Genomic DNA, 72,089 nt, shown 5'->3' with positions numbered 1-72,089 from the left:
GTGGAGTGGAGTTCCACACCTGTTGCACTTGGTCGGTCAACACAGGGAAGGGTTCAAAATGGTTCAAATAGCTCTGAGCACTATGCGACTTACCTTCTGAGGTCGTCAGTCGCCTAGAACTTAGAACTAATTAAACCTAACTAACCTAAGGACATCACACACATCCATGCCCGAGGCAGGATTCGAACCTGCGACCGTAGCAGTCGCTCGGCTCCAGACTGTAGCGCCTAGAACCGCTCGGCCACTCCGGCCGGCCAACACAGGGAAGGTTAATGCTGTTTTAGGATAACGCAGGAGTTGTCGTCCGAAGATGTCCCATATGTGCTCAATTTGGTGATGGAGCATGCCAAGTCAACATGTCAACACTCTGGTAGGGCATGTTGGGTTACAGAAAGTGTGTGTGGGTGAGCAGTATCCTCTTGGAAAACACGTCCTGGAATGTTGTTCATGAATGGCAGCACAACAGGACGAATCACCAGACTGATGAAGAACCTTGCTTAAAGGTGCGTGAGATAACCATAAGAATTCTCCAGCTGTCACACGAAATCGCAACCCAGACCATAACTCCAAGTGTGCGTCCAGTGTGTCTGGACTGCAGAGAGGTTGGCTGCAGGCGCTGAACTGGCGTTCTTATAAACAACACACGGCCAACACTAGCATCGAGGAAGAACCAGATCTCATTAGGAAACACAACAGACCTCCACGCTGCCCTCTAGTGAGCTCTCGCTTGACACCAGTGATGTCGCAAATGGAGGTGGCTTCGTATCATGGGGTCTGGCTCACACCTGTACTTGAATTAACCTATTTCTAATACACTCCTGGAAATTGAAATAAGAACGCCGTGAATTCATTGTCCCAGGAAGGGGAAACTTTATTGACACATTCCTGGGGTCAGATACATCACATGATCACACTGACAGAACCACAGGCACATAGACACAGGCAACAGAGCATGCACAATGTCGGCACTAGTACAGTGTATATCCACCTTTCGCAGCAATGCAGGCTGCTATTCTCCCATGGAGACGATCGTAGACATGATGGATGTAGTCCTGTGGAACGGCTTGCCATGCCATTTCCACCTGGCGTCTCAGTTGGACCAGCGTTCGTGCTGGACGTGCAGATCGCGTGAGACGACGCTTCATCCAGTCCCAAACATGCTCAATGGGGGACAGATCCGGAGATCTTGCTGGCCAGGGTAGTTGACTTACACCTTCTAGAGCACGTTGGGTGGCACGGGATACATGCGGACGTGCATTGTCCTGTTGGAACAGCAAGTTCCCTTGCCGGTCTAGGAATGGTAGAACGATGGGTTCGATGACGGTTTGGATGTACCGTGCACTATTCAGTGTCCCCTCGACGATCACCAGTGGTGTACGGCCAGTGTAGGAGATCGCTCCCCACACCATGATGCCGGGTGTTGGCCCTGTGTGCCTCGGTCGTATGCAGTCCTGATTGTGGCGCTCACCTGCACGGCGCCAAACACGCATACGACCATCATTGGCACCAAGGCAGAAGCGACTCTCATCGCTGAAGACGACACGTCTCCATTCGTCCCTCCATTCACGCCTGTCGCGACACCACTGGAGGCGGGCTGCACGATGTTGGGGCGTGAGCGGAAGACGGCCTAACGGTGTGCGGGACCGTAGCCCAGCTTCATGGAGACGGTTGTGAATGGTCCTCGCCGATACCCCAGGAGCAACAGTGTCCCTAAGTTGCTGGGAAGTGGCGGTGCGGTCCCGTACGGCACTGCGTAGGATCCTACGGTCTTGGCGTGCATCCGTGCGTCGCTGCGGTCCGGTCCCAGGACGACGGGCACGTGCACCTTCCGCCGACCACTGGCGACAACATCGATGTACTGTGGAGACCTCACGCCCCACGTGTTGAGCAATTCGGCGGTACGTCCACCCGGCCTCCCGCATGCCCACTATACGCCCTCGCTCAAAGTCCGTCAACTGCACATACGGTTCACGTCCACGCTGTCGCGGCATGCTACCAGTGTTAAAGACTGCGATGGAGCTCCGTATGCCACGGCAAACTGGCTGACAGTGACGGCGGCGGTGCACAAATGCTGCGCAGCTAGCGCCATTCGACGGCCAACACCGCGGTTCCTGGTGTGTCCGCTGTGCCGTGCGTGTGATCATTGCTTGTACAGCCCTCTCGCAGTGTCCGGAGCAAGTATGGTGTGTCTGACACACCGGTGTCAATGTGTTCTTTTTTCCATTTCCAGGAGTGTAGTTCGTTGTGTCACTGTGGTGTCAACACCTGTTCACACTGCTGCTGCAGATGCGCCAGAGCCATACGTCGAACACGATGATCTTCCCTCCCGGTAATACCACGTGGACGTAAGGAGCCCGGTCTTCTTGCGACGACACATTTTCGTGACTCACCGCTATACGCAATCACGTACATTGGCTACATTCCTGCCAGATCTTTCTGCAGAATCGCAAAAGGAACATCCAGCTCCTTGTAGCCCTATTACACAACCTGGTCCAGACTAGTTACACATCAGTGAGGTATTGATTATGGCGTCTTTGTCACCTGAAAGGCATTCTCGACTAAAATCAACTCGACCGTTACAGCGTGTTGTTAAAGCAAACCTGATTCGTATCCTCATAGTGGCACTACTAGCGCCACTGTTATGCGACTGGCGCGAAATCTGGATAGATGTCATCTTCCAGATATAGAAACACGGCTACCAACTTTCATGTCACACAAGTACTTCCTGGAATTGCGACTTTTTTGTCCGTCATTGTATATGTACTTTCCTGTTATTTCGTTATAACATACCGTACCCAAATACACTACTGGCCAATAAAACTGCTACACCGCGAAGATGACGTGCTGCAGACGCGAAATTTAGCCGACAGGAAGAAGATGCTGTGATATGCAAATGATTAGCATTTCAGAGCATTCACACAACGTTGGCGCCGGTGGCGACAACTAAAACGTGCTGACAACAGCAGTTCACCGGCGTTGCCTGGTGAAACGTTGTTGTGATGCTTCGTGTAAGGGGGGGAAATGCGTACCATCACATTTCCGACTTTGCTAAAGGTCGGATTGTAGCCAATCGCGGTTGCGGTTTATCATATCGCGACATTGCTGCCCGCGTCGGTCGAGATCCAATGACTGTTAGCATAATATGCAATCGGTGGTTTGAGGAGGGTAATACGGAACGCAGCGCTTGATCCCAACGGTCTCCTGTCACCAGCAGTCGAGATGACAGGCATCTTATCAGCATGGCTGTAACGGTTCGTGCAGCCACGTCTCGATCCCTGAGTCACCAGATGGGGACTTTCGCAAGACAACAACTATCTGCACGAACAGTTCGACGACGTTTGCAGCAGCATGGACTATCAGCTTGGAGACCATGGCTGCGGTTACCCTTGACGCTGCATCACAGACAGGAGCGCCTGCGATAGTGTACTCAACGACGAATCTAGGTGCACGAATGGCAAAACGTCATTTTTTCGGATGAATCCAGGGTCTGTTTACGACATCATGATGGTCGCATCCGAGTTTGGTGACATCGCGGTGAACGCACATTGGAAGCGTGTATTCGTCATCGCCATAAAGGCGTATCACCCGGCGTGATGGTATGAGGTGCCATTGGTTACACGTCTAGGTCACCTCTTATTCGCACTGACGGCACTTTGAACAGTCGACGTTACATTTCAGATGTGTTACGACCCGTGGCTCTACCCTTCATTCGATTCCTGCGAAACCCCACATTTCAGCAGGATAATACACGACTGCATGTTGCAGGTCCTGTACGGGCCTTTCTGGATATAGAAAATGTTCGACTGCTGCCCTGGCCAGCACATTCTCTAGATCTCTTACCAATTAGAAACGTCTGGTCCATGGTGGCCGAGCAACTGGCTCGTACAATACGCCAGTCACTGCTCTTGATGAAGTATGGTATCGCGTTGAAGCTGCATGGCCAGCTACGCCATCCAAGCTCTGTTTGACTCAATGCCCATGCGTATCAAGGCCGTTATTAAGGCCAAAGGTGGTTCTTCAAATGGCTCTGAGCACTATGGGACTTAACATCTGAGGTCATCAGTCCCCTAGAACTTAGAACTACTTAAAGATAGCTAATCTAAGGACATCACACACATCCACGCCCATGACAGGATTCGAACCTTCGACCGTAGCGGTAACGCGGTTCCAGACTGAGAGGTGGTTGTTCTGGGTAGTTATTTTTCAGGATCTACGCACCCAAATTGCGTGAAAATGTAATCACATGTCAGCTCTAGTGTAATATATTTGTCCAATGAGTACCCGTTTATCATCTGCATTTCTTCTTGGTGTAGCAATTTTAATGGCCAGTAGTGTATGTTACCGAGAGATCCTCAACGGCCTGGTGATAGGGAACAGCTTATATCCATACACGTACGGCATATTATGAAAAGCAGCAAATGCAGTGATCAAATCCGCAAGAGTTAATAGGACATGGCGTCTCCTAAGAACTGCTTGTGGTGTAAAAACAATGCTGTATCATACCAGCCACATTCTTCTCAAGGAGACGAAAACGTGACACTGCAGATTCTTTCTTTCTTGTTTCTACTGAAGTGGAACTTCTAATTCCCCCCTTTGGCCATCCCAGCTCCTTGTCCACGAACCTTTTCGGACCCGTGAGAGGACGCATTAGGCAAGGCTTTGTGATGTAGAAAATAGACAGGTGTTGACTTTTATATAGGTTTTGTTGTTGACGAAAATAACCGCTCTTTCTTCACGACTGCTGTTCTGTTTCAAAAAAGAAACGGTGATGCAGAGGTAGTGATTAGTACACCGCTATATAAAAGCAAATATTGATACATCCTCAGAGAAACACCATCATCATCATTCTCATCATCATCAACAGCTGCAGTAGTTATGTGACATCCGCTGGATGAAGCTTCCTCTACGTTCCTTTTTACATATTACGATTCTATGTTGTGTACATTCATGCTGTTGAAAGCAAGGGGAAACTACAGCCATAATTTTCCAGAGGGAATGCGGCTCTACTGTATGGTTAAATAATCATGTCATCCTTTTGGGTAAAGTATTCAGCAGGTAAAACAGTTTCCCATTCGGACCACCGGTCGGGGACTACTCACGAGGACCTCATCATCACGAGAAACAAAACTGGCGTTCTGTGGATCGGAGCGTGGGATGTTAGATCCCTTAATCGCAAAGTATGTTAGAAATTTTAAAAATGGAAATGGATAGGGTAAAGTTAGGTATATTGGGAGTTAGTGAAGTTCTGTTGCAGGAGGAACAGGACTTCTGGTTAGGTGATTACATGGTTACAAATAAATCAAACAGGGGAATTACAGGAGTACATTTATTTATGAATAAGAAAATAGGAATGCTGATAAGCTATTATGAACAGCATAGTGAAGGCATAATTGTAACCAAGATAGGCACAAAGCCAACACTCACCACTGCTGTACATTTTTATATGTCAACTATCTAAGTAGATAATAAGACTTAATAAATGTATGATGAGATGGAAGAAGTTATTCAATAGTTAAAGTAGAGGAAATTTCAATTCCTATGGACAACTGAAATTCGATACCAGGAAACGGAAGAAAAGGAGAAACTGTAGATGAATATGGACTAAGGGAAAAGAATGAAAGAGGAAGCCGCCTGGTAGAATTTTGCGCAGAGCATAATTTCATCATAGCTAACACTTGGTTTAACAATCGTGAAGAATACGTGGAAGACACCTCGAGACAACAGAAGGTTTCGGATTGATTCTATAACGGTAAGAAAGAGATTTTGGAACCAGATATTAAACTGTAAGACGTTTTCAGCGTCCGATGTGGACTTTGTCCACAAGTTATTACTTATGAGCTGTAGATTAAAACTAAGGAAATTGCAAAAAGGTAGGATATTACGGAGATAGTACTTGGGTAGTTTGAAAGAATCAGAAGTGTTGAGAGTTTCAGAGGGAGCATTAGGCATTGATTGGCTAGAGCAACGGAAAGGAATACAGCAGAAGACGAGTGAATAGCTCTGAAAGATGGAACAGTGAATGTAGCAGAGGTTCAAACAGGTTAAAAGACAAGGCCTAATAGAAACGCTCAGATAACACAGGAGATACCGCATTTAATTGATGACAGGAGAAAAAACAAAAATGCAGCACATGAAGCAGGCGAAAGGCAATACAAACGTTTAAAAAAATGAGATTGGCAGAAAGTTCAAAATGGCTAAGCAGGAGTGGCTAGAGAGCAAATGTGAGGATACACAAGGGAGAAGAACATGAAAGCAATATAATAGAAATGGAAGAGAACGTAGGTGAGGCCGGAGATATGAAACTGCAAGAAGAATTTGGCAGAGCACTGGAAGACCTAAGTCGAAACAAAGCTCCGGTAGTCGACGATATTCCTTCAGAACTACTGACAGTCTTGGGAGAGCCAGCCATGAGAAAACTCTTTCCTTTGACGTATAAGATTTATGCGACAGGCTAAATACCATCACACTTCAAGAAGAATATAGTAATTCCAGTTCCAAAGAATGCATGTCCTGATAGACGTAAAAATTACCGAACTATCAGTTTAATAAGCCATGATTGCGAAATACTACCACGAATTTTTTCAGAAGAATGGAAAAGAAATTGTTGGAAGCCGATCTCGGGGAAGATCAGTTTAAATTCCGGAGAAACGTACGAACACGCGAAGCAACACTGACTCTACGACCTACCTTTGAGGATGTCTTAAGGAAAGGCAAACCTAAGTTTATAGCATTTGAAGATAAAAAAAATTGACAATGTTTACTGGTATACTCTCTTTGAAATTCTGAAGACAGTGGGGATGAAATACAGGGAGAGAAAGACTGTTAACGACTTGTACAGCAACCAGACGGCAGTTACGAAAGCGAGGGTTCGGCCGCGGTGGCCGAGCGGTTCTAGGCGCTTCAGTTCGGAACTGAGCGACTGCTATGGTCGCAGGTTCGAATCGTGCCTCGGACATGGATGTGTGTGATGTCCTTAGGTTGGTTACGTTTAAGTAGTTCTAAGTTCTAGGGTACTGTTGACCTCAGATGTTAAGTCCCATAAAGCTCAGAGCCATTTGAACAATTTGGAAGCGTGGGCACGGAAGGGAAGCTGTGGCTAAGAAGGGAATGAGACAGTCATTCGGTCTGTAAAGTGAGCAAGCAATAGAGGAAACATGAAAAACATCTGGAATAGGAATTATAGTTCAGGAGGAAAAATTTAAACTCTGAGGTTTGACGATAACAATGTGATTCTGTCAGCGACAGCAAAGGACCTGGAAGAGCAGTTTAACGGAATGGACAATATCTTGCAAGGAAGATGAATATCAAGAAAAGCAGAACAAGGATAATATAATATAGTCGAATTAAATCAGGGTAGTAGATTAGAAAACGAGGCACTTAAAGTAGTTGATGAGTTTTGCTATTTGTAAATTAAAATAACTGATGAAGGTCAAAGTAGAGAGGGTGATGCTAAATGATGATAGCTGAAGTAGAGAGGATACAAAAAGGTAGATTGGCGATGACCAGAAAAGCGTTTCTAAGGAAAAGAAATTTGCTAACATCGAATATGAAGTTAGTGTTACGAGGCAGTTTCTGAAAGTATGGAGTGTATCTATGTATAAAAATGAAATATGGATGATAAACAGTTTAGAGAAGGAGAAAATAGAAACTCTTGGAATGTAGTGCTTCAGAAGACTGCTGAAGATTACATGGGTAGATCACGTAACTATTGAGATAGTACTGAATAGAAATGGGGAGAAAGGAAATTTTTGGCACAGCCTGACCAGGAGACGGGGTCAGTTGGTAGAACCATATACTGAGACATCAAGGGATCACCTGTTTGGTATTGGAGGGAAGTGTGGGGGTAAAACTTGTCGAGGGAGACCAACAGACGAATAAGGTAAGCAGTTTTAAAAGAATGTACATTGCAGTAATTAACTGGAGATTAACGGGTTTGCGGGGGATAGAGTTTCGTGGAGGACTACCTAAAACCAATCTTCGGAGTGATCAAATGTTCAAATTTGTGTGAAATCTTATGGGACTTAACTGCTAAGGTCATCAGTCCCTAAGCTTACACACCACTTAACCTAAATTATCCAAAGGACAAACAAACACCCATGCCTGATGGAGGACTCGAACCTCCGCCGGGACCAGTCGCACAGTCCATGACTGCAGCGCCTAGACCGCTCGGCTAATCCCGCGCGGCTCTTCGGATTGAAAACCACAACAACAACAACAACACATCCATCCATGCTGTTCGTGAATGTTTCCTAACGTCATTTGCTATTCGTCCATTATGTGGGCTGTGCCTTTATCCTCTGTCCTACCATCCATTTGTCTGCCTACACCTCAACATCAAAATTCCATTCCAGCCAGACAAGGAAAGCGTCCTTATTCTGCACTGGCTTACTGTGAACTATGACCGCGAAGTTAACGCCAGGCCTCACTCTCTTACCCTTATCTTTACTGTGCATACGTCGCGGAGCGAAAGCTGCGGTCGCTCGGCTTGGAAAAAAAAAATGGCTCTGAGCACTATGGGACTTAACTTCTGGGATCATCGGTACCCTAGACTTAGAACTACTTAAACCTAACTAACCTAAGGACATCACACACATCCATGCCCGAGGCAGGATTCGAACCTGCGACCGTAGCAGCATTGTGGTTCCGGACTGAAGCGCCTAGAACCGCTCGGTCAGGACGACCGTCACCACCGCTTGGAGCACTGCTCCCCGTATCAGCTTCCGGCATGTCCACCTTTGTCGCGGATGGCCGCTGCGACATGTCGTGGCATGGAAGAAATGAGGTCTTGGTAAGTCGCTGGTAAGATATGACACGGCATCTGCACACAGACAGGTCACGTAATTCCCGTAAATTCCGGGGAGGGGGTCGATGAGCTCTGACGCTCCGTTCCAAGATTTGTTCTATCAGATTCAGATCAGGTAATTTGGGGGATGGGGGAGGGGCAGTAGATAACATCAATTGGCACTCGCCACTGTGTTTCTCGAACCACGGCATCACACATCTGGCCTTGTCGTATGGCACATTACCTTGTTGAAAAATGCACTGTCGTCGGGAAACATGTGTGCGATACACCTTAGCCGTCATGGTGCCCTGCACGAGCTCCACTGGACCCGTGGATGCCCATGTGAATGTTCCCCAGAGCATAATGGAGCCTCCTCCAACTTGTCTCTGAACCGCAATACAAGGGTCAAAGAACCGTTCCCCTGGAAGACGACGGATTCGCGGCCCCCTATCGGCATGATGAAGAAGTGATCGGGATTCATCAGACTATTCAACGCTCTGCCACTGCTTCAACGTTCCGTGCCGATGGTCACGTGCCCATTTCAGTCGTAGTTGCCGATTTCGTCGTGTTAATTTCGGTACTTGCATGGGACGTCGGCTCCGAAGGCCCATTGTTAGTAGTGTTCGGTGCACTGTGTGTTCAGGAACATTTGTTCTCTGTCCAGCATTAAAGTCTGATGTTAGTTCCGCCACAGATCGCGCCTGTCCTGTTTTACCTGTCCGCCCAGCCTAGAACGTTCGATATGAGGGGTGTTCACCCAGCCCAAAGACGTCTGGACGTGGTTTCAACATGGGTACGCCACTTGTTGAAGACACCACAGCACTCCTTGAGCCCCCGCAAGTCGTGTAGTTTCCTAAATGCTCGTAGCGAGCCTCCCGGCCATCACCACCTGCCATCGGTCAAACTCAGATAGATCGCGCACGTGCGTTCCGTATTCTACACGCGGACAGCACGCTCAGTGATGCTACATGCCCCGTGAGGGTATATGACTAGCAGTCACTGTTCGTCGGGTGACGCTGTTATCGGCTGGACGGGTTTATATAGAAAGTAGGTCATTGGTCATAATGTTTTAGCTCATAGGTGTAGAAAGACGTACTACGGTGTAGTAGAGTAAGAACTGCAGTAAGAACTGCGAACAGAAATAACATCTTTATTCGAAGATCGTAATTACACTGAAATCACCGTCGTTAATGATGTCCCATGGACATTATACGAAATGTGAGATGTTCCTGCGCGCATTACGTGTTCCATCGTAAAAAGGGTAGATGTACCAAGTTGCAATTATGCTACATGCTAACATCTACGGCCACGTGGCGGTGTAAAAGATTGAAGCACCTAAGTCAATGCAGTCAAAAGATATGCCCAGTAATCTCATATATTTTGTAACTCGCTAACTCACTCATCAAAACATAGCTAGTTCCCAACCTGGAGGTAATTAACCCTGAATGATAAAATGAAATTTTCTGACGTATAAGAACAAAAGGATTCAATTCTTTTTCAGTCACGAAACTAAATTATTTTCAATAGATCATTAGTATTATGATAGTTTTGTAAGACTCTAATATCGATTACATAAATGATCAACAAGCACTTCTTCTCAATTGGTAGCATTAATATGGTAGAGGTTACATGTTTCTCAAATGGTCCACCCACTAGACACATATGTTGCGCTTTGTCCCGTACATCGCTGATGATAAAAATGAGACATTTACGTAACATATGCTAAATGTCTCAAGAAAATGGAGTCCCGAAGTTGTAAATAGTACCTGCACTAGTCCAGAAATTGCTTTATTACTCGTTTCGGAATAGATAAATGAAATAAATGAACTGATTGACAGCGCGACTCAGCGGTAACTACATAAGGGGCACTACAGTGCTATACACAGTTCTGTTATTATTACTGAAGTGGCTAGACACAAAGCATTAACTGCCTAATGTCCAATTTCTGCAAGTTCCAGAAGTAAGGAGCGCAGCAATAAAGTGATCTACAAACATTAAGTATAGTGCACGCCTCTGAATGTGTTTGATTGTAAATGGGGTTGCACAGTGCAAGTCAAGCAAATGTCGCAGTGGGGAGGAGTAATGCAGGGGAAGCATGTTTTGTAACATGTGTGTACCGTCACTGTTGAAAGTTATCTTTCTATTCTGTGTGTGTGTGTGTGTGTGTGTGTGTGTGTGTGAGAGAGAGAGAGAGAGAGAGAGAGAGAGAGAGAGAGAGAGGGAGAGAGAGAGATCCACAAACTAAATGTCATTCATCTTTCATCATTTTAAAAATAAAAGTGTTCCAAGAAAAGTCTTTCACTCTACAGATTAGTTATGTAGTGAAGTGGTGATAAGAGGAGGGAGGTGGGGCGCAACAGATGGCAGGGGGCCTGGGAGGGCGGGGGTACTAAATAATGTCTGATTGTGCACAGGGTTAATGGTCTAAGAAAGATTGGGAACCACTGTCCAAGAGGGTACTTCCCGTTGGCTTGGAATAATGAAATTTGGCAAGAAGCAAGCTTTCAGAGTTCAAGTAAGGGAAAATATTATAAAATGCTTAAATTCTAACTATACCACACAAACAATGTTTCTTTTCTCATTTGTTATCCGACTTAAAACTTCCCGGGACTAATATCTTGCCAGTACCATTGGCGATAATAATCAATAATGATCGAAATTTTCGATACCTGGGATGAGTCAACTTTCTACATAAATGACTAACTTTGTATGGGACCCGCAGAACACGAGTCCTACTCGCAGATGGCCAAATTTTCTGTTTGTGGATGTACTTAGAGAATATTTTGTACACTAGATGAGGTTCGTTGGAATATTAATTCTCTACGTGCTATCCCTTTCCTTCCTCCTGAAGCAGAACAATAACTGCATTATCTAGATAATTTATTTTTCCTTTACTGTGCGTCATTTCTGCGGAAAGAGGACCATCTCCAGATGTCTTTTCTTTTTTCAAACATCGAATGGTGGTATATCTCTTAGAATAATGTAGGATGTAAGAGTCGTAGGTTAACAGGTGCATTTTATGAAGAATACTGTGTTATATTTTGTGTTCACAGACGTAAGGAAGGTTTGTTGCCATAGTACAGCTTTTTGTTTCGAAGTCCGCACCTAATCTTTTCCATAGCCAGACGTATATCAAGCAAGAGTTTCCTTCACCACATACTTTGAAATGTAAACGAATCCGCTGCGATTTTTCACTGTAAGCTTGAAGCAAAGTGGGTTAATTACTCAACAATTATTAATGCCCCGGGGGCTTTCCGTTGGACGTTAAGACCTCTTTAAAATCAATACCATGTTCGAAGAGATATTCACACTCAAATGGGTGACAGTTTTTGTCAAATTAGTTTCAAATTGCGTTAATTATTACTGTACAGAATACGTGATATGACTGGCGAGAAATTATGTTGTTGCTAGGCAAATGTCTCGGGCTGCGCACACGCAAATATTAGCCTACGGCTGTTGACTTCTTGATTTCTATAGTTTTCCGTAAAAAGGGGACATTGAAAAAAGACTAATTAGTCGATCCAAGTGAAACTGATCGCATTATGAAGTGCTACGATGTATTCGGGACTCTTCAAATTCGAAGAGTGTATCTCAAAAACTAACAGAGAGTTTTAATTTGAAAATGTTTGTCTCCCCTTTTCGTAAAATATCAGAAAATATGAGAGGGAAACTCCAACAGAATTATAAAATCCGCACGGATGAATAGAACACAGAACTGCCTATAGAATGACACTGAAAACCCTGGGCTTGTACCGAAAACCATTGCCCAGAGATAATGCGGACTTGAGCAGCATCGGCGATCCAGGGCCAAATGCGGATGAGTGGAACTTGGTTTTATTGCTTATGAGAAAGATAGTGCAGTTTCGGTGGACTCAGAAAGTTCGTGCTCACATGTCACTCTTACTGCTGCGGCGAATGGTCAAAATTGTACTTCTTCCGGGACCAACAACTTCGTTGAGGAAAAAATAGTACCTTCATAACTCATGTTTTCACGTCAATAATTGCGGCACAGATCGACATTTGCTACATCTTGTCTCTCGTGTGTTGAAGTGCAGCTTACGAGCAACAGTTTCCGTCGAGTTACCACTGGTGCACGCCAAACAACTAATACTCCATTTAGACGCAGTCATTTCAAGTCTTTGTGGTGGAATAAATGTTCATCAACAGTATTTGAAGAGCGAGAACTGATTAGGTTGTAACATAAGGAGCTAACTTTTGCTTTATTTTGTTTTCAATGATCAGTCTTCTGACTGCTTTGATGCGGCCCGCCACGAATTCTTCTTCTGTGCCAACCTTTTCATCTCAGTGTAGCAATTGCAATCTACATCCTCAGTTATTTGCTAGGTGGATTTCAGTTATAACGATATAAACGCAACACGACCATTCGTAGCCACAGTAATTCATGAAAGAGGTGCACGCCAAATACATGATCTGCAGGGTGATTGAGGTCGTTGGTAAACTATCTCCACTACAACTCCGACAGAAAAAAGTAGTGGTTGTTTCCCAAATTGAAAATCTTATAAGTAGTGAGCAGAGGTACAGAGAGGCAAGCTGCACGGCAAGTAGAAATTCCTTTTTAAACACAGTCGTCGCTGCAGCGAATAAAGTTTACAGCGTATTAGAGAAATAATTGAAGCAGGAACACAGATCTCCTGAGCAACATGCCAAACAAGAGGCGCTAGATAATGGAACTGTATAGCACTTACTCTGTTTAAATGTTACCCGAAATAAGTTCTTGAAGAGTAGGTGAAACAATGTTGAAGAATGGGCCTAGACTTAAACAGGGTTTACCTACAGAGTTTGCTCTTCGTCGACGATCAAATAATATTTGCTACAGACGGCTATGATGTAGAGTACATGACGAAGGAGGTCTTAGAAACAAACAGCAATCCTGGACTAATAACATTTTTTTTTTCTAAAACAAGCTATCCCTTTATAGGGTGTGAATAACACGACATAATCGTAGATGGAAATACTATAGAAGCACGTTAAAATACTTGGGAGCTATAATCTCGGATCAGATATCCAGCAAACAAGAAATAAGACAGACGCCAAATCCAGTTAAAGAAGTATTCAATACACTGATTTCTATCCTTTGGTCGAAAATAAAATAAAAATAGATAAGAAAATGCTTAAATAATTCAGTAATATAAAATACTTATTTATAGAGAGTGGAATATTAAGAAATGACAAAAAAGATAGAAGAAGACTTGAAGCCGTAGAAATGTATTTTAGAGAAGACGTTTTAGAGTTTCAACGCGAAAGAAGATTCGAAATAAACAAATTAGGAGCAAATGAGAATTCGCACCTACATCAAATGGTAGAAAGAGCTCTAAGCACTATTGGGCTTAACTTCTGAGGCCATCAGTCCCGTAGACTTAGAACTACTTAAACCTAACTAACCTAAGGACATCACACACATCCATGCCCGAGGCATTATTCGAACCTGCGACTGTATCAGCAGCGAGGTTCCGTACTGAAGTGCCTAGAACCGCGCGGCCACAGCGGCCGGCGCACCTACATCATCGAAGTGATGTGAACACTGCATTTAAAGTAATGTAGGAAGGCCCTGTGAGAAATGGAAAAATCAAGAGCAGAATAATATGCAACGAAAATATCTGAAAGATGTATACAAGGCCACAGAGACTTGGATAGGAGGTCGCGAGAAACGGCCTACATTGCTCGGCAAAAATCACAAAGAACAGAAAAAAATCCGTCGTATGATGGTTGGTTTTGTCGAGTGTTCAGCCTCCTGTTGTCTTCAGTAGGACAAAACTGTTGCCGATGCTTCAGCACTATCCAGTTGGCTGTCGTAGGTGTGGGGTAGGTCAACTCATAATAACTGTCGGCGTCATGACGGGTGCTAAGTGCGGCAGAAAAGGGCAGCGGTATGTTTGTACCCAATGCCATGACACGCATATTTCAGTTCGTGTGATTAATGGTTGTGCAGTTTGTCTTAGTAGTTTTGAAACTGGTTTGACTTAACAAATGCTTTTAAAGATTTGGTGTTTTGTCAGAAAACGAACTTCCTCATCTCGTGAGCAGTAAACTTACGCCATTATGTACGGAAGTGATTTATTTCAATTTTCTGCAGGCTAAGTGAATATATTGAAGTGTCTTCATCTCCTTGCTTTGACAGAAGCTGAAAATTCGTGAAATGTGAGTGCATGTAATAATTACTGTAAAAATGTGTTTTCATAGAAATTATTCACATAGATGGTATTTTAAAATGATAATGTAAAGTGATGAGTGTATAATTGTGCCATTGTAATGCTCCATGTTATATACTTCAAGCCAAACGCGTGTTGCTAATTGTTTCCTTCTTTAAATCGAAAGATGCATTTAATAGTCCAAACAACCACTGCAGTATATGAGAGTGAGAGTTATATATTACGATTAGACAAAATCTTATTATACGCATCATATACGACATGATAGAATCTACTGAAGTTGTCACACAATGTCATCGTGTTAAGACAATCGGCGTTTACGTGACTATTCTCACGCTCTACGTTTATTATTTTGTATCGCTCTCAGGAGACGAGGTGTTTACCAACAAACTGACAAACACATTAAAAGTGTATCAGACTGGTAAATAAACTATCATTTTTTCTTACGTCACTACTGAGTTTAGAGTTGATACGTGGATTTGGAATAGGACACTGTTATACTCATGATTTCCTCTTGAAATCACGGTAGGAAGAACTTGTGTCTCTGTATGTCCATATTTTCAGAGATGGTTGCGGGTCTCGGCTGCTCGATATAGGATGTCAAATCAAACACTTTACAGCAGTCTAGTTTCCAGACTTATTTTATTTGGCTGCCAGTTTTGACAATTTACTACGTCATTTTCAGCCCCCTGACCGACGTTTAGGAAGACTGCACCTCGGTTTTGGTCAAAGCAGGGGACAGCAATAGTGGCATTAGTAGATTTCTGCTTGCTGTAGCGATTACTTCAACCATCATCTGCCGGCTTGTATCTAGTGTCCCACAGGCATTAATAAGTGTGCAGAAAACGTAAATGACTGCTGACACCAGAAAGGAAGTGATTGTTATAATGTTCATTTCGCTCCTGATTTCCAACATTAAAGTCTCTTCGTACACTTACATAATATCAACGTGGTCGATCAATTCAGTTGAAGGAGGAGGTAGTTTATAACATTAGTATTCCTACACTCCGCAGGAAAACGTGGTGAACGGAAGAATTTTGAGGTTTATAGTACACTAGTGATCCGTTCCGGACTCGCACGGGCTCCGCTAATTATCTACGGATTTACGACTTGTCTGATGGGTTTGTTTGTTTGTAATAGGCACAGGTCCACAGCTTTATTCCGGGTTTTGATGAACTTTTGCAAGAGGAAGATCACTGCCTACATATGATTTCATAATCTTACTTAAAGATATGTATGTAATATACAAACGGGAAAGATTGTTACCAAATATCTCAGAAAGTTCTTGTACAATGTACTTCAGATTTCTATACGATTCCGTAGTGAACATTTGGGCGCAGATACGTCATATATAATTGTTATATGCACAGCATATTAACCAATATTATGGAAAGCAAAATTGATACACGCCATATAGCGGAGATACTGAGTTGCAGATAGGCACAACAAAAACACTGAAATAAAGCTTTCGGCCAGTAAGGCCTACGTCAACAATACACGACACACACACACTCAGAGTGGTTTCAGTTGTCTGAGATTTCAGACGCGTGTGTGAGTTGTGTTTGTGTGAGTGAGTGAGTGAGTGTGTGTGTGTGTGTGTGTGTGTGTGGTGTGTGTGTCGTCTATTGTTGACGAAGGTCTTACTGGCAGAAAGCTTTATTTGTGACAGTCTTTTTGTTGTGCCTATCTGCGACTCAGCATGTCCGCTATATGGTAAGTAGCAATTTTCCTTTTCAGAATACGGTTACTTTCCCTCTTGGATTTTCCGTTGTTTGATTGAACATATACAAGGTGCACAATAAGTCCAGGAGCACTTTCCAATATTTATTGCACAAGAACTGTATATAAAATATACACTCCTGGAAATGGAAAAAAGAACACATTGACACCGGTGTGTCAGACCCACCATACTTGCTCCGGACACTGCGAGAGGGCTGTACAAGCAATGATCACACGCACGGCACAGCGGACACACCAGGAACCGCGGTGTTGGCCGTCGAATGGCGCTAGCTGCGCAGCATTTCTGCACCGCCGCCGTCAGTGTCAGCCAGTTTGCCGTGGCATACGGAGCTCCATCGCAGTCTTTAACACTGGTAGCATGCCGCGACAGCGTGGACGTGAACCGTATGTGCAGTTGACGGACTTTGAGTGAGGGCGTATAGTGGGCATGCGGGAGGCCGGGTGGACGTACCGCCGAATTGCTCAACACGTGGGGCGTGAGGTCTCCACAGTACATCGATGTTGTCGCCAGTGGTCGGCGGAAGGTGCACGTGCCCGTCGACCTGGGACCATACCGCAGCGACGCACGGATGCACGCCAAGACCGTAGGATCCTACGCAGTGCCGCAGGGGACCGCACCGCCACTTCCCAGCAAATTAGGGACACTGTTGCTCCTGGGGTATCGGCGAGGACCATTCGCAACCGTCTCCATGAAGCTGGGCTACGGTCCCGCACACCGTTAGGCCGTCTTCCGCTCACGCCCCAACATCGTGCAGCCCGCTTCCAGTGGTGTCGCGACAGGCGTGAATGGAGGGACGAATGGAGACGTGTCGTCTTCAGCGATGAGAGTCGCTTCTGCCTTGGTGCCAGTGATGGTCGTATGCGTGTTTGGCGCCGTGCAGGTGAGCGCCACAATCAGGACTGCATACGACCGAGGCACACAGGGCCAACACCTGGCATCATGGTGTGGGGAGCGATCTCCTACACTGGCCATACACCATTGGTGATCGTCGAGGGGACACTGAATAGTGCACGGTACATCCAAACCGTCATCGAACCCATCGTTCTACCATTCCTAGACCGGCAAGGGAACTTGCTGTTCCAACAGGACAATGCACGTCCGCATGTATCCCGTGCCACCCAACGTGCTCTAGAAGGTGTAAGTCAACTACCCTGGCCAGCAAGATCTCCGGATCTGTCCCCCATTGAGCATGTTTGGGACTGGATGAAGCGTCGTCTCACGCGGTCTGCACGTCCAGCACGAACGCTGGTCCAACTGAGGCGCCAGGTGGAAATGGCATGGCAAGCCGTTCCACAGGACTACATCCAGCATCTCTACGATCGTCTGCATGGGAGAATAGCAGCCTGCATTGCAGCGAAACGTGGATATACACTGTACTAGTGCCGACATTGTGCATGCTCTGTTGCCTGTGTCTATGTGCCTGTGGTTCTGTCAGTGTGATCATGTGATGTATCTGACCCCAGGAATGTGTCAATAAAGTTTCCCCTTCCTGGGACAATGGATTCACGGTGTTCTTATTTCAATTTCCAGGAGTGTATAAAGGAGAAACATTGTCACCAAAAGTTCTGTAAAGTACTTGACCGATTCACTTCAAAGTCCCTGTCTGCTTTGCTTGGAAATTCTTCTTTCAGATGAAACAACGAAGGAAATTAATGAAAAATCAAATGCCTAACAAACTGAATACATCACAGTGAACTGACTGTAACTCCTATCGCGAGAATAAATTACTGCGGCAGTATCTGTTTAGGACATAGTACCATCAGACGTCACTAGATCACGAAACGAGAGAAAGCTCAAAAGTTACATACGACATATACCCTAGAAGATATGTTAGTCAGTGTTTTATAGTTATTTTTATTATTAAAATCCACTGTGCAACACAAATGCTAAAGCAGTTCGTGGATATAGTATCAACAAAAGTCACTAGATGGCGGACCGATCAAAGGAGCGAACAGAACTCGAGAGTTCCCAAACTGTGACGTAAACTATTCGAACAGTTCGAGTCGTGCCCAAAAACACCCCAACTTGAAACAGTGAAAACTGAGATGAAGCAACAGAAGACGATTTCTCGAGTAAGAGGGTAAGATACCTACAGTAAAATGTAACAGCAGATGGCGCACCTAATCATCTTTTCACATAGCATATTTTTAGGGTCAAAATATTTCTTGCTGAAAATAAAGTATACTGAAATGAGAGAAGTATGTATTTTACAATACATTTCAGGTACGTTGTACGTTACAGACATATTACTTTAATTTGTGATTTAAAAAGGAATCAAAGTGTAATCTACGATGTAATTGTTATTACTAAACTTCTGGCTTCAAATTGGTGTAAGTTTGCAAAAGTAGGAACCGGAAGCCTATAACCTAACTTTTATGAATACCGTGGATCAAGACGTAGTCATTCGTCGCATGCCGTTGACACCTTGTGATTCAAATACGGGGTTCGGTTTAAAGCGATTGCAGTTTCCCTTGCGGCTTTATTTCTTCATGAGTGTCAACAAGGCATAGGGCGAATCAGTTTGTGTGACAGGTATCAAACATCCCGGACGACGCCGACCACTGGACCTAGTACATTATATACACAAACATTCCTCGATAATCAGTCGATCTATTAGTTATATCAAGACCCCCTAATGTAGTTCGTGAGGTTGGTCTTCACACACGGACAGGAAAACGTGGGGAGCGACTTTAATTTATCATGTGTATAGAAGAAGGCACAGAGATTACTGAAAAAAGGATGACTGGCATTACCCTTACAAGCTACAAGGTTTTCGTTTTCTTCCAATTGGAGAGCCTTTCCTCACTACTTGTAACAACAGTAAGCCGTTTGTGTGATGCAGGTGAAGGTAAAGCTGCATTCACATTGCACCTCAGTAGAGTGCACAAAGTCTCCAATTGTGTAGGGGAAATGTGTATTCTGCACACAGTTCGGCGTGTCACCGTGCTTCTAAGTGTCATGTACAGCGTGTGCATATTTTGTCAGGTTATGACAAGGAGAGTTGTTGCAGGATGCCACAGAGATGTCATCCAAAGGTTCAAGTGTTATGGTCAGTCACAAAACACGGCAGATAAGACGCGTGACGGTCGCCCGAGGTCAGCGTAACTGGTGACGGCTGCCTGATAACAATGCCTCTCTGGTCTCTACGAAGAATGCAACAGAACAGCGCATTCTATTTCTGGAGGCGACAGAAAGGTCTGTAGCCACCTAGACAGTTGGCAATAGTCTCCACACGAAGTAGAACGGTTCAGGAGAAAAGTGCATGAGGGAACGCCAAGAATGGACGAATGTTCTCGTGTGCTCTTCGTCGAAGAGTGCAGGTTTTATCTGGCGACTGACTATTACTGTGTGTACGCGGTTAGAGAACAATGCATGTGTCAGGCATGCAGAGCGGTGGGGTAGTTATGTTTGGCACTAGCATCACGTGCGCACATCTAGACGCCTCTCTTATCTGTTGTTGGTGTGGTGGCAGTCCTCACAAGGGAACCTCCCCATCGCACCCCCCTCAGATTTATTTATAAGTTGGCACAGTGGATAGGCCTCGAAAAACTGAACACAGATCAATCGAGAAAACAGGAAGAAGTTGTGTGGAACTATGAAAATAATAAGCAAAATATACAAACTGAGTAGTCCATGCGCAGGATAGGCAACATGAAGGTTAATGTGAACTCAGGAGCGCCGTGGTCCCGTGGTTAGCGTGAGCAGCTGGGGAACGAGAGATCCTTGGTTCAAGTCTTCCCTCGAGTGAAAAGTTTATTTTCGCAAAGTTATGATCTGTCCATTCGTTCATTGACGTCTTTGTTCACTGTAATAAGTTTAGTGTCTGTGTTTTGAGACCGCTCCGCAAAACCGTGCGAGCTATATTTGCTGGATTCATATTGCCCACGGAATACATCTCACGTATTTAAGGCACTCTCGTACAAAGTAGGGAACAGTCAATTGCCAGCCAGGGAGCCTCGTTAGCAGGAATACTCTCTCTTCCGTGCGCTGTAGTCGACTGACGTCGTGTGTTTCGATGTTTGTTTAGGTGTGGCGTCCCCATACTACGGCGCAGTTACCTCGCAATGGACGGACAGATAATATTTGTCTGAAAATAAAAAATTAAACTCTTCACTCAATGGAAAACTTGAACCAAGGACCTTTCGTTCCGCAGCTGCTCACACTAACCACGGGACCACGGGGCTCCTGCACTCACACTCACCTTGATGTTGCTTATCTTGCACATGGGCTACTCAGTTTGTACATTTTGCTTATATTTTTCATAGTTCCACACAATTTCTTCCTGTTTTCTCGATTGATCTGTGTTCAGTTTTTTAAGGCCTATCCACTGTGCCGACGTATAACTAAATCTGGGGGGGCTGCGATGGGGAGGTTCCCTTGTCAGTCCGAAGGCTGGTTTGATGCAGTTCTCTGTGCTACTCTATATAATGCGGGTCTGTCTCCGAATAAATACTGCACCCTAAATCCATATGAACCTGTTAACGATATCTACCTCTTGGTCTTCCTCTACAATTTTTACCCCCCACACTTCCTCCAGTATTAAATTGGTGACCCTTTAATGTCTCAGAAATGTCTTGTCAACCGATGCCTCCTTGGAGTCAAGTTGTACCATAAACTTATTTTCTCCCTAATTCTGTTCAGTACCTCCTAATTAGTTACATGATGAACCCCTGTAATCTTCAGCATTCTTTTGTAGCGCCACATTTCAAAAGCTTCTAGTCACTTCTTGTCTACACTGTATATGGACCACGTTTCACTTCCACACAAGGCTATATACTCCAGACAATTATCCTCAGAAAAAGCTTCCCTAACACTTAAATCTATAATAATGTATGTTATGAGATGTCTTTTCTTCAAATACATTTTTCTTGCCATTGCTAGTCTACATTTTATATCCTCTTTACTTCGGTCGTTATCAGTTATTTTGCATCCCACATAGCAAAACTCATCTAGTATTTTTACTGTCTCCTTTTGTAATCTAGTTCCCTCAGCTCCGCCTGTTTTATTCGATTCCACCAAACTACCCTTGTTTTTGCCTTTTTTTGATGTTCATCCTACATCCTTCTTTCAAGACACTACCTATTCCATTCAACAGCTTCTCCAAGTCATTTGCTATTTCTGACAGAATTACAGCGTCATTAGGAAACTTCAAATTTTTTATTTATTCTCCCTGAACTTTAATTCCTTCCATATGTTTTTCTTTGGTTTCTTTCCCTGCTTGCTCAGTACGCAGACAGAACAACATCGGGGTTAGGTTACATTCCTGCATCACTCTCTTCTCGAGCAGTGTAGCATTCACGCCCCTCGACTCTTATAACTGCTGTCTGGTTTCTGTACAAGATGTAATTAGCCTTCCGCTCCCTTTATTTTAGCCCTTCTACTTAAAGATTTCAACGTGTGAATGCCAATCAACACTGTCAGAAACCTTCTCAAAGACTATAAATGCTATTAAATAGGTTAGTCTTTCCTTAACTTATCTTCAAAGAAATGGCTAGAGTCACTTGTTCCCCCGCCTGCTTCTACATTTCACCGGAAATCAAACTGATCTTCGCCGAAATCGGCTTCCACCAGTTCTTCTGTAAATAATTCGTGTCATTATTTTGCAACCACAACCTATTAAACCGATAAGTCGGTAATATTCACACCTGTCAGCACTAACTCACTTTGAAGTTAGAATTATGACGTTCTTGTTGAGATCTGAGAGTATTTCCCCTGTCTCATATATCTTGTACTCCAGGTGGAATAATTTTGTTAAGGATGGCTCTCCCAAGGAATCCGAGGAAATTTCATCCATTCGAAGGGCCTTCTTTCCACGTAGGTCTTTCAGTGCTCTGTGACATGGTTCTCACTGTGTAATATTTCCCCTCCCCTCTTCTTCTACTTCCTCTTCTCCTGTTATAATAGTCCCTTCAAGTTAATTTCTATTTTTAGCTACTTGTATATACTCCTCCCACTTTTCAGCATTCCATTCTATGCTTGGTACTCGCACTTGATATTCATACTGGTGGCTTTATTATCTCCAAACGTCTGTTTAACATTTCTGTAGACAATATCTACTTTTCCCCTTGGTGTACATGTCCCTATACCCTTGCATTTCTTCTCCATCCCTCCATACTTAGACAGATTTGCTGTATTTTTATATTTTCTTGTTTCATGTGCAAGGACATTATTTCCTGCGATATCCAAGGATCTCTACTACATCTTAACTTTTTAACTATTTGATCCTCTGCTGCCTACACTACTTCATCTTTCAAAGCCGACCATTCGTCTTCTATTTTATTCCTTTTCTATCTTTCAATCAGTCGTTGCCTAATGCTCCCTTTGAAACTCTCAAAAACATCTGGTTCTTTCAACTTATCCTGGTCCGGTCTCTTTGATTTTTACAGTCTTCCATATTTTTCACTATTAATCTACAATTCATAATCAATAAATTATGGTCACTGTCTAAACGTGCGCCATGAAATGACTTACAGACTAAAATCTCGTTCCCAACTCTCTGTCTTACCATTCTGTAATCAATCTGAATCCTGCAAGTGTCTCCATGACTCTTACACGTTTACACGTTTCTTTCGTGGTTCTTAAACCAAGGGTTAGTGCTCTTATGTTGAGGGTAATTTGAAGTTGTGCAGCACTGCCCAGTATTACATTCGAAATTCCGGTGATAGGTTTGTCTTTCAAGGCTATAACCCACGAGAACATCGCGATCGCCTCGACAATATGTTGCTCCAGATTGCAGAACTCAGTCCAGTGGAATGGCCGTTGATAAATACGGACATGAACCCTTTTCAACAAATTTGGCACCAGTTCAAACTTGCAATGCATCTTGTAAGAACTCCCCTCACACTTTGGAAGGTGTTCAAATGGCTCTAAGCACTATGGGACTTAACATCTGAGGTAATCAGTCCCCTAGACTTAGAACTACATAAACCTAACTAACCCAAAGACATTACACACATCCACGCCCGAGGGAGGATTCGAACCTGCGACCGTAGCAGCACGGCGGTTCCGGACTGAACCGCCTAGAACCGCTCGGCCATAGCGAACGGCATGGAAAGTGTCTCAACCACTTTGTGGACAACATACTAAGGACGATCGAAGCATGTTAGTATGTACGAGATGGAGCAACGTGATGCTGAATCTTACTTAGCAGTAAGTTTTGATTTCACAGTTCTAAATGGAAGCGGTGATCTCTTAACAAAGTAGGTTCCATATGAATGCACTTATGCCTACTTTCACGTCATTCACTGATCAACACGTAACAAGACAGTTCAATACGTAAATGCTCATCTACTATTCCACTACGTGGAAAACGGTAATTACTTAGCATTGGGAGTAATTTCGTTCGTATTTTATCATTTCTAGCCATATCTGTGTGTTATTGCGCAAGAGTAGTGTACCTTTGTCTTAGGTATAGTACTGCCACGAGAATGTGATAAAGCACTTACAGACCTATGTCGAAACTGTACGTCTGGTGTTCACTACATTCCTTCGGGTTTATGGAGAACCTTGGGAGAGCCAGCCACGACAAAACTATCCCACCTGCTGCGAAAGATGTATGAGGCTAGGGAAACACCCTCAGACGACAAGTGGAGTGTAGTAATTCCCGTTACAAATAAGGAAGATGCTAGCAGGTCTGAACATTAACACTCACTTTGCAAGTCTTGGTTCCAAAATAATGACGCGAATTATTAACAGAAGAATGCAAAAACTGGTAGAAGCCGAACTTGGGGTCCGGAGAAAAGCTGCATCATGACAAGACATAGTGACGCTACTACTTTTCTCAGAAGATTCGAAAGCAAAGCTAAACGTAGATTTGTAGCATTTTTAGAGTTAGAGAAATCTTTTGACTAAATGGAGTGGGATACACTTCTTGATATTCTGAAGCTAACAGCTATAACATACGGAAACGAAATATTATTTACGACTTGTACAGCAGCTTTGTGAATCGAAGAACATGAAGGGAAGCGGTGGGTGAGAGGTAAGTGAGGCATAAGTAACCTACTGCTAATGTTATTCAGTCTGTCCAGTGAGTAAGCGGTGGAGGAAATTAAAGAGAAATACGGGATGGGAATTAAAGTTAAGGGAGAAGAAATAACGACAGGTTTTGCGAAGACACTGCAGTTCTGCCAGACAATAATGGGTGTGTCCAAAAGCGTGATCTCGCAATTAAAAAGGGCCGCTGACGGCGGAAATGGTATGCCAAACGATGTCGGTGGTCGTAGATGGACTACCAAATCGCAAGGGGGTCGACACATAGCAATAGTGGCCAAAAAGGAAAAGAAATCTCACTCCTACGCAGATCCCTACAAACTTTGTAACCGCTACCGGCATACAAGTCTATGCCAGAACCATTTTCCAGCTATTAAATCAAGCTTGTTTGAATGCTCAGAAGCCTGTTAAATGCATCCCACTTCAATAACGCCATAGTCGAAGAGTTCGTTGATACAGGGAGCACGTCGGTTCCAGTCAGCAACAGTGGTACAGAGTGATGTTTTGCGACGAATCCCTCTTCACTGTGGCAAGTGATTCTGGCAATCACTTAGTGTGGATTGGGGTATCAAGTTACATGCCACAGAATGTTCATGTATGTCTTCATTATGTCCTCGGCGTTATGGTGTGGGCAGACAATATGCACCATATTTGAAAACCGCTGTATGTGTTTGCACGAAGTACCGTTACAGGACAGAAATATTGCAGGGAGGTTATTCTGGATCATGTCCAAGTGTTTAGGGGTACGATATGTCCTGACTTTTTGTTTACGAATGAGAACGTCCACCCACATAGGACCGCTGAGGTGTTAGACACACAGCAAATTAAAGATATCTATGGAATGGCCGCACACTCCCCGTATATAAGCCTTATAGAGCACGCCTGGGATACTTTCAGCGGACGTAATTGTCGACGAATACTCTCTCTCCGAACCGTGCAAGAGCTGGAACCACTTGGGAGAGGACTGGAACAATATCCCCCAATATTCTTATCCAGTACGAGTAATGTGCGTTATTACCGGAGGAAAATAATTCTTTACTGAGAGTGCGATATCGACCATTGTGTTGGGAGTCTAACCTGTATCAAACATGGATGTATGTCTGGTATACTGCTTTCCCGTTGGCTGAAACCTGTACCATTTTTAGTTTTAAATATACCACTCCACCTCTATTACCTTTGTACTGTGTTTGGTGTCCACCATTCCCAGTGACTATTCTAGTCCAACAATGTCTCTTTTCCTTAACAACTGTGAAGCAGTGTAGGATCTGATAGCGCCTTGAAGAAGGGGTATAAGATATACATCAACAACAGTAAAATAATGGTGATGAAATTTTGCTGCTAATAGGATCAGATTAGGGACTGAGTCGTTAGAAGTAGTTGATGAGTTTTGGTATTTGGGCAGCAAGATAATTGAAGATAGTTGAAGTTTAGAAGGATAAAATGTAGAAGTTTTTGAAGAGTAATTCGTTAACATCTGATATAAATTTAAGTGTTAGGAAGTTTGTTTTGAAGTCAGTTTCCTTTAGTGTAGCATTGTACTGTAGTTTAACGTTGGACAATAAACAGTTGAAACTGTACGAGAAAATAGTTCTTGAAATGCGATGGTACTAAGGAATAACGAAGAGGAAGAGGTTTGATCGAATAATGGAAATGAAAGGAGCGTTTGGCGTCATTGACCGGGAGGCCCCTTGCGGGGCAGGTCCGGCCGCCTTGGGGCAGGTCTCATTACATTCGACGGCACATTGGGTGACCTGCGCACCGGATGGGGATGAAATGATGATGAAGACAACACAACACCCAGTCCCTGAGCGGAGAAAAATCCCCGACCCCGTAGGACGGCAGTCCATTACGCTGACTACTCAGCTATCGGGGCAGACATGGAATAATTAGAGAGGATGAACTGAAACTAGCTAGGCAGAAAAGAAATTTATGATATTTATTGAGGAACACCAAGGTTTAAATACAGTGAACTGGTTCAGATGTATATAGACTGAAGTAACTATGGCAAAGATGAAGCTGCTAGCACAGAACAGATCAGTGTAGCGAGCTGCATCAACCTAGTTTTTTTTTTTTTTTTTTTTTACGTAACATCACAACAGTTTCAAACTGTGAGTCTCTCTTTAACCATGCATTCCATCCCAATGAAGACTGTAACCTACTCTTTCCTTGCATATGTCCCACCAACTACAAAAAATCTCTTGGTCCGTCAAAACTCCCGCCTCTCTTCTGTTGTCATATTACTTCCTCTTTAATCCCACCCGTATCCAAATCACACACTTACAGAATGATACCATGAGACCCAAGTACCATTATAACAATACAGTCTACGAGGCCACACATCACTTGCGTTTCATCAGGCTTCCAATTTGTTCCTGTGAATGTAATTTTTTGTGTTATTTTCCTTTAGATTGCTTCAGAGGTTGAAACGCGCCATCGTGGTTGCCGCCAGATCTCCGTGATACTGGGTACTGTCATTAGGAAATGAAAAACAGTCAAAAGCACGTTTTACTGTCATGAAATTAATGATATTCTTTCTTTCTTTGTCTGAGTCTTGTCCCTCCGGTACGCAGTGTCGGCCATGGATGCGGCACGTTATTATTAAGGGGTGGCCAGTTGCCCTTCCTGCAGCCACCCCGTACCCCCCGGGAATGCATTAGTGTAACCCAACTGTCTGTGTCCACTGTAAGTCATGGAATAGTGCGAATGTGTTGCAAATGTCTGCGAGTCATGTAACTGAGGCGGAACATGGGGAGCAGCCCGGTATTCACCTAGGTGGATGCGTAAAACCGCCTAAAAACCACATCCAGGATGCCCAGCTCGCCGGCCCTTCGTCGTTAATCCGCCGGCTGGATTCGATCCGGGGCCGGCGCGCCTACCCGAGTCCAGGAAGCAGCGGCTTAGCGCTCTCTGCTACCCTGGAGGGTCATGAAATTAATGATATTATTTATGAATTGACATGTGTTCAATTTCTTTTGCAGTTCATTGTGTGCGGCACAGCATGGCCGTCAGGAGTCCATGGACAGAATCGTTATTTTCTCTCAACGCCCGTATCCTGGCCATCGCAGGCATCTTCGCTCCCCCTTGGTCCAGACTGTACTTCCTGTACACGGGATGGATGTTCTTCACGCAACTCAGCATTATCATGGGCCAGCTACAAGGCCTGTGGTTCTTCTGGGGCGACGTGGACAAGATAACCCTCGACATCTGCCTGCTGGTTGCGGCAGTTTTGGGCGTCATTAAGATCGTGACTTTTCTGCGGAAGAAAGAGAGCTTTTTTCGGATCGCCAACAAACTGGACGACTTAACAGCGCGGCAACTCGACGCTGGTGATCCGGAGACGTGCTCCATTTTGGACGCGTCCAGGAAGGCGGCCAGGTCGCTGACGGTGTACGTGACGATGCTGGGCTGTCCCTCCCCTGCCGTGTGGACGGCTTCGCCCTACCTCATGGCCCTGCTGGGTGCGGGGTCGTCCCACAGGAACCTGCCAGCCGCCGCGCGCTACACGGCCGCCGACACCGACAGCCCGCTTTTCGAGTGTCTGACGGCGCTGCAGTTCTTCAGCATGCAGTACAGCTACTTCACCACGGTGGGCGTCGACATGCTCATCGTCAGCATCATGGTACACGCCTCTGCGCAGCTCGAGGTGCTGAACGTCGTATTTGGCAGACTCGGCAAGTCAGTCAGCGCCAGTAACAGTTACCGGGCGGACATCTACAGCTCTGGTACGAGTACCTCTGTAAGCTACACAATATCAGGTGAAGAAAACAGCCCGGAGACGTGGAGGAGGAAGAAGTTTTACAAAGAACTGCGCGACTGTATTCGACACCACCAGGATGTCATACAGTGAGTTAACTTAGCCTCTTATCATACATTAGTATTTCGGAATCAGAGTAAACATGGTGATACTCAAGTGCTCAAGGTCAGAAACTTACAAAGCTGGCGCAAACACATTCTTGAACTGAAAGATCCGGAGTGTACTCCTTTGTTCCAGAGAGAAGTTTCATCTTTTCTCTATGCGTCTATATCTTTTTTGGGACTCTAGTGGGATGCTATGTACTTTCAACATCTATACACTCAGGTGGCTTCCTAATATCGTGTAAAATGCCCGGCTATTGCAGCTACTCCACGTGGCATGGACTCGTCGAGTCGTTGGAAGTCACCTGCAGAAATGTCCACTTGCTTAGCTGTGTTTATTTAAAAAAGCGGATAAAGTGTCACTAGAAGCCTTCCTAAGAGACAATCTCCATTCCTTCCGAACTGACTATGCAAATGTAGACGAGATGTGGCTCAAATTCAAAGATATAGTAGCAACAGCAATTGAGAGATTCATACCTCATAAATTGGTAAGAGATGGAACTGATCCCCCATGGTACACAAAACAGGTCCGAACGCTGTTGCAGAGGCAACGGAAAAAGCTTGCGAAGTTCAGAAGAACACGAAATCCCGAAGTTTGTATAAAATTTACAGACGCGCGAAATTTGGCACGGACTTCAATGCGAGATGCCTTTAATAGGATCCACAACGAAACATTGTCTCGAAATTTGGTAGAAAATCCGAAGAAATTCTGGTCGTATGTAAAGTACTCAAGCGGCAAGACGCAGTCAATACCTTCGCTGCGCAGTGCCGATGGTACTGTTACCGACGACTGTGCCGCTAAAGCGGAGTTATTGAACGTAGTTTTCCGAAAATCCTTCACCAGGGAAGACGAATGGAATATTCCAGAATTTGAAACACGAACAGCTGCTAGCATGACTTTCTTAGAGGTAGATACCTTAGGGGTTGCGAAGCAACTCAAATCGCTTGATACGGGCAAGTCTTCAGGTCCAGATTGTATCAGATTGTATACCGATTAGGTTCCTTTCAGATTACGCTGATACAAAATAGCTCCCTACTTAGCAATCATATACAACCGCTCGCACACCGATAGATCTGTACCTATAGACTGGAAAATTGCGAAGGTCGCACGAGTGTTTAAGAAGGGTAGTAGGAGTAATCCATCGAACTACATACCTATATCACTGACGTCGGTTTGCAGTAGGGTTTTGGAGCATATACTGTATTCAAACATTATGAATCATCTCGAAGGGAACGATCTATTGATATGTAAGCAGCATGGTTTCAGAAAACATCGTTCTCGTGCAACGCAGCTAGCTCTTTATTCGCACGAAGTAATGGCCGCTATCGACAGGGGATCTCAAGTTGATTCCGTATTTCTAGATTTTCGGAAAGCTTTTGACACCGTTCCTCACGAGCGACTTCTAATCAAGCTGCGGGCCTATGGGGTATCGTCTCAGTTGTGCGACTGGATTCGTGATTTCCTGTCAGGAAGGTCGCAGTTCGTAGTAATAGACGGCAAATCATCGAGTAAAACTGAAGTGATATCAGGTGTTCCCCAGGGAAGCGTCCGGGGCCTCTGCTGTTCCTGACCTATATAAATGACCTGGGTAACAATCTGAGCATTTCTCTTAGGTTGTTCGCAGATGATGCTGTAATTTACCGTCTAGTAAGGTCATCCGAAGACATCAGTTGCAAAGCGAGTTAGAAAAGATTGCTGTATGGTGTGGCAGGTGGCAGTTGACGCTAAATAACGAAAAGTGTGAGGTGATCCACATGAGTTCCAAAATAAATCCGTTGGAATTCGATTACTCGATAAATAGTACAATTCTCAAGGCTGTCATTTCAACTTAGTACCTGGGTGTTGAAATTACGAACAACTTCAGTTGGAAAGACCACATAGATAATATTGTGGGGAAGGCGAGCCAAAGGTTGCGTTCCATTGGCAGGACACTTAGAAGATGCAACAAGTCCACTAAAGAGATAGCTAACGCTGCACTCGTTCGTCCTCTGTTAGAATATTGCTGCGCGGTGTGGGATCCTTACCAGGTGGGATTGACGGAGGACATCGAAAGGGTGCAAAAAGGGGCAGCTCGTTTTGTATTATCACGTAAAGGGGGGAGAGAGTGTGGCAGATTTGATACGCGAGTTGGGATGGAAGTCATTAAAGCAAAGACGTTTTTCGTCGCGCCGAGATCTATTTATGAAATTTCAGTCACCAACTTTCTCTTCCGAATGCGAAAATATTTTGTTGAGCCCAACCTACATAGGTAGGAATGATCATCAAAATAAAATAAGAGAAATCAGAGCTCGAACAGAAAGGTTTAGGTGTTCGTTTTTCCCGCGCGCTGTTCGGGAGTGGAATGGCAGAGAGATAGTATTGTTGTGGATCGATGAACCCTCTGCCAAGCACTTAAATGTGAATAGCAGAGTAATCATGTAGATGTAAATGTGGTTACGTGCTTGCCTCCCATGCAGCGGGCCCGGGTTCGATTCCCAGCTGGGATGGAGATTTTCTCCGCTCGTGGACAGAGTATTGTGTTGACTTCATAATCATTTCAACCTCATCACCGGAATGCAAGTCACCCAGTGTGGCGTCGACTGAAATAAGACTTGCACTTGGCGGCCGAACTTCCTTGGACAGGGTCTCCCAGCCAGCAATGCCACACTCTCATTTGAATTCAGTTCCCTGCAGAAATACTGAGAGATGCAGCCACTATAGCCACTGACGACTGCGAAGGCGTTGCTGGTGCAGGATTTTGTACGCAAATTGACCTCTCAGCAATGTCCCATAAATATTCGATAGGTGATTCATGTCGGGCGATCTGGTTGCCAAATGATTTGTTTGGATCGTCCAGAACGTTCTTCAAACCAACCGCGAACAGTTGTGGCCCAGTGACATAGCGCATTATGATCCATTCCCACCATCGTTTGGGCACATGAAGTTTCTGAATGGCTGCAAATTGTCTCCAACTAGCCAAATATAACCATTTCCAGCCAATGATCGGCTCAGTTGGACCAGAGGGCCCAGTCCACTCCATGTAAACACAGCCCACACCATTATGAATCCGCCACCAGCAGGCACGCTGCCTTGTTGACAACTTGGGTCTATGGATTCGTGGGGTCTACGCCACACTCGGACCCTACCCTCAGCTCTTACCAGCTGAAATCGTGGCTCATCTCTCCAGGACACGGTTCTCAGTTGTCTAGGGTCCCAGCGATATGGTCACGACTCCAGGAGAGGCGCTGCAGGCGATACCGTGCTGTTAGCAAAGGTACCCACGTCGTTCCTCTCCTACCATACCCCATTAAGGCCCAATAACTCCGCACTTTCCTAACGGATGCGTTCGCCTTACGTCCCACATTGAGTTCTGTGGTTATTTCACGCAGAGACGCTTATTATTACTACTGACAATTCAATGGAAACGCCGCTGCTCTCGGTCAATAAGAAAAGCTCTTAGGCCACTGCGTTATCCGTTGTGAGAGATAGTGCAAGATATTTTGTATCCTTGTCACACTCTTGACCCTGTGGATCTCGGAATATTGAATTTCCTGGCGATTTTCGAAAGTGAATGTCCCATGCATCTAGCTCCAACTATAATCAAAGTCTGTTAATTCCTCCAGTACAGCAGTAATCACGTCTGAAATCTTTTACATGAATCGCCTGTGCACTGTGCACTGTCCCTTTATAACTTGTGTGCGCGATACTTTCGGCCATCTGTATACAGTGCATATCGCAATCCCATGATTTCCGCCCCCACAGTATATGTGCACAATTATAGCTTGTAGAAAAAACATGTTAATACCACAGTATTCATTATCACTAGCTGTAGCTTACAAATTACGCAAGATATGCATTTGAACAGAGCTTACAGTTGTCGATATGCGGCTACCCCTGCAGTAACCCCCCAATACAACAGCTACCCTTTCCCTGCAGAGCTGTCTTTGCAAGTTCAGATGGAGTAAATTTGTGGTCATGCTACTGGAGGTAGAGCTTCTTAATGTGACTGCTTCCAGAAAAGGGCTGGTAGTCAGATATTAATATATAACATTTTCCACGCTTTTATTAACTCGCTTTCTTGTTGGGGTACAAATTTTGTAATTGATTTTAAACTCATTTTCCTGTGACCAAGAAATTTTAAATTTTAAACGGAACTCTGAACTGGATAGCAATACAATAGTAAGTCTTTTTTGCAGTCTGTTCTGTAGGGAATTGGGTGGGGTGAAAATTTATGGTGCTGCGTGACTTATAGGCTAGTCTTTACGACTGGTGTATTGTACAGGAAGTATTGAGACGACTTTCATACATGTGGTGGCGTAGGTAAGCAGAGAGAGGGCGAGGCAGAGATGGGTAGAGAGAGCACAGAGGGGGAGACGGACAGAGATGGGGGGAGAAAGAGATGTGTGCAATACACGTTTCATATGCATGCAAGGGTGGAGCCACCAGAATAAAGTTGTAAGCCCTGCACTATATGTTCCTCTATGAAATTTAGCCCAGAATAACATTTCATTCTACAAAAAAATCTACATTTTACAAAAAGTATGTTCCCACAAAGTATTATCCAACTTAGACTCGTATGCTCACCTTTGACTAAGCAGAACCTAATCTGAATTGAACTGTAATTGGTCTGAATACAACTTATCTTTATATTAAATGCGCAAATGAAGTAAAACAATTATTTGGCCCCGATGAAAACTTCCACTTACAACGCGTTTTGACAACATTGTTGCAGATTTGTCAAAACTACAAACAGCAAGCAGGCAGTGTGTAAGCTAGATTTATATATTTTTTAAACAAAAATCCCCAACGATATTCAAACAGCTGCATACCACATCGTGAAATGTTTTAATGTGTAATGATATATCTTCATTAGACAGTATGATGGGGAGAGTAACTAATCCTAAGAATGGTATTCCATGGCAACGATTTTAGAATGAAGTGTGTATTAAAAAATAAAGAGTAAAGCTTCGCATGATTTTCATACATAATACATACCACACATAAACTAAGAATGTATGAAGGGCTTATTTCAATAGTGGTGCTAGTCAATTTTTGTTCACGTTTAGATATAGAGTCCTATTTTGAAAGTTGTATTGAAATTGTTTTGGTGATCAACACTGTTTTTTGGAGCACAGGGGAAGTAGATTAGTCTCTATATCACACAAGGCCTACATTTCAGATGCACAGTAACATATGGCAATAGTAATTTTCACGATGGAAGTAGGTGGAAGATGACCAAACTTTCTTTAGCTCGTTGCAATAATGTCAATGTTGTGGGGAGATATCTCGAAGAAGACTAAGAGAGACTAAGCACAGGTCTCACCTGACAACCCCGCACATAAACAAACAGTAAAATACGCAGTAGTGTCTGCTTGAAGCAGACTAGATCCATTGGTAACCCCAAAATTATCTTTTAGTGCTGATGAGTACCTCATAAATGTCAGCTTATTTCGTTGAAGTATGGAAACATTTGGCAGAGAATATTTCAGCATATAATCAGTAGATATGTCTTCTGTCCTGGCAAGTCTCGATCACTTGTGGTGAACTGTCAATCACTTAAAATCTGTTACATTTGCAATATACGACTACCAATATCATGACAGGAGTAATAAGATTTTACACATGTAGTATAATAGTAAGAACAGATATCTATGTCTAAAAAAAGTAAGAGAAAATGGCATCATGGTTTTACAATTATGAATTACAAAAACATCAGATATATAAATCATGTAAGAAACAATTATCGTACACATGTAGAATGACCAACAGAAAATTCTAAATTTATCAGGATAAATTTGTATACGTAACATCTTTAAAAATACACAAAGCTATAGGGAGTAAGGTAGAAAGAGACAAATAACGATAGTGATTAAACACAAGAAATAAACATATGAGGATAGTGGTCATAAACAGAGGTAAGGAGAACACAAGCATATAATTAGAAAAAAAAAAAAAAACATGGATTAGGAAGTAACCAAGGTTCACATCAAAGAATGCTTTATGCAGTCTGTCAAACATCAGTCTATTATTATACTTAATACAGCCAGTAATTAGCATGCTCTCTAGTTCAATTTCATCCTTCAGTTTGTGCACCTTTCAATCATTTTATCCGTAATCTCATCAAACTTCCAACCAATATCCCTGTTTACTTTATCTCTTTGCTTCTTTCTGTCACATATTTCATACGTTCTTATAAGCTCACTTAATTAGGTCCATTGCCCTAACTATTTGTCGTCTTTGCCCTACCTAACCATTTCTCATATTTGCGCTAGCTTAACAATTTCATCTCAAATTCATTTTTGAACTCATTTCTTCATACTTCGTTTCTTACCTTTCTCTCTTTGCTTTCTTCTTACACATCTTTCATCACTTGTCACACATCTCTCATGACTTAAAAGGGCTCACTACAGTACTACACTTAACATAATTATTATACTAATTGCGCTTTATCCTATAGTAACGATTTATACAGAAAATATTCATTACAAAGAAACTCAATAAATAACGTAAGTGTAAATTTCATACAGAGAAGACTAAAAATTAGAAAACATGTATTTAAATAAAACTGAAGTTTTATACAACGTTTGGATATCATACTGAAAACTGTAAATTAATTTCTATTAGTCCCATACAGATCTCTTACCCCATGTTGATAGTTCTGAAAATCTGCAACTGTGAATATTTAATACCTGTGAAACAATTGTAAGATTTATAAAGAAAAACTTGGGACACATGTAATAAATAATTGAAGAATAAATAGTTCACATCCTAATGATTAGGTTTTGCTAGCCCCACGTTGTTTATTTTAAATCTTGCTATTATTTTAATAACTATTAAAAATCACAATTACAATTTTTTAAAACTACCTGCGTGGGGTTAGAAAACTCTATGGGACTGCAAGCAATTAATGTATAGTACTGAGTCTGTTTTGAGTATGGAGTACATAATAATTTATTTTTACCCAAATAGTGATGTTAATGTAAAACGTATACCTTCACCGAAGTACAGACCTACACCACTTAACATCATAACAGCTATTTAAAGCGACAACTACAGGGTTTGATACATACTTTACATTACAATATGTGTGAAGAAATGCGTTCTGGCTTCAAAATCATCTGATACTTTGTTAGCATACGGTGTTTGTGAAGTTGTTGTTGCTGTGGTCTTCAGTCCAAAGACTAGTTTGATGCAGCTCTCTGCATTGCTCTATCCTGTGCAAGCTCCTTTATCTCCGAGTAACTACTGCAACCTACATCCTTCTGATCTGCTTACTGTATTCAGTCCTTGAGTTCCATCTACTGTTATTATACCCCACACTTACCTCCAGTACTAAACTGGTGATCCCTTGATGCTAGAGAATGTGCCCTACCAACCGATCCCTTCTTCTACTCAGGCTGTACCACAAATTTCTCTTCTCCCCAATTTCATTCAATACCTCCTCTTTAGTCACGTGATGGACCCATCTAATACTCAGCATTCTTCTGTAGCACCACGTTTCAAAAACTTCTATTCTCTCCTTGGCGCCGGCCGGAGTGGCCGAGTGGTTCTAGGCGCTAGAGTCTAGAACCTCGCGACCGCTACGCTCGCAAGTTCGAATCCTGCCTCGGGCATGGATGTGTGTCATGTCCTTAGGTTAGTTAAGTTTAAGTAGTTCTAAGTTCTAGGGGACTGATAACCTCAGATGTTGAGTCCCATAGTGCTCAGAGCCATTTGAACCAATCTCCTTGGCTAAACCGTTTATCGTCCACGTTTCATTTCCATACATGACTACACTCCATACAAACACTTTCAGAAAGGACTACCTGACTGTTAAATCTATACTCGATGATGACACATTTCTTTTCTTCAGAAACGCCTTTCTTGCTATTGGCAGTCTACATTTTATATTCTCCCTACTTCGACCATCAACTGTTATTTTGCTTCCCAAATAGCAAGACTCATCTACAACTTTAAGTATCTCATTTTCTGATCTAATTCTCTCAGCATCAGCTGATTTAACTCGACTACATTCCATTATCCTCGTATTGCTTTTGTTGATGCTTATATTATATCTTCCTATCAAGACACTGTGCTTTCCGTTCATCTGCTCTACCAAGTTCTTTGACAAACCGCAAAGTTTTTACTTCTTCTCTCTGGACTTTAATTCCTACACCAAATTTTTCTTTTGTTTCCATTATTGCTTGCTCAATATACAGACCGAATAACATTGGGGATGTTCTATAACCCTGTCACCAATCCCTTCTCAACCACTGTTTCCGTTTCGTGCCCTTAACTCTTGTAACTACCGTCTGGTTCCTGTACAAATTGTAAATAGCTTTTCGCTCACCCCTGCCAGCTTTAGAATTTGAAAGAAAACATTGTAGCCAACACTGTCAAAAGCTTTCTCTAAGCCTACAAATGCTACAAGTGTAGGTTAGTATTTCCTTAACCTACCTTTTATGAGATATCGTAGGGCCAGTATTGCCTCGCGTTTTCCTACATTTCTCCATAATCCAAACTGGTCAGCCCCGAGGTTGGCTTCCCCCACGTTTTCCATTCTTCTGTAAAGGATTCATGTTAGTATTTTGCAACCGTGGTCATTAAACTGATTATTTAGTAATTTCCACACCTGCCAGCACCTGCTTTCTTTGGAATTGGCGTTGTTATATTATTCTTGAAGTCTTAGGATATTTCACCTGTCTCATACATCTTGCTCACAAGATGGTAGAGTTTTGTCGTGGCTGGCTCTCCCAAGGCTATCAGTAGCTGTGACGGAATGTTGTCTACTCCTAGGGCCTTGTTTCGACGTACGTCATTCAGAGCTATGTGAAATTCTTCGCACATTATCATATCTCCCATCTCATCTTCATCTACGTCCTCTTCCATTTCCATAATATGCCTTCAAGGACTTCTTCCTTGTATAGTCCCTCTATATACCCCTTCTACTTTGCTGCTATCCCTTCTTTGCTTAGGACTGGTTTTCCATCTGAGCTCTTGATGTTCGTAGAAGTGGTTCTCTTTTCACCAAAGGTCTCTTTAATTTTCCTGTGGGCAGCATCTGTCTTATCCCAAGTGATCTCTACTTCTACATCTTTACATTTGTCACCTAGCCGTTTTGCTTAGCCATTTTGCACTTCCTATCGATCTCACTTTTTAGACGTTTTTACTCCCTTTCGCCCGCTTCATGTACAGAATTTTATATTTTCTCCTTTTATCAATTAAATTCAATATCTCCTTTGTTACACAAGAATTTTTACTAGCCCTCGTCTTTTTACCTACTTGATCCTTTGTTGCGTTCACCATTTCATCCCTCAAAGCTACCGATCCTTCTTCCACTGTATTCCTTTCCGCTTTTCTTGCCAATCGTTCCCTAATGCTGCCTCTGAAACTCTCTACAACCTCTGGTTGTTTCAGATTACCCAGTCCTATCTTCGTAAATTCATGCTTTTTGGAATTTCTGGAACTTTAATCTGAAATTCTTAACTGGTAAATTGTCTTCAGAGTCCAAAACCGTCTTGTGTCTCCAGGTCTCCTCCACGTATACAACCTCCTTCCATGATTCGTAAATCAATTGTTAGGTATGATCAAAGTATGTTCTGCCTAAAATTCTACCAGGCGGCTTCTTCTTTGATTACTTTCCCCCAGTCCATATTCACCTACTACTTTTCCTTCTCTTCTCTCTCCTACTATCGAATTCCAGGCCCCCATGAGCATCATATTTTGTTCTCCCTTAATTATCTGAAAAATTTCTTGTATTTCCTCAGTTTCCTCTTCGTCTGAGGAGCTAGTTGGCATATGAACTTGTGCTACTATGGTGGGGGGTGGGCTTCGTGTCTATCTTGGCTACAGTAATGCGTTCACTATACTGTTCATAATAGCTTATTCGCGTTCCTATTTTTTGTTCATTATTAAACCTACTCCTGCATTACCCCTATTTGATTTTGTGTTTACAAACTTGTATTCACCTGACCGAAAGTCTTGTTCCTCTTGCCATCGAACTTCACTAATTCCCACTATATCTAACTTCAACCTATCCACTTACTTTTGTAAATTTTGTAACTCACCTGCCTGATGAATGGATATGACATCCCACCCTCCGATCCGAGGAACGCCAGTTTTGTTTCTCCTGGTAACGACGTCCTCCTGAGTACTCCTCCCCGGCCACCCGGATGAGTGACTATTTTACATTCCGAATGTCTTACTCAAGAGAGTGCCATCATCATTTAACGATACAGTAGCGCTGCATGCCATCTGGAAAAATTACATCTTTATTTTCCCCTTGGTTTTAGCCGTTTGCAGTACCAGCATAGCAAGACCGTTTTGGTTGACATTACAAGGCCAGATCAGTTAATCATCCATGCTGTTCCCCTTGCAACTACTGAAAAGGCTCATGCCCCTCTTCAGGAACCACACGTTTCTCTGGCCTCTCAACAGGTACTCCTCCACCGTGGTTGCACATACGGTACGGCTATCTCTTCATCTCTGAGGCACGCAAGCCTCCCCACCAATGGCAAGGTCCATGGTTCATGCCGGGGTGCGGTGGCGGGGGCGGGGGCGGGGGGGGGGGGGGGAGTTTGCGGTATAGGCCCTGGTGTTTGTTGTGATACAGGGGTCTAACTACTGCTTGTTGATGGATCTTCTCGCACACTATCCAACACCATTTCCACAAGCTCTATTGTGTGAACAGATTTTTGCTATGAAGGTTTGGCAGCTTCAACGAAGCTATTTGTTGAAAAGTTTTTTCACTAGATATGATGACTGGTGAGAAATTTTTATTTGCTCTTCCGCGTGGCTCTTCAGATGTTAAGTCTTTAAGCAGCATACGTTAAATACGCGTGTGTAAGTTTCTGTAACAAGTAATGCTCCATCTTCAGCATCTTCTAATGAACTGTAAACAACGGTAAACTTCACTGTTGCCGCATCACAGCCGATTATGAATTGTTTTTCAAGCTAGCGCCACCAGCACTGACCCGGAAAAATTTTCTTTTGTGAAACATAAACAGTTTACAAACATGCGTCTGCATCTACATCTACATCTACATCGATACTCTGCAAATCACATTTAAGTGCCTGGCAGAGGGTTCATCGAACCACTTCCACAATTCTCCATTATTCCAATGTCGTATAGCGCACGGAAGTAATGAACACCTATATCTTTCTGTACGAGCTCTGATTTCTCTTATTTTATCTTGGTGATCGTTCCTTCCTATGTAGGTCGGCGTCAACAAAATATTTTTGCATTCGGAGGAACAAAGTTGGTGATTAGAATTTCGTAAGAAGATTCCGTCGCAGCGAAAAACGCCTTTCCTTTAATGATGTCCAGCCCAAATCCTGTGACACTTTCTCCCATATTTCGCCATAATACAAAACGTGCTGCCTTTCTTTGAACTTTTTCGAGGCACTCCGTCGGTCCTATCTGGTATGGATCCCACACCGCGCAGCAGTATTCTAAAAGAGGACGGAGAAACGTACTGTTGGCAGTCTCCTTAGCAGGTCTGTTACATTTTTTAAGTGTCCTACCAATGAAACGCAGTCTTTGGTTAGCTTTCCCCACAACATTTTCTATGTGTTCCTTCCAATTGAAGTTGTTCGTAATTTTAATACCTAGGTATTTAGTTGAATTTACGGCTTTTAGATTAGGCTGATTTATCTTGTAACCGGCGTTTAGCGATTCATAACTCTATTAAAATCTCGCAGCACCTGAGGTATTCATTTATAACGATCGGTTCCTGGCAGCAAACTGCTCCGTTTAAGATCTTCTACCGTCCTTATGATCTGGACGCTGTGGCTTTGAGAGATTCTTTGCACACATGTTTACGATGGCCTGCCATGTTGTACATAATGATTAAGTTTCTGTCTAAAACTGTGAAATCAGTGTGCACTTTCTAAATTACTAGTTTCCTGTTGCAGGTTGGTTGCAGACGTGGAAGAACTCCTTACATCTATGATTCTGACTCAAGTTATGGGCGCCACTCTTATTATCTGTGTGACGTTATTTCAGTTCGCCACAGTAAGTGTTTGAAGATTTAAAGTTATCTTCTGGAAAATTAAAGATGAATGCCCTGAAGTAATGGTCCACATAATACATTCCAGAATGAGATTTTCACTCTGCAGCGGAGTGTGCGCTGATATGAAACTTCCTGGCAGATTAAAACTGTGTGCCGGACCGAGACTCAAACTCGGGACCTTTGTCTTTCGCCGGCAAGTGCTCTACCAACTGAGCTACCCATACACAACTCACGCCCCGTCCTCATAGCTTTACTTCCGCAAGTACCTCGTCTCCTACCTTCCAAACTTGTCCGCAAAATGCAAAGGTCCCGAGTCCGAGTCTCGGTCCGGCACACAGTTTGAATCTGCCAAGAAGTTTCACGTAACACATGTTTGACACCGTATACAGCATGTCTTTTCGATGTGTACAGAAATTTAGAAATAAATCCGAAAAGAATCGAAAAGATACGAACCACTTTTTCGGCAAACCAATATGTAAGGAAACTGCATATACTTTTACGAAGCTCGCAAGGTAAATTCAATGTGACAGTTATTGAACTATATGAAAAAGAACGTAAATTAGTTACAAACTACATTAAGTTATGCCATCTTCGATACGTCTTCCATCATTGGCGACGACGTGCTGCAGACGAATAGTTAAATTCTGCATGACACCCTGAAATGTAGGAAGATCGATCCTATCGACGACCTCCAGAATTGCTGTTTTCGGCTCAGCAGTGGTTTTGGGGTCAATGCTGTACACCTCGTCTTTAATATAGCCCCACAAAATGGAGGCGCATGAGTTCCGATCCGGAGAATATGGCGGCCAACCGAGGCCCATCCTAGTGGATTCTGGGTATCCCAGAGCGAGAATGTGGTCTCCTAAGTGTTCCTCCAGGACATCAACCACTCTCCTGCTTCGATGAGGTGGAGCTCCGTCTTGCATGAATCACTTCTTGTCGAAATCAGGGTAGATTTCGATAATGGGGATAAAATCATTTTCCAAAACCTTCACATACCGTTCGGTAGTCAGCGTGCCATCAAGGAACATCGCAGCGAGTTTTCTGTGGCTGGACGTTGCTCACCACACAGTCACCCGTTGAGGGTGAAGAGACTTCTCGATCGCGAAATGCGGAATCTCAGGCCCCCAAATGCGTCAGTTTTTCTTCTTGACGAACCCATACGAATGAAAGTGGGCTTCGTCGCCAAACCGAAGCATATGTGTACACCAATTCCCATCCTGCCCCGCGGACAGCCGTGCCGTTTGTTTGTCCTAAACAAACCGCACAGTAGTTATGACGAATTTATTTTATATATTTCAATAATTGTCACCCTTTATTTCATATGTTAAAGGATCGCGTTAAGAAAATACCATGGAGCTGTTTCGTGTATACAAGGCATATTGTTCGCAAATTGCTCCTAATGTTTTGCTCCTGAACAAAGCGAAAGATGGTTGTTACTCTGGAAATATGTATTTCCATGGGTTTAGTCGTACGGCGCTCCATGGCGAACAGAGTCGAGCGAGTGCAGCATACCTTTCCTCGTGGTCAGCTAGATGCGTGCCTCTTTCTACATCCTCTTGCGTCAGCCTTTCAGAGCCACAGAAGGGTTTACAGAGGCTGCTCCTATACACAGAACGCTCTGAACGTCAATAATTGACTCATACTTTGGACTGAAAATATACGGAAGATGAAGTTTCGCCTGAAACTTGTGAAGGCTACTGTTAGACACTCAAGGAAAAGTCGCCCTATATACAGTGCTCGTTTCTGCAGCTAAATTGTTCCTTGGATCTATTATGGCTGATTAAGAACCATTGTCGATAACGGCGTGCCTTGGATGCGTACAAAGCACTGAACAAATGAACTCGTGTGATGTGTATTTGACTTTATAAATTTGTGCTCTTTTTATTCGAGAATAACTGACTGTGGCAGAAGTTAAAGGGCAAGTTTAAACGATCAAAATTAGCGGCACAAACTACATTTATGGCGTGCATAGAAATGGAATAAGTATGACCTGATGATGCAAGCGAGATATTTTTGCATTTTTGCGAGTCTGAACTGACAGTCTGTTGGTACCGATTGCTGTTATGACAATAGGCTATTCATGTCTTTCAATAAAAGCTTGTATGTCATATGTTATCACTACAATTCTTCTTGTATTTTTACGTCATTAAGTTTCAGTAATATTAGTAACGGTCAAGTCATATTAACGTTACCACCCGGTATGTTCGACATCGACGTGCAATAACCAACCACGGAAAGCATGTGGCGGCGCGAGCAGTGCACGGTATATAAAGCGTGTCGTGGGGACGCGGAAAACAGTGCAGTCGTTGCCGTAATGCAAAAACGGAGTGATTTACGTGACCTCTGAAAGAACATGATCACCGGCTTTAGCGAGAAGTTTGGTAGCATTTGTGAACCAGCTGTATGTATAAACTGTTCTTATGCCACCGTGGCTAGACTATATACCGTACTGCGCTATCAAAATCTGGTACAGAGGTAAATATGGTGCACCACTGACGACAAGGGTGAACGACGGCTGTCGAAATGTGTTCTTGTGAATGGACGTGTAGCTATTGAGCAACTGATTGCTCAGATGAACTAACGAGGTACCAGAAATATCTCCTCAATGGCCGTTCAACTAACATATATGTGTATGGGCTTTCGCTTCAGGCACCTGCTTCATGAACCCAAGGTGACTGCTGTTCGTCGGTGTCGTAGGCTGGTATTTGTAAGCCAGTATCGGAACTGGACATCAACTGAGTGGTGACAGGTGATCATTTCACGTGACTCACACTATGCACCATCGGACAAATGGCTGCTGGCGTATACGGAACTGTCACAATCTTCTGAAAGGTCCAGACCGGAGCAAGAAGCGTTATGGTCTGGGGGATGTTCTCGTGGAAATACCTGGGTCATGTGGTCATTGTGGAAGGCACAATGGATGAAGACAAGTATGCATATACCCTTAGGGACCACGTCCACCCCGATATACAGTTTGTTTTTTCCTCACTACGATGGCATTTACAGGCAGGACAACGCAACATGTGTCATAGTTCAAAGTGTACGAGTATGTGCCTGGGTCGAAGGGGACCAGTATGAGTTTACCATACTCCACAGGCCACCAAACTCCCCGTATTTATACCCAGTCGGGAACCTGTGGGACCACCTGGATCGGGTCGCCCCATGGACACTCAACAGCGAAATCTAGCGCAGCTGGAGACGGCATTAGAGTCCGCATAGGTCCACATGTCTGCCAGTACGTTCCAGAAACTCACCGACTCTCTTCCTGAACATCCGTTCCTCGAAAGGGCGTTATTCACGCTTTTGACAGGTGGTCACGTTATTGTGGCTGAGCTGTGTATATTCAATTCATTCGAAGTTCCGTAGTTTACCGAAAAGCTCCTATACCGAGCCAGTTCAGTTGTAGGACGGGAATCGGAAATTAGTAAGAAAATACGTGTTCTTCCTGGCTCAGGCTAATTTTGGCACACTGCTTTCAATGGCATTTGACAGGTCTCTCGCTCTGACGTCAGTTGATGTTTTGCGGCTGGACGTTTCTAGAAAACTGGCTGCATCTTTGACAAAGGGCAGTACTTGAACTACTACAGAAATTTTATTCTAGAAAGTTGCTCGTCATAAAAACATGCACTGTTGTACAGCCGTAAATCGATCAGCCTTCTGAAGAGTGACACTCATCTTATTCTACAACAGGGAACTTCATTTCGAAATGAGACTGCAGTGTCGGTAAGACGTAGCGGTACTTGAGGTATTTTGGCCCTGGGAAGTTTCGTTGATGTATTTCAAATTTCAGCACCTTTAATCAGACTATAATAGTCACCTTAATAATACAGTCTTAAGACTGGCAGAAATCTCATTTCACATCATTCAACAGCACTTGAATTTAGTGTGTACACGATCATAAGGCATGAACCCTGTACATATGCATGAGAGTGTAACAATGCAAGGGAAGAAGTGAAAAAAAAAATGGAGGTAGTACGCTTGAATTGAAAACGACAAACATGTTTTAAAAAGTGATATAGACCAATTTAATATGCAGAGGTATAATGGCCTATTTCTTACTTATACTGTTATGTATGTAATTAACCTGTGTGGAACTGCATGCAAAACATCATGGAACCCATTTATAATTTCACTCATGATATCGTGTGATAAAAGGTTGCCTTTTCTGTTCCAGAATATCGATAACATCGGAACAGTTCTACGGGTGTCAGTGTACATGTCGTTCATGATATACGAAGTGTTCATGTATTGCTGGTACGCGCACAATATCATCGATCAGGTATGTAAGTTGCTGTCGAATAACATTTTACAAAATAAAGGAAGAAAAAGTATGACTTAGGTGCAAATTAACAGCACTGCTACACCGCAGTGAATATCATGCGCGACATCGTAAAACGATGCTAAGTGAAGTCTTTGGCCAGTATTTAGTTCTGTTCTGCACACTAGTTAGCTGTAAGATGCCGCTAATTGTTAAGCTACTTATCAGATCTAATTACTATAGTAAAGTTGTGATTAGCGAAAAAGTGTATGGCTGATTTCATGCGGCCCCTCACGGAATTCCTCTCGTGCTTCAATGTCTTCATCTCAGAGTAGCACTTGTAAACTTCGTTCTCAATTACTCTACTGGCCATTAAAATTTCTACACGACAAAGATAATGTGCTGCAGACGTGAAATTTAATCGACAAGAAGAAGATGCTACGATATGCAAATGATAAGCTTTTCAGAGATTTCAAACAAGGTTGGCGCCGATGGCGGCACCTACAACGTGTTCACACAAGGAAAATTTCCAACCGATTTCTCATACACAAACATCAGTTGACCGGCGTTGCCTAGTGAAACGTTGTTGTGATGCCTCGTGTAAGGAGGAGAAATGCATACCATCACGTTTCCGACTTTGATAAAGGACGTAGCCTACAGCGATTGCGGTTTATCGTATCGTGACATAGCTGCTCGCGTTGGTCGAGATCCAATGACTGTTAGCAGAATATGGAATCGGTGGGTTTAGGAGGGTAGTACGGAACGCCGTTCTGGATCCCAACGGCCTCGTATCACTAGCAGTCGAGATGACAGGCATCTGGCTCTAACGGATCGTGCAGCTACGTCTCGATCCCTGAGTCAACAGATGGGGACGTTTGCAAGACAACAACCAACTGCACGACACGAACAGTTCGACGACGTTTGCAGCAGCATGGACTATCAGCTCGGAGGCCATGGCTTCGGTTACCTTTGACGCTGCATCACACACAGAAGCGCCTGCGATGGTGTACTCAACGACGAACCTGGGTGCACGAATGGCAAAACGTCAATGTTTCGGATGAATCCAGGTTCTGTTTACAGCATCATGATGGTCGCTTCGGTGTTTGGCGACATCGCGGTGAACGCACATTGGAAGCGTGTATTCGTCATCGCCATACTGGCGTATCACCTGGCGTGATAGTATGGGGTGCTATTGGTTACACGTCTCGGTCAACTCTTATTCACATTGACGGCACTTTGAACAGTGGACGTTATATTTCCGATGTGTTACGACCCGTGACTCTACCCTTCATTCGATCCCCGCGAAACCCTACATTTCAGCAGGATAATGCACGACCTGTACGGGCCTTTCTGGATGCAGAAAATGTTCGACTGCTGGCCTTGTCTGCACATTCTCCAGATCTATCACCAATTGAAAGCATCTGGTCAATGGTGGCCGAGCAATTTGCTAGTCACAATACGCCAGTCACTGCTGTTGATGAACTGTGGTATCGTGTTGAAGTTGCATGAGCAGCTGTACCTGTACGCGCCATCCAAGCTCTGTTTGACTCAATGCCCAGGCGTATTAAGGCCGTTATTATGGCCAGAGGTGGTTGTTCTGTGTACTGATTTCTCAGGATCTATAGATCCTAATTGTGTGAAAATGTAATCATATATCAGTTCTAGTATAATATATTTGTCCAATGAATACCCGTTTATCATCTACATTTCTTCGTGGTGTAGCAATATTAATGTCCAGTGGTGTATTTGCTGCATATATTCCAATCCCTGTCTTCCTCTACAGTTTTTACCCTCTACAATTCTCTCTTGTACCATGGACGTTATTCCCTCGTTCCACAACATCTCGTATCACCCTGTCCCTTCTTCTTGTAAATGTTTCCTGTGTGCTCTGTTCTTCGCCGATTCTGGGAAGAACCTCATCACTCCTTCTCTTACAAGCCTACTTGATTTTCAGTATTCTTCTCTAGCAACACATTTCAAATGCTTCTATCCCCTTCTGGTCCGGTTTTACCATTATGCATTACGAGACAATGCTATGTTCATTATGGACATTCTCAGAAATATTTTCCTCAATAATGTCTATGTTAGGTGCCACTGAACTTCTCTTGGCCAGAATTGCCCTCCTTGCCTGCGCTGATCTGCTTTTTGTACCATCCATGTTTTATCCGTCATGGCTTATTTTTCTTACAAGATAGCAGAATTCCTTAACTTCGCCTACTATAGGCTACCAAATCTGGTTTTACGTTTCTCGCTATTCTCATTTCCCCTTTGACTTGTTTCGGTTTATTCGCAATCCATATTCTGTACTCATTAGTTGTGATCAGTTTACTTGATTCAGTAGATCCTGTAAGACCGCTTTACTTTCACTGAGGATTGAAATACCACCAGAGAATCTTATCATTGATACCATTTCACCCTCCAAAATTTAATCCTAACCATGAACCTTTCTTTATAGTTCCGCCATTGCTTCTCGATGTATGGGTTGAACAGCAGAGGCGAAAGACTGCATCCCTGTCTTACATCCTTTACAGCACTTCGTTTTTGGTCATCCAGTCTTATTGTTCCCTGTTGGTTCTTTTACAAGTTGTATGTCACCCGTCTTTCCGTACATCTTACTCCTATTGTTCTAAGAATTTCGAATGTCTTCCACCATTTCATACTGTCGAACTCTTTCTCTAGATTAACAGATCTTACGAGTGTACCTTGATTTTTCTTCAGTCTTGTTCCCATTATGAAACACAAAGCCAGGAATGCCTCTCTGGCGCGTTTACCTGTCCTAAAGCCAAACTGATAGTCTGGTAACAGATCTTTAGTTTTCTTTTCCATCCTTCAGCATGTCACTGTTGCCAACAACTTGGAAGCATGAGATGTTAAGGTGACTGTACTTGTACGGTTGTCTTCACACCTATGCGCTCTTGCTGTCCGATATTGCGGATGATATCTTTCCAAAAGTGTGATGGTACGTCTCCAGTGTCATAGACTCTAGACGCCAGCTTGAATAGTCGTTTGGTCCAAATTCCTCCAATGAAATTCCGATAGAATGTTATCTATTCCTTCTGCTTTATTTGATCTAAAATCTTCGGGATCTCTTCTGCTTTATTTGATCTAAAATCTTCGGGATCTCTTTTAAATTCTGACTCGTATAGTGGGTCTGCTACGTGTTCCCGTTCTTTTGTCAACTCTTCCCTCTCATACAGGCCTTCAATGTACTCTTTTCACCTATCCACTCTTTCTTCTGAATTTACCAGTGAAATTTCCTTTGCACGCTCTGTTACGACCCTTTCTTTTAATTGAACGGAAGATTGTTTTCGCTTTTCTATGTGCTGAGTAATTATTCCGACGATTATTTCTTTTTCGATTTCTTCACATTTTCCCTGCAACCATTTCACTTTGGTTGCCCAATTTCCTTCCTGAGTGATTTATATTGCTCTGTTCCCGTTTTCTCCTGAACATTTTTGTACTTCGCGTTTCTTCGATTAAATGAAGTATTTCTTCTGTTATCCCGTTCTCTGGTTGGAGTTACCTTCCTCATGCGCATGTCAGAGCGTCTAACTTCTATGATTGCCCTTTTGGTAAATGTCACGCCTTAAACTGAGCTGCATACTGTTACGTTCGTTACCGCAGTATCCACATCCTTAGCGAACATCAAAGGCGTATTTCAATATCCACATTCATTCTTACGTACGATTCTCTTAAACTACAGTCTGTTCTTCATTATTACTAATTTATGGTACGAGTCTAAATCTGCTCCTGGATATGCTTTAAAATCCAGTATCTGACTTCGTAATCTCTGCCTGAGCATGATGTGGTCCATCTGGAATCTAGACGTGTCTCTGGTCTTTTCCACGTATACGTCCTACTCTTGTGATTCGAGAGGAAAGTGTTCGCAATTACCATCTGACTTTTATTGCAGAACTCAATGTCTGTCGTCTCTCATTCCTACTGCCTAGACTGTATTCTCCCGCAAGCTTACCTTCTTTTTCCCTTCAACAGCGTCCCAGTCCCCCATAATTGTTAGATGTTCATCTCCATTTACACACTGAACTACTTGTCCAATATCTCATATATTTTCTCTGTATCTTCATCTTTTTCATGCGACTTCAGTATGTATACCGGAACTGACGTTATCGGTATTGGCTTTCTGTCGAATCTGATGAGACGAACCTTGTCACTGAACTGTTCACTGTAGTTACCTACTCATAAAGAATCCTGTTCTCGTTATACCACTTTCGGTTACTGTTGATATTACCCCATATTCATCTGAACAGAAATCCATCTTCTTTCCATTCCACTGACGCCCACTGTATCTAGATTGAGCCTTTCCATTTCCATTTTGAGATTTTCTACCTTTCCTGTTACGTTTCATATAAAAATGCGTTCAAACTTCTGATATTCCATGATCCGAGCAAGAGGAAACACAATATTTTCAAAAATAAGGATTCTGTTTCTCCGATTAGAAGCTTATTAAGGAATAAGCTGTCTAGTGGTAGCGTCTTTGTCAAGTAGTTTAAGTTCTAGCTGCTACACACACACACACACACACACACACACACACACACACACACACACACACACACGCCGGCCGAAGTGGCCGAGCGGTTCTAGGCGCTACAGTCTGGAACCGCGCGACCGCTACGGTCGCATGTTCGAATCCCGCCTCGGGCATGGATGTGTGTGATGTCCTTAGGTTAGTTAGGTTTAAGTTGTTCTAAGTTCTAGGGGACTGATGACCGCAGAAGTTAAGTCTCATAGTGCTCAGAGCCATTTGAACCATTTTATCACACACACACACACACACACACACAAACACACACACACACACACACACACGCTGTCTTCTGCCGTTCCTTTATGTGTGTCATGTTGCCGGGACAGCCCCATTTGGTGCTTAGTCACTCTGGCCTCAAGCCTTCTGACGTCCAACTTCCTGTGCATGTCTGAAAATCGGTTGACAAAGTGCTACAGCAGTTTCATTCATTTGCACCTAGTAGTCAGTACATTACGTTTCTTTATCTAGAGCGTCGCTAAGTTGTACAGAACAATTTACGTGGAAGCCAGCATCTTGGTACAAACGCCAAGTTTTTGGGATACAGTACTTAAGGAAAAAAATGGCTCTGAGCACTATGGGACTTAACATCTGTGGTCATCAGTCCCCTAGGACTTAGAACTACTTAAACCTAACTAACCTAAGGACATCACACACATCCATGCCCGAGGCAGGATTCGAACCTGCGACCGTAGCAGTCGCGCGGTTCCGGACTGCGCGCCTAGAACCGCGAGACCACCGCGGCCGGCACAGTAATTAAGGAGTCTCTCGAAATAAAGATGGCGGATATTGTAATAAGCAGGGGCGAATGTCTGAATCTAAACGAGGCTTGGGTTCCGGTACACAACTTGCTAAAATCCTGCTTTCCATCACAGCCACCAGAGCTGGGAGACGCTAAAAGAACGTGCGTTTTAGAAGATAGTAAGGGATCTGAAAAATGAAAGAGCATCAAGGGGGTGGTGGGTATCGAGAGTCCAGAGCAGCTATGAACAGCGGCGCGGGGCCGTACTTTGCACTCTGGTTGGAATACAGGCAGTGCACGTAAGAGCAAAAGTTCGCAGCACCTGGGTCGGGCGTCAAAACTTTGTGCACACATAAAATGGAAAACTCGACTTTACACCCCGAAATGCACCATTTGGGTAGCAGTCGTGATCTCTTCTGAGAGGACGTTATTGTGGCCTATCGTTATTTGAAGTTCAAGAAACTTAAAAAAGAAAGGTAGTGGTGGGCGCACCTTTAAAATGCTGTTTCGCGTGCGTTATCCCAACATGAATACAAATTTCACGAATCCATACTGTTTTCACTAAAAACGGCTAGTCTGACAAAGCAGATCACAAATCTTCGACTTGTTGTTTCTGCTGCTGTGGAGCCAATCATTACAATGAGGTAAGTTGGTGAAAGTGTGTAAATGGCTAAAAAACACCACAGGAAAATTTTATTTTTTGTTACACTACCTGGTATGGCACTTTATTCGTTGTGGTACCTACATAGATAATAGTTACATACTGATAAAGCTAGGACTGAATTTCTAAAATAGTGCAGCTTCGTAGAGTATTGTATGATTAAGTTTGACGAGTATGCAGAAGGAACATTGCGGGATTTGTAGAGAGATTATTTAGCACGGATAGTGTGGCAGTGGGTGAACTCAGTGTAGCGATGGATAACGTTCATCAAGAAACGGAAGAACCCCGTGATGATAAGGAAAGCCCTACATGTTCTCCTCGGCGACGACCAGCTGCTCATCGAGAAGCAACTGCAATTTTGCTTTCAGTTGTCTTTTATACCTGACACAAAGCTTCCTGAAAACAGGGAACATAGGCTGAAATCACATACAGTCAGTATAATCAGCTGACGGCTGTCAGTGTCCTTCCATTTCATTAAGGTTTCGTTTCCAGATTCGGTTTCTATCGGCAAGAAACGGAAAAGAGGAACACGAGGCAGCGGGCCACACCCAGTGACATGAGTTTCATGTGCAATGCGTAGGTACCAGTCGCATCGCAGTCGACCTCCAATGTATGTCATGCATTTTCTCGAGAATTGATAGAGATTTTCTCTTCTTCCACCGTTAGAAACAAATTCGAAAAGTTAGCTATATTCCTTGAGAGAAATATATGGCAAAAGACGCACCAGACATAAACTGGCCAGCGACTACATTCTTCACTGTAAAGTTTTCAAAATATGCATGGTGTTGTAGTAAATTTCGAAGTATCAGAATAACTATGAGAGTAAGAAAAAAACAGCTGTTTATCAGGCTGTGGCATCAGACTGTAAGATGCGCGATAATCCATTTTTTTTTTGGCTAATAGTTTCCTGAAAATCGAACGAGAAAGACTGCACAGCGGATAACAACCACAAATCCAAAAACAGTACATTTCAATTCTTTAGTTAGAAACTATTAGCAGAGACGGATGTAGCTTTGCTTCATCTCCACTAAAAATAATAATAATAAAAAAGAAAGAAAACCAGGCGTACAGGATGAATCGAAATTTCCCTCCCCACGTATCATATGATCCAACGGCCTTGCCGTAGTGGTAACACCGGTTCCCATCAGATGGCCGCAGTTAAGCTCTGTCGGGCTGGGATAGCACTTGGATGGGTCTGCCCAGCGCTGTTAACAAGCGGGGTGCACTCAGCCCTTGTAAGGCAACCGAGGAGCTACTTGATTGAAACGTAGCGGTTCCGGTCTCGCAAACTGAAAGCGGTTTGTTGACCACATGCACCTCCATCTCAGCACGCAATGATGCCTATCGGCTGAGAATGACATGGCGGCCCGTCGGTCCCGTTGGACCTATGTGATCTCTTTCGTAGGGAGTTTAGTTTAGTTTATGTATCGTATAATACAATTATTGTGAAAGGATCGGCACTCCATATTTTCCGAGTGGGTAGGGAAGATATGCGTTTCGGCGTTTTATTGATGTCATCCAAGTGTGAACCAGTGTTATCACTTCCACTATATTTCCATGCCGATTTATTCTGCGTCGCATTTCGAGTGACACAACGTATCGTATCGCATATCGTATTACTTCAGGTTGAATCGCGTGTTACGTTTTCTAGAATTTGAACTAGAAGAATAACGAGAACAGTGAAGTTGTTTGGGGTGTAGAACACGGTAAACATATCGTTGGTCATGTTATATCTAACAACTAGAAGGAGATAAACAAAAGGTATAGAACAAATACCAACATCAAAGTAATATAAACTGTTAAGCATCTGAAATACATCTTCTGATCGGAATATACTACTAAACTACGTTCATCACAAGAATAAACCTGATGTAAACAAACAAAAGCGGTCTGTCAGGAGCCGTAGTTCTCGTACACTGGTGTCGTTCCGCTCTTGGAAATAGGTGCAACTTATTTACTATATATCTTATTACTACATCATTGTAAATAAAATTGGCCGTGCGGTTCTAGGCACTACAGCCTGGAGCCGAGCGACCGCTACGGTCGCAGGTTCGAATCCTGCCTCGGGCATGGATGTGTGTGATGTCCTTAGGTTAGTTAGGTTTAATTATTTCTTAGTTCTAGGCGACTTATGACCTCAGAAGTTAAGTCGCATAGTGCTCAGAGCCATTTTGTAAATAAAATTTTAAGATATTGTGACATATTAACAGACATCAACATATTTCTTAACCCCACTTTATGTTGTAAACTGTTGTGACCGCGACCGGAACGGTCGTGGGGTGGCCGATAAAGCGCGGCGGGACCAAACGGAGAGCGGCCCGCGAACAAAGAAACGAACGGAAATGACGGACACGAAACAACGACGGACGGTGGAGAGAGACATTACGACGAAACACGCAAGAAGAAACGGAGTGACAGAGACAACCTAAAGAAGAATCCAAGACGTCTACAATTAATGAAAACAAAGAACGATAAACACATTCTCTGTTGTCGAGGCGATGTGTCGAGACTCACGCAACGATTACACTCGCTGGCTGAACCTTTTTTTTTCTTCCTTTATTGATTTTCAATTCCCCCCGAAGGGGGCGGGCTGGCAGCAGCTTAGTACGCTGCTCTACAGCCTACAGACTTTTTTTTAAAAAACGGAAGAAGAAAAGAAACAAGAATACAGGCGATAAAACGGTGACTTAAAGTGTAAAATGGCGGAAAAATACGGGAAGTTAAAACAGAAAGCAAAAGGGGTTGGCAATGTTAATAAAAGACACAGGAAGCAGACAAGTAACATAGTACACACACAATTAAAAACACATGGCGACAGTCTGGTTTCTGTTCGCAAGAGACAGAAAGCACACCCAGCGACAGTATGATGGCTGTTCGCAACACTTCCCAAAAAACGCAACACGGAACACTCACTGTAAAACACTCACTGGAAAACACTGCACGAAAATGGCGGCACAAAGATGACACTTTCGAGCCAAAGGCAGATGGGGGGGGTGGGGTACCTGGAGGAGGAGGAGGAGGAGGAGGAGGAACAAGGAGGGAGGAAAGAAATAAACGAAAAAGGGGGAGGGGGGAGGAACCAGGGAGGGAGAGGACTAATAAAGGGGGAGAGGCGCAAGGCTGACGCGAGAGGGAATGAGAGGAGTCAGAGGAGGGAAATGCAAAAGGACTCGGGGGAGAGAAGGGGGCAGAGAGAGGGGAAGTGGGGAAAAAAGGCTTTCTGAACGAGAGGAAGGCGCTTAAATACTCTACCGGAGGCGCCGCTATTGGCTGCTGGAACCACGTGTTCCACTGTGGCGCCCTCACACTAAGGCTGGGCGCAAATTGAGTCGCGTATAGCACGTGTGACGTGACACTAGGCTACAGCGCGACACGCACGTGCCGCACGGGTCGCGCGGGTGCAGCGCATATTGCGACGCGTACACCATACTTCGCACGCGCCGACTGGCGACGCTCTACGCTGACTGAACCGAAGCGCAGGCAACCTCTTATCTTTCTCAAACGATTTTACAGAATCTATTCTCTGAAAATATATGATTTTTGCCTTACTTGTAGCGTTTATATGTCAGCTTCGTGATGAAGTGCCCATCACCTTGCTAATGACCATTCTTATTGTGATGTACACATTTTAGTGGGACACTACGCAAAACTCAAAAAGTTTGCAACGAAAATTAGGGGTCGCTATGATTTTGCGTTTGGGGCGTGTTACACCATATGTTGCTGCGTATGAAATTCAGCTAACATGCTGATTTTTTGTTTAGACTTGGGAGGAGGTCTCTAACTGCCTCCGATCTCGAGAAAATGAATCCCATGTAGCGCGCTCACTTCCGATCTCACGCCCGCGAGAATGAAATACTCGCAACATCTCTCGTATCTCCTAAACCGCTCGAGACATCGAAACGAAAGTTTGGCGAATGATAGCACACAAGGAGGAGAGTGTTTTGCCAATTATTAAACATACGTAACTTTCTTATCTATGGGGATATATAATTACTTATACTTCTTTTTTTATTTATTTCACTCCAGTGGCTGTAATTTCTTAAGAGTTATCGACAGCTAGCGAAACAAGAGCTTCCTAGTATGAAAATAAACGTGAAATTTCTTCTTTTATGTTACTGCAAACCGATACTACGATGTTTTTCGTAAGCTGTTGGCTCTGTGATTGCCAATTACTTGATTAATGAGGCCCTCCGTTTCGGAATTCTGTCTGAATAGCTGATGTGAGATGAGTTTGGCAAATTACATTGTGACAAAGGAAGTACAATTAAACCAGTCACCAAGAGAAATGTGGCCTTTACTCATAAATGGTGATGCTTCTTCGAATGAGAAAAGGTTAACAACTCACACAAAAACAGATTGGCAATTCTGTTGGAATTTTGGTGGAATCCCCGTAACCCATCGTATTTTTAACACTGAGCGACTGGAATGGAAACTTACCAAAGGATTTTATTCCTTCTCTTGATGTGAGCAGTATTAAAATAATGACGAGCGTTCCTTCAGGCGGAATGATAGGCACATGCCAGATACTGGTTACTCACCTAGGGCTTGCTAAACTGACAATGTGTGATCGCGAATAAAATAGTTGTTTTTGAGAAAAGTAAACAATTGATCTGTCGCACAACACAATGGTGAGTGTATTGTCAGCCGTGAAGGATAATGCGCGTGACAGGAATGCACAAGCTAGCCATGTGTGCCTTGTGAGATGGAGTTGGAAAAACATTTTCATGAAAGTAGATCTGCCTTTGTCAGCAGCACATTTCAACAAATTAATATATGTAATCATAACACTCTTTTAGGATACTCCTAGTTTCGTAATAATACCGACCATTTTCTTCATTTGTGTAGCCTGTGGTTGTATAATTAGTTTATTAATGCTGATAATGTCCATGCAACAATTGAAAGGCTTTTTCCCATCACGGCGAACTAATTAAAACATTGTCATTTGTGACTGCTTTTCGACTGTTTCTAGCTTGCAGTGGAAATATGTTGTTCACATGCATGTAGTACAGTGTGTCTTATTACATTATTACATCCATATCAGAGTAATCACAGGGCATATGGCTGGGCTACTTTTCCGCTCCCCGCCTCAAATTTCCCACGGTGCTAGCGAGGCAAGCGCGACGCGCGGCGCGAGAAACTGTACCTCAACCACAACGCCGCGCGACCTGGCGCAGGCGCGTGTCGCGTCCCAGTCGCGTCGCGTCGCGTCGCAGTTTGCGCGGTCCCATTTGAACCTGAGATGTTACAAAAAGGCGCGCTGCGCTGCGTCGCACCACACGCGCTATACGCGTCCAAGATCTGAAGTATAGAAGTTTCACTGTGATTACTCTGATATGTATGTAATGATGTAATACGACACACTGTACTACATGCATGTTGAACAACATATTTCCACTGCAAGCTAGAAACAGTCGAAAAGCAGTCACAAATAACAACGTTTTAATTAGTTCGCCGTGATGAGAAAAAGCATTTCAGTTGTTGAATGGACATTATCAGCATTAATAAACTAATTATACAGGCTACACAAATGAAGAAAATGGTCGGTATTATTACGAAAGTAGGAATATCTTAAAAGAGTGTTATGATTAGATATATTTAATTTGTTGAAATGTGCTGCTGACAAAGGCAGATCTACTTTCATGACAATGTTTTTCGAACTCCATCTCACAAGGCACACGTGGCTAGCTTGTGCATTCCTGTAACGCGCATTATCCTTCACTGCTCACAATACACCGATCATTGTGTTTTGCTACAGATCATTTGTTTATTTTTCTCAATAACAACTATTTTATTCGCGATCACGCATTGTCAGTTTAGCAAGCCCTAGGTGAGTAAAGAGTATCTGGCATGTGCCTATCATTCCGCCTGAAGGAACGCTCGTCATTATTTTAATACTGCTCACATCAAGAGAAGGAATAAAATCCCTTGGTAGGTTTCCATTCCAGTCGCTCTGTGTTAAAAATACGATGGGTTACGGGGATTCCACCAAAATTCCAACAGAATTGCCAATCTGTTTTTGTGTGAGTTGTTAACCTTTTCTCATTCGAAGAAGCATCACCATTTATGAGTAAAGGCCACATTTCTCTTGGTGACTGGTTTAATTGTACTTCCTTTGTCACAATGTAATTTGCCAAACTCATCTCACATCAGCTATTCAGACAGAATTCCGAAACGGAGGGCCTCATTAAACAAGTAACTGGCAATCACAGAGCCAACAGCTTACGAAAAACATCGTAGTATCGGTTTGCAGTAACATAAAAGAAGAAATTTCACGTTTATTTTCGTACTAGGAAACTCTTGTTTCGCTAGCTGTCGATAACTCTTAAAAAATTACAGCCACTGGAGTGAAATAAATAAAAAAATAAGTATAAGTAATTATATATCCCCATAGATAAGAAAGTTACGTATGTTTAATAATTGGCAAAACACTCTCCTCCTTGTGTGCTATCATTCGCCAAACTTTCGTTTCGATGTCTCGAGCGGTTTAGGAGATACGAGAGATGTTGCGAGTATTTCATTCTCGCGGGCGTGAGATCGGAAGTGAGCGCGCTACATGGGATCCATTTTCTCGAGATCGGAGGCAGATAGAGATCTCCTCCTGAGTCTAAACAAAAATTCAGCATGTTAGCTGAATTTCATGCGCAGCAACATGTGGTGTAATACGCACCAAACGCAAAATCATAGCGACCCCTAATTTTCGTTGCTAACTTTTTGAGTTTTGCGTAGTGTCTTACTAAAATGTGTACATCACAATAAGAATGGTCATTAGCGAGGTGACGGGCACTTCGTCATGAAACTGACATACAACGCTACTAGTAAGGCAAAAATCATATATTTTCAGAGAATAGTTTCTGTAAAATCGTTTGAGAAAGATAAGAGTTTGCGCGCGCTTCGGTTCAGTCAGCGCAGAGCGTCGACAGTCGACGCATGTGGTTTTCGTGACACAAATTTTCTTGGAGGTCCAGTACTGTATTTTCGTGTTTGGTTCTTTATTATGGTATAATGTCATTCGTCCCAGAAAATGAAAATTTGCACTTGAAATTTAACGAAGTTGAAAGTAGCCAATAGAAACACTGTGTAGTAAATATAAGGCCGAGTAACATAACTACAAACAGCAAAAACCATTTTGCATCATCCCGGTTCCCAGAACTCCTGAAGATAGACGTTGACTGTTGATATGCTATCACAGACACAGTCCCTTTCACTGTTCACTAAACCTGGCCAAATACGTAAACAACCATGCATGAGCAGCGCCTATTAGAGTAGAGTGGCCAGCATGTTCTCCAAACATGAACCCTGTCGAACATGCCTGGGATAGATTGAAAAGGGTTGTTTATGGCCGACGTGACCCACCAACCACTCTGAGGGATCTACGCCGAATCGCCGTTGAGGAGTGGGACAATCTAGACCAACAGGGCCTTGATGAACTTGTGGATAAGATGCCACGATGAATAGAGGCACGAATCAATGCAGGACGTGCTATTGCGTATTAGAGGTGCTGGTGCGTACAGCAATCTGGACCACCACCCCTGAAGGTCTCGCTGTATGATGGTGCAACATGTAATGCGTGGTTTTTATGAGCAATAAAAACGGTGGAAATGATGTTTATGTTGAACTCTATTCCAACTTTCTGTTCAAGTTCCGGAACTCTCGGAACCGAGGTGATGGAAACCTTTTTTTTTGTTTGTATAAACGTGATGTAATCGGTAACACCGTGGATTATGTGTGTACATGTGGCCAGCAACTCACAAGTCATTGCGTTCTATAAATATTTTTTGTTCGATTTGAATACCTAAATTATTGAAACACGAAATTCATCGAGTATATGGTAATTAACTCGTGCTGGACCATTCTTTAACAAAAATGCACGTCTTCTCGTTTCTAATTACATTTCGCATGAAAAATTCTGGTTTTCATTGCAGATACACATTCTTAATTATCGATATTTTATAAAAGATTTTTGAAGTAAAGAAAACATTACACAATTAAAATTTCTGGAGAAAAATGAATAATAAAATACTCAGTCTTTGAATATACCCATCGCTTTGTACGACAGATGTGGTCTCGCACGAGCAAGAGTGATAAGCCTAGTAGAAACATGGAAAACAATTTTCACGGCGTCGAGCACACGGCATAAATGCTGAATTTTTACAGTTTTCGCGTTAACGCTGCAATCTGAACCCAATAGAATTGATCCGAATTCAAGTTAAGGGGGGTAGGACGTCAAACAGGCCGACTTGGAGCAGGAAAGGCACCACAGGACATTTTAATCTCCACTCTCTATACATTTACAAATAAAGTCATAGAACTTTCTCAGGATCACCAGGAAGGATTCAGGATTCACTCTCATAGCGGTGGAAGTTCAAAAACATAACAAAATAATTTTTTTACATGTGAAATTTCATCATTTTTCTCACTCACTATTGGCTGCATTTCTTGCTATAGGTACACTTTTCTTCATGAGAAAGAGAGGTTCTTCGATGAATTTTGCACAGCATACAAACCGTATTTACAGGTTATGAAACTCTTGAAATTTCCAAATATAGTAAGAATGGTGGTAAAAACTGAGAAAATTAACTACAAAATTTGAGCTTTTTCTATACATGAAGGTTAAAATGTAACAGCTCATTCATTTTTTCATAAATTAAATAAATTCTAGATTTTCGTACACCTCTAAGTATGGTTTGTATGGTGTGCAAACTTCAGCGAAGTACCTCTCTTACTTATGAAGAAAGGCTTACCTAAAGCAAGAAATGCAGCCGATAGTAAGTGAAAAAATGATGCAATTTCACATGTAAAAAAATTATTTTGTTATGTTTTTGAACTTCCCCTGGTATGAGTGTGAATTCTGAATGCTTCCTGGTCATTGTGACAAAGCTTTATGAATTTATTTGTAAAAGTATAGAAAGTGGAAATTAAAATGTTCTGTGGCCCTTTTCCTGCTCCAAGTCGGCCATTTGACGTCCAACCCCGTTAGGGGATTTGTAGCGAGAAATAACAAAGACATTTAACCTCCCAAACATACTGGAACTAATGACACGTCACTGCCGAATGATGGTGCAATGAAGAACAGCACGTCATAAAAGTGGAGGAGGAAAGGTGTAATTTTTTGTGGCTTGGGATACCGTTGCTCATCGCCTCGTTATCAACGTAGCAATACTGAAATCTGTTCCTCAGAGACCGATATGGAAGGTGTTCAGAGATTACCAGACGACTGTCTGTAATCTCTTCAGTGGTTCAAAATGGCTCTGAGCACTATGGGACTTAACATCTATGGTCATCAGTCCCCTAGAACTTAGAACTACTTAAACCTAACTAACCTAAGGACATGACACACATCCATGCCCGAGGCAGGATTCGAACCTGCGACCGTAGCGGTCACGCGGTTCCAGACTGAAGTGCCTAGAACCGCACCGCCACACCGGCCGGCAATCTCTTCAGTGGCTTCAATAATTAACTACTTGGTGAAATCCCACCAGTGCGCCTTTACGCAACACACAGCTCATGCAGAAACATTACCTGTGTTAAAATCAGGAATTTTCATCACTCTTCTTTTTTAAGATCGAGAGCATGTTACGTTTTCCATCCAATCACCTGAGAAGCGTATCGCCTGAGTTTCAGCATATATTATTTCTTTCTGTTTGAACCTGAATGACATTCATAGCCACAATGTTCTCTGCTCGTCTCTGTTTACGTCTTTACTGCAGCTCTTCACATCATTGCAGGTTAGCTGGCTCACTTTCCTGGCCAGTGCTGCCGAAGTTAAATGTGCTGGTAAATCTGTTGCCCCGTATTACCGCTAAGTCGATGCACGCGTAACGCACAGCATAAAACGTGTGCTCATTATTGTACTCGACTGTACTGTAGACATCTTGACTTCCGTTCCAAGTGAGACGAAATCCAATGAGTTGCCAGTAAACGCGGAAGAATGCGTAGTGCAATGTTTACATGAGGTTCATTCTTATGATGAATGTACTACTACAATGTTCCACGCTGCCTACCACTGTTGGAGAACCCTCGATGTGTGTGTGCAGAGCTCGCGGATCGCGGAGTCTGCCTACTGCTGCGGCTGGCCTGACGCGCCACCCGCCCTGCAGAGGTCTCTGGCGGTCGTCATCTGTCGCGCGCAACGACCCCTGGCGCTCACTGCCGGAAAGTTCTACTACGTGTCGCGCGCCACCTTCATACAGGTGAGTGTGAAACCTGTCCACTTTCACGCGCAGTAAGCGAGTCCGCTCTTTGACAGTTAACTGGGCCACTTTGAGGGGGGGGGGGGGGTGAACTTGAAACTTCCAGTTAAACCAATAGCATCATCCCTTCTCTACATCTGCAGTTGGCGTAGCACGATGAAGTGCGTGGCACAGAATGCTTTCTTGTACTACATAAAGTGTTCAAAGAATGTGTAGCGCAACTTTTACCGCTTACGAGCGAATGTTTGGAGGGCTGAGATTCAATATGAGCAGGTGAGCAGGGAATGAAACAATAAGCTCAATGGCAGTAAACGTATAGCTCATATCAGAGACAGAAACAAAACTAAAAACCCAAAATAAATGCAGTCTGTTTGAAAGTATACATCTACGAAATGGAAATATTCTACTACGAAAATTTAGAAACCGTGTTGCTCGATCCTTACATTTGAACACGCTTGGATCACCGCTGACCCGCCTCCACATGTTGGCCGCGACACTGTTCGTCGAACTTGTTTCAGCTGGCCCCGGCATGCTCAATAGAGGTCACATCCGCAGATACCTCAGCTCATTCAATTCGTTTCCTTCGTGGATCATGGAGGGAGGTTTCCACGAACCAGTCACAGCGTGTTCGTCATTATCGTCTTGAAAGGCGAGAAATATCAGTGTAATATTCACTATACCTCTGGACAATGGAATGGAGAACAGTCCCGACGCTGAAGAACCTTAACACGCACGATAGCCTTGAGAGGGACCCACCATTCGTTACGGGCTCAAGAAGTGACTGACCCACTTGCATGCTGAACCCGTCGGTGTGGATTCTCATGACGGACATAGGTACATGGTGGCGTCCATACCCATCTCTATCATCAGTTGTCACTTAAACTCTGTACTCGACAAGTGAACAGAATCTGAAGCCACCTATCATGTTTCGGTTCCAAGTGTTCTCTTTATAGGCTATCTTGAGCCACAGCGTTAGGATGGCTTTTTGCCGTTTTTCGTAATGGGCTCCTTTTTGGTTCGTCAGTCTTCTAAGTCTTTCCGCCAGGTATTGCTCTCCTGTGCCAACTCTTCATCTCGGAACACACACCCAACGTCATCAATTATGTGTTGGATAACTTCCAATATTTGTCTTCAGCTACAGATTTTATCTCTATAGCTTCTTCAGGTATAATGTAAGTTATGCCTTGACGTCTTCGTGCACATTAAGAAAAACTTAAGTTGAAAAGAACACACAGAAAATGTTGTGGGGAAGGCTAACCATAGCCTTGAGTTTTATTAGCAGGACACTTAGAAAATCTAACAGACCTACTAAAGAGACTGGCTATACTACACTTGTCCGTCCTCTTTTAGAATACTGCTGCGCGGTAAGGGATTCTTGCCAGATAGGACTGACGGAGTACATCGAAAAAGTTCAAAGGAGAGCAGCACGTTTTGTATTATCGTGAAATGGGGAAGAGAGTGTCACTGAAATGCTACAGGATTTGGGGTGGACATTATTAAAACAAAGGCGTTTTTTTTGCGGCGGAATCTTTTCACGAAATTTCAATCACTAGCTTTTTCCTCCGCATGCGGAAACATTTTTTCGACGCCGATCTACAAGGGCAGAATCGATCACCATCATAAAATAAGGGAAATAAAATCTCGCACGGGAAGATATTCATGTTCGTTTCTTCCGCACGCTGTACCAGCTTGGAATTGTGAAGATGGTTCGATTAACACTGCCAATCACTTAAAGGTGATTTACAGAGCATCCATGTATATGTAGATGTAGAAGCAGATCTTATTTTTTCATTATTTTCAGATGTTCCTCCTCTCCCCCAGTCTGAAGAGAACCTCCTCATTTATCATCTAATCAGACATGCTAATTTTCAACATCCGTCTCTATCACCAAAACTAAAAGGTTTTGATTCTCTTTTCTTCGGATTTTACCACAGGCATGATGTACTTCAATCTAACACTGTGCCCTAGATGTACGTTCTTAGAAATATCTTGATCAAATTATGTCAGATGTTTGATACCACTAGACTTCCTATGACCAGGACTGCCCTCTTTGGCAGAGCTAACCTGCTTCTTATGTCCTCCTTGCTTCACCTGCCGTGTGTTACTTTGTGTCCAATGTAACACAATTCCTTGAATTCTTCACTTTGTGATCACCAATTTTATGTTAATTGTATCACAAACCTCATTTCTGCTACTCCTCGCTAGTTTTGCCTCTCAGTCAACAATGTGGGCTCATAGATGGTTCATTCCAGACAACGGCTTTTGCGGGAATTCCCTCTTCCTCATCTGTTGCGTTCTTCACTGTGAGACAGACATTAAATGTTTCGTGCCAAACCATGGCAACAGAATATTCGATGGACATAGCTGGGTATGGCAGTTTTGTGGACATCTTCCTACACTGACGACGCTTGTGTTTGTAAAGTGAAGATGAGCTCCCTGTCTAAGCTGGAGATGGGTCATTGAGCCATATGGACAGACAGTCCTATTCACGTTTGTCGACACAGCGCTCCAAATTCAGCTGAAATGGGAATCCACGTCCACTTTTGTGCCCATTACACAGTTGTGGGTAATAGCGATTACTTTTAGGCGTCAGTCTCCGATCCAAAAACACAGACTATACAAGTCATCAGGATGGCGCATATATAATGTTGATCATTTTATACGAGGGCAGTTCAATAAGTAATGCAACACATTTTTTTTCTCGGCAAATTTTGGTTGAAAAAACCGGAAATTTCTTGTGGAATATTTTCAAACATTCCCGCTTCGTCTCGTATAGTTTCATTGACTTCCGACAGGCGGCAGCGCTGTACGGAGCTGTTAAAATGGCGTCTGTAACGGATGTGCGTTGCAAACAACGGGCAGTGATCGAGTTTCTTTTGGCGGAATACCAGGGCATCTCAGATATTCATAGGCGCTTGCAGAATGTCTACGGTGATCTGGCAGTGGACAAAAGCACGGTGAGTCGTTCGGCAAAGCGTGTGTCATCATCGCCGCAAGGTCAAGCAAGACTGTCTGATCTCCCGCGTGCGGGCCGGCCTTGCACAGCTGTGACTCCTGCAATGGCGGAGCGTGCGAACACACTCGTTCGAGATGATCGACGGATCACCATCAAACAACTCAGTGCTCAACTTGACATCTCTGTTGGTAGTGCTGTCACAATTGTTCACCAGTTGGGATATTCAAAGGTTTGTTCCCGCTGGGTCCCTCGTTGTCTAACCGAACACCATAAAGAGCAAAGGAGAACCATCTGTGCGGAATTGCTTGCTCGTCATGTGGCTGAGGGTGACAATTTCTTGTCAAAGATTGTTACAGGTGATGAAACATGGGTTCATCACTTCGAACCTGAAACAAAACGGCAATCAATGGAGTGGCGCCACACCCACTCCCCTACCAAGAAAAAGTCTAAAGCCAATACCCTCAGCCGGTAATGTCATGGTTACAGTCTTCTGGGACGCTGAAGGGGTTATTCTTTTCGATGTCCTTCCCCATGGTCAAACGATCAACTCTGAAGTGTATTGTGCTACTCTTCAGAAATTGAAGAAACGACTTCAGCGTGTTTGTAGGCACAAAAATCTGAACGAACTTCTCCTTCTTCATGAGAACGCAAGACCTCACACAAGTCTTCGCACCCGAGAGGAGCTCACAAAACTTCAGTGGATTGTTCCTCCTCATGCACCCTACAGCCCCGATCTCGCACCGTCGGATTTCCATATGTTTGGCCCAATGAAGGACGCAATCCGTGGGAGGCACTACGCGGATGAAGAAGAAGTTATTGATGCAGTACGACGTTGGCTCCGACATCGACCAGTGGAATGGTACCGTGCAGGCATACAGGCCCTCATTTTAAGGTGGCGTAAGGCCGTAGCATTGAATGGAGATTACGTTGAAAAATAGTGTTGTGTAGCTAAAAGATTGGGGAATAGCCTGGTGTATTTCAATGCTGAATAAAACGACCCCTGTTTCAGAAAAAAAATGTGTTGCGTTAATTATTGAACTGCCCTCGTATTTCAGGCAACGGCCTTGCCGCAGTGGATACACCAGTTCCCGTCAGATCACCGAAGCTTAGCGCTGTCGGGCGTGGCCGGCACTTGGATGGGTGACCATCCGGTCGGCCATGCGCTGTTGCAGTTTTTCGGGGTGTACTCAGCCTCGTGATGCCAATAGAGGAGCTGCTCGACCGAATAGTAGCGGCTCCGGTCAAAGGAAAGAATCAAACGACCGGGAGAGCGGTGTGCTGACCCCACGCCCCTCCTATCCGCATCCTCAGCCGAGGATGACACGAAGGTCGGATGGTCCCGATGGGCCACTTGTGGCCTGAAGACGGAGTGTTTTTTTTTATTTTACATTTCACAATAGAGACGTAGATATTACATGGGAAGAGAAGTGTCTAAATCACTTTTGTGCATGCTGATTTATACGAATCCTATCCTCACAGTCATTAGAACTGAATAATTTCGAAGACTGTACACTGAATATCGATTCGTAAAAACAGGAAAGCTGGTTACCATGTGATGTAGGGTGTGCAACAGAGAGGTCTACGTTGTGAGACTGTTTCAGATTTTTCGTAAGCAGTCTTCTAATACAAAGGAGACTGTGAGTAATCACGCCCTAATTCTTTATACATGCCCGATTTCTGTTATTAATTACATCTGACAAGTAAGGAGGTAGTCCTGTGTACAAACATTTCAGAAACAATATACATCACAGACGACAGTATGCTTAGTAGCTAATCCTGCCATTTTGTTTATCAACAGTTGTATTTTTTTGTGATTCTATTGGATATTTCTAAACATTGTTGCGCTAGGTATAAGAAACCTGCCAAACAAACAGATTCATGAGTTACTAAAGAGTTATTTGTTATATTGTAGTAATGTGCGACTGCTTCTTCCATTGCCTGCAGACGTGGACACCACGGAAATCGTTATCGATATAGTTTTTACACAATAGAAATGTGTCTGGTGCTTGACATCTGCAGATCTACAAAAGGTTCGGTATTGAGTCACTGGTGGTTCCCTTTGCCCGAGACTCATATGAGGCTATGCAAGCAGCCATTTTTTCTTCCACTGCTCGAAGCATATATGCAAGTCATTTTCTGTAAGGATTAGCAGGACTTCTGGAATTTCCGTCTTCCTGTTTAGCGAAGGAACACATCCGTGGCACATTAACACGTCCATTGCATAACGCTTTGTTTGGTTTTTTTATAGCTGAGGGGGCAAAGTTTAATGCAGAGAAACAGTTGAGCAAAACGACTTCACAACATATCATTTCTTTATAAAACGACCAGGGTCGGTTTTTTTCTGATAATGTATGCACAAAATGACAAGGTTATAAATAAATTATATACTGAAATGCACAGTTTCTTGTCTCTCTCCATGAAGATAAAAGTTACTAGTTCTTGAACCAGATTGATATAGCTCTCTACTTAGTAATGACGTACATCCGCTCTCTCGTCGAAAGGCCCATACCCAAGGACCGGAAAATTGCACAAATCACGCTAATACCCAAGAAAGGAAATACGAGTAATCCATTGAAGTACGCACCGATATCACTAACGTTCAATTTCAGTAGGATTTTGGAACATATACTCCCCTCGAACGTTATGAATTACCTCGAAGAATACGATTTATTGAGAAATAGTCAGCAGTGATTCAGGAAACATCTTTCTAGTGAAACACAAGCACGTCTTTACTCTCACGAACTAATGAGTGCTATCCGCAGATGACCTCAAATTGATTCCATATTTTTAGAATTCCGGACGACTTTCGACATCGCTGCTCACAAGCGGCTTCTAATCAAATTGACTGACGAGGAACGAAGTGTGCGACCCTCAGTCGTTACTGAAGATTTGGTTCAGGAAATTGTTGAAAAAGTGAGGGACTACAGGTGCTTTATGATTTTGACATTATGTGATGAGTTTTGTCAAGTGTCTAGAAGTATGTTTATGCAGTTCTTACAGAAGGTTTAAATTATAGAAAGTTATCCGCAGGCAACAGATTTCTACGAGAGTGGTATTCAAAGCTATTTGTATGACAAGTTAAGTGCCTTAATATTGGTAGGAATTATGCAGAAAAGTATAATAAAGAACACGCTTTCATGTAAAAATAAAATTACTCAGAAAAGTCTACTTGTATTACTTTTATTTCAAAACAGTACTTACCTAAAAGACACATCTCGTATATAAACGGCCGATAATGCCATTCCATCATTTCCAATTTTTACTTAGTGTAGACTTCATACGAGGCGAAGACGTGGGTTAATATACCTGTCGGATTAAAATTCCTGTGAAGGCATTCTTCAGTGTATTAGGTTATTTTTGCGAGTAATTTAACTAAACGTCTGTGAAAAGTTATAAGTCATAGCTCTTCTGCGCTCAGCACTAGACTGTTTTATTCTATCCTCTAATCTATTTTAGACGACAGTGCGCTGAAGTAACCGTCAATATTTCTTTTTCAGTTGATCAACGCCTCATACACCTACTATGCATTGCTGAGACAAATGAGCGATCGCTGAACAACACCCTTTTAGGTTCCGGGAAGACATCCAAGAAACAACAGGACTTACATTTATTTCAACTGAGTGGTTTAGAATCAAGGAACTATACTTATATTCGGTTTGTTACATACTGAAATTTATAATCTTCATTTAACTGTTTGACACGAAACAAACACCTGTGAACGGATTCCACATTACAAATCGGAAGAAATTGCATCTGTGAAATGCGAGTCATACATATAACGATGTTTTTGCTCGGTTTTTTCTTCTAAAGAATTGCTTGTGTGGCAAGTATACATGATCGCTTTTCAATAAAACTGTTAAATCATTATTTTCCTAGTAATAAGATTAAAGCGTTCTGTCTTGCATGTTTTCTTTGCTTTACCTTGCAGCTTTCACACACAACTAAATATTTTGTTTCCTTTCACAGCAGTTGTTAAAATGTTAGTTAGGTACCACGTCTACTTCTGGCGGTATTGTTGATGCTGCTACTTGTATATTTTTCACCTACACAACGCTCAGTGAGCAGTACATGTAACACACCAATCTACGTCACAGAGTGATAAAGCTAATAGAGAATAAGTAGTTTTGCAACTTGGGAATTTGTGAACGTGATAAACAGCATCGGAGAATAAGAAATTGGCATCCTGGTTCGAATGAACCAACGATAACGAAGCTGTAGTCACGTATAATATGAGTGATAGCCGTCATGGGTGTGTAATAAAAGGGCCACAAGAATAAGAAGAAAAAGTAATCAGGCTCATTGTAAAGATCAGTTCAAGACATTTGTGACGTAACTGCACAATATGAGTACATTTACCAAGTTAGACACATAAAAAATCTTGGTAATTACTTCATCAACAAGATTTATACTTAACTTACTTATACCAGAATGGCAAACACGGGACGCAGAGCAGCATCCTATACTAAGGAGTAAAACAGAACAATAAATTTCCTAAGGAGGTTACAAAATACAGCTCATTTCAAAAGTTAAGAAGTACTTGTTACACAGTGCTTTCAACACAGTGAATGATTCATTCAATAACACAGAGTGGAGGATTAGTAAAAAATATGATACAAGTAAACGATAATAAAGCACATCTATCGTTTCACGACATACCCCTGCACTATGATGATATTTTTTTCAGGGAATCGTACGCAATTATTCTGTAGTAGATAACGCATATTATCCTCTGTCTGAACCCAACATCTCACTCATAATGATTCAGGTAATCAAGCAGTGTAATGGGAAATTTAGGTAGACTAAATGTAAATCGTACATTGTTGTCATGATGCTGACGTCAGCTGATAATGTGCATAGTATACTTCGTGTTTGTACTGTTGGTGTTGAGTGATTATTGCATAGTATAGCACTAGATTGTTACAAATGTAACAGTGTTGTACATTAGCGGTATACCATTCATCACCCTCATTTACGATTATCGTCATTTTCCTGAATTACTTAAGTAATTCTCGGGATCTTTATTATTGTCAGGTCACCTGTTCTATCCTTGACAAAACAGACTTCTAAGTAATTCTTTATACATGCATAGTGCACTATATATAATTTTTATACTGCAATACTACATGTCCAGCATAGGAACAGAACCGATCCATAGATGAACACTACCGCCACTACTACCACCACTAATAATAATAATAATAATAATAACAGTAAAAACAATAGTATTTCAACAGAATAATGGACACATACTTCAGATAAAAGCTGTAGGAAGTTATTTCTCTAGCTACCATTCAGTCCTGTAGTCAGAAACAGCAACACAGAGGCAGATGTCACAAGTAATCTTGGGAAGCTGCTTTTGTTGTCCATGAGATATAAAGCAGTTTTCATAGATGATCAGTAGATGTTGCTGATAATACATCATATAGTTGGAAAACGTGTCGGGCAGTGCAATCAGTGATGCGAGAAGAGTGCGCATGACGAGAAACTTATTGAAAAATCAGAGCACGTGGCTGTCTACGAATATACGAACACCAGAAGAGTGAGCTGGCATGATTCTCTGAATGTATGTAGCACTGTTTGGTATTATATCACTACTGCAGTGGAATGGAGTCACTGAAGGCCATGGAACCCCACACTACTAGTAACAGGATGTATCTTGTAATTCTTTATAAATAACTCATCTGCTACCAGTCACGATTTTCTTTATTTAATTTTTCGCATGACGCGTTTCGGGAAATGATTCCGATTTTCATGTGCTTTTTTGTGTTTTTTATCCCATTTCTATGTGATACTATCGATGTGTGAGTGTCCGCTTCATTGCCTTGACTTTAAGTTTCCCTATGGTCCATTTGTGCAGAGTCTCAAACACACTAAACATCACACACAACTTGTAGTACACTTTTAAACCTCGAAAACTTTTATAATGGGTCCAATCAGATATCTTGTAATCCACTGCCTGAGACACACAACCAGTTGCTGCCATCCTGGTCAAAAATTGACTCCAGCATGTTCATTACCAAAGCCAGTGTGGAGGGTAATACCATCACAGAACATATGTTCTGCCTACAATCCTATCTTTGGCTTCACCATCAGGATCTGACATCTCAACGTTAAAGTGCGAGATGAAACCTGCCTAGCGGTATCGATGGTCGTAGTATAGCTTGCAATGAACTATTTAATTTGGTACCAGCTGGCACTTCGGATTTAATTTGTACCTTAATGTGTGCCATGGTCGCCATGCCGTCAGCCACAGTTGGTCGTCTGATGCGGCGATCAAGATTTAAGTCACTATGATGTCAACGAGAAAGATGGCGGTGAACACACACATCTTTTCGGGACCTTCGGCACAAACACAGGTACACCGCTGCCTCCTGTTTATTGCGTTCAGTCTTGCACTTATTGCCATTTGAAATGTCATATACAGCGTGTTCGGCATCTCCCTTCACAAACTTCTAGGGCTTGTAGAGGGGAGTGCGTACATAATACTCTGAATATGAATCCATGTCCGGATTCGTACCGTTTCCATACTACAGGCATTTGGAAACATTTTTGCTAGGTGGGTCTACAACAGGATGGTCATGGTGCAGGGTGCTTGCGTCGGATCGGCTGAAGTCATTTGACGTCTGTCCTATCTCTTTGGCCTGGTTCGATCCTTCTTCAAGTATCTGTGAGTGTTAGAGGCAGTATGGAGTGTTGGAGGTAGTATGGATGTAGTTGTTGGTCACCCACAACATACCAGAAGGTGCTGGGAGCAACACCCATTGCACGCACAATTGCTGGTGTTCTAGTTGACGAATTCTCTTCAACATAATGCAATACGGTCTCTTCCAGTTCGGGTTTGTGGCGTTACTCGATAAACATTTTCTCAACCATGTTGCTCTGACATTCACGCAGATGTGAATGAGGCTCCAACGAGGTCAGAGAGGTGGGACAGACGTGAAATGACATCAGACGATCCGACGTAAGCACCCCCAAAATGAGAACACTGTTGTAAGACTACCTAGGAAACATGTTTTCAAATGGCGGTAGAACGGTAATGGTTCGTTCCCAGGAAAGTGTTCCTATCCCAAATGTCATGTACTCACGCTCCTCTACAAGCCCTCGAAGTTTGCTGCGGGAATTTCCGAACACTCTGTATGCAGCTCGTCTAGTCTTAAAAATGTAAAGTATTTACATGAATTCTTAATTATATGAGGTGCTATGCACTTTTAAATAGATGATGAAACTTTGTTTCTCGTATCAGTATGACGTTATAAATATCAATATTATTGTTACAAGGAAGATTTCCTTTAACCATCACGAATATGCGTTAAAGCATTTCAGAGTGACGTATTACTTGAGAATAACACACATTCCCGAATAAAGATCGTAAATAAATAAATTTAATAACAGGAAGCCCAGAAATGTTGTTTCTAAAACGCTGTTGACACGTCACATCCAGCTGTTGGGGATTCATTCAGAACAACAATTAAAAGTCGACCATGGTGGCCGTGCGGTTCTAGGCGCTTCAGTCCGGAACCGCAAGACTGCTACGGTCGCAGGTTCGAATCCTCCCTCGGGCATGGATGTGTGTGATGTCCTTAGGTTAGTTAGGTTTAAGTAGTTCTAAGTTCTAGGGGACTGATGACGTCAGATGTAAAGTCCCATAGTGCTCAGAGCCATTTGAGCCAACAATTAAACCTCACTCGAACGCTCAATAAGATCTCACTGAAATTTAATAAATCCACAGTTGATGTTCGTCGACATCTTCCTGTCTTGTCTACATTGTTTAAAAACCCAGTACGATGTAGTAACTTGTCAACAATACTTATTCACCCAGTACGATTTAGCAACTACAGACCAATCATCAAAAAAAGCATGGCTTTGTGTTTTCATGTTTAATATTTACTGTCACTAAATAACGCTTTTTGTCATTGCCCTGTGTGACCTCTATCAACGACAATTACAAATGCTGTATTTCTTAGTTACACCCTGAGGTGTTCCTTCAGATTTCAGTACTGTAAATAATAACTGTAGGATACAAATATTTTAAGACATTGAGAGAGTATTGCTTGGCAATGTCGACAAGAACAGCTTATTGGGGCAAATTGAAATAATCAAAGGTTCGTAAATTTACGAACACCATTTTTCTAATTGCTTTGACATGTAAGCCAACGACTGTACATCGCCCTCCCCCCCCTCCTGCCTTTCCCCCCTTTTTTCAGAATGTTTCCGAAGATGTGAGGT

At 43.1% G+C, this 72,089-nt stretch overlaps 1 protein-coding gene across 1 annotated transcript; it reads left to right on the top strand.

The window, feature by feature from the left end:
• Positions 1 to 27,680: 27,680 nt before the first annotated feature.
• On the top strand, positions 27,681 to 67,417 carry LOC124805435 (odorant receptor Or2-like). Its single transcript, XM_047265997.1, has 5 exons — positions 27,681 to 28,525; positions 40,410 to 40,509; positions 44,685 to 44,789; positions 60,752 to 60,907; positions 67,361 to 67,417. The coding sequence occupies exons 1-5, from the start codon at positions 27,681 to 27,683 to the stop codon at positions 67,415 to 67,417; spliced, it is 1,263 nt and encodes a 420-aa protein (XP_047121953.1).
• Positions 67,418 to 72,089: the final 4,672 nt, after the last annotated feature.

This window comes from Schistocerca piceifrons, chromosome 7 (assembly GCF_021461385.2).
Source record: "Schistocerca piceifrons isolate TAMUIC-IGC-003096 chromosome 7, iqSchPice1.1, whole genome shotgun sequence".
Lineage (NCBI taxonomy): Eukaryota > Metazoa > Arthropoda > Insecta > Orthoptera > Acrididae > Schistocerca > Schistocerca piceifrons.
The sequence above is the reverse complement of the archived record's forward strand: the minus strand, read 5'-3'. Positions and strand labels throughout refer to the sequence as shown.

Coding starts and splice junctions, on each gene's coding strand:
- LOC124805435 (XM_047265997.1), top strand. CDS start 27,681: ATGGCCGTCAGGAGTCCATGGACAGAATCGTTATTTTCTCTCAACGCC. Junction 40,510..44,684: donor CGTTATTTCAGTTCGCCACA/GTAAGTGTTTGA, acceptor TTTCTGTTCCAG/AATATCGATAACATCGGAAC. Junction 60,908..67,360: donor CGCGCGCCACCTTCATACAG/GTGAGTGTGAAA, acceptor TTTCTTTTTCAG/TTGATCAACGCCTCATACAC.